Genomic DNA, 66,670 nt, shown 5'->3' on the forward strand with positions numbered 1-66,670 from the left:
GGGACAGTACTTAAATTTATTACTATCAGGATAAAAGCCAAAGAGTGAGAAGTAAAACCCTTTTAAAAACACCTTCCCCCCACCCCTCCTCCCTTCCATGTTCTCCCTTCCCCCCCACCCAGCTGTGCAGGGGGACGGGGAGTGGGGGTTATGGTCAGTTGTTTTAGCCACTGCTCAGGGTGAGGAGTCCTTCCTCTGCTCCCATGGGGTGCCTCCCATGGGAGACAGTCCTACATGGACCTCTCCAGCATGAGTCCATCCCTCGGGCAGCAGTTCTTCCCAATCTGCTATCCTGTGGGTCACTCCTCCATGGAGTGCAGTCCTTCTCGGATGACCTGTACCAGTGTTGTCCCCCACAGGGCCACAAGTCCTACCCCAGAAAAACCTGTTCCAGTGTGGGTTCCCTCTCCACGAGCTGCAGGTCTCCAGCAGGACCCCACTCCATCCTGGGCCTCTTACAGGGTCACAGCCTCATTCATGCATCCACTTGCCCCACCATGGTCTGCACCACGGGCTGCAGGGGCCACAGCTCCGGTGCCTGGAGCACCTCCTGCCCCTTCCTTCTGCACTGACCTTGGTGTTTACATTGTTATTCCCATGTTCTCACTCCCCTCTTCCCTGGCTGGAATTCTTTCTGCACCACAAAGTTCTGTTCTTAAATACGTTATCACAGAGGTGTTACTATCGCTCCTGGTTGGCTTGGCCTTGACCAGCGGCAGGAAGTCCATCCTGGAGCCAGCTGGCATTGACTCCACAGGACAGGGGAAGCTTCTGGCAGCTTCTAACAGAAGTCACCCTTGTAGCCCCCCAGCCAACCCCCCACCTCCGCTGCCAAAACCCAGCCACAGAAACCCACTACACACGTATTGGGCTTCCCCAAATGATGTGGTTCTTCATAAAGGGGCTTGTAGAGATCCATGCATTTGCTAAGCCTGTGTTTGCTGAAGATGCTAAAAGCTCACATGGGCTCAAGGGAAGATATAAGGAGATAAACACTAATGGTGGCTACATGCTTCAAAAGATACATCTGGCTCAGGATGTCCCTGAACTAATTGGAGTCTGAGAGTTAATTAAAAAGTAGTATCCAATAAATATGTCCTTTCTTCTGACTTTTATCAGGAGTGCTTACAGCCACTGCTGAAAATATTACCCTGGCTTGGAGAGGTCATTAGTATCTACTGTACCTGTGAGACTAGAGCCTGGAGGCCCAGCCAGGGGATACTCTTCCTGTTGCAGGGCAAGTGGAACCAGTGTCTCTGCTATTTCGTAGCAGATGCAATACATCAGGATGGTCACAGAGCTGGAAAGCTTCCATAGAAAGGCAAAAGAAACGGAGTGATGCTAAATGAAATAGAGCTCTGTCTGCAAAGGGAAATGTAAGTTCTTTTCTTTATCTGCTTTGAAACTTGACAGGACAGTTTTTTTAAAAAAGAAGTATAAAAATGTGTCCCTTACATACATTACTTGAAGGAGGTAATAATTCAGTCTTAATTCCATCAAAGGTGAATATTTTATTTCCACTTAATATTTTCAATTCATAGGGTCAGGTTTAAAATAAATAAATAAATAAATAAATAAATAATGGCAATTCTATGTTAGCTAAGCGTATTTGCAGTTAAATTGGTAGATGTTTAAGATTGGTAAGATTTAGATGCAGCTTTTTGTTTCATCCTCAGTGTACTGAGATTCTCGTTTGTACAGGAGGATGTTATCAATTGGACTGGGAATATTTGGGGGAAAAAAAAGATATTGTGCAGCAGATATCAACTTAAAAGCATTATCTTATGTCCATAAATTTGGATATAATGAGTTCTCACACTTGAGATTTTACTTTATCTTGTAGTGTTACTATACTTAGATTATCCTTTGTTATATTACTTAATCTTGTTGTTACTACCCGCCCCTGAAAGCAAGAGTAACTCAGGATGTTGTTAATAGATTCCTTGGGTGGATTAGAGTGAAAAACACTGAATGACCGATGCTTGTAAATCTATATATGTAGAGTTTGTTTTAGAACAATTTTATTGCAATGGAAAGCAGGTATGTAGCTGCTTTGATTATTATTATCTATAGCAATATGGCAATATGAAGGCATAAAAATATCACTTAAGAAAATATAAAAGGAATAAAGAAAGGAAAAGATAAAAAAAGGATAAGAGTAAAAAAAGATTCAAAATCAACACCCGTGGATCTAAGAAACTTGATTGTTGCACCACTGGTTGAAGTGAGGAGTGAAGTCTTGATCCATCTTGGTCCATCAGGAGTGGGGGGAAAAAGCCCATGAAACACAAAGTCCAATGGGTTAATATACACTCAGGAAGACACTGGTACCTCCCCTGCATGCATGGGGGGGATAGTTTTACACTGTCTCTTGCAACAGGCTTTGGATCTGTTGCAACACTTTTGGATCACAGGCAGTCCTCTGGTGGGAGGCCTCAGGAGTGGGTGGGGGTGCACTTCTGGGCTTTTTGATGGTTTATGGCCCCCTCTAAGATGTGATAGCTTCCTCTCATATCAGTAGGCCAAAGTGTAAATGTTCCCTTTCCAGGGGGAAGGGGGAAGTGTGTGTGTAAGGGAGGGCAATTTGGCATGATAAAAAGCATCATACCATCTCCACAGAATCTGCCTCTTACCTGGCTCAAAGCCTGGCTTGTAGGCTACCCCTCTGTTTTATGCCAATGAGAGTCTCACTATTACACACCTAAAACCTCACCCCCTACCCCCTCGGAGGGATGCAAACCTGGCCCCAGCAAAGCACCTTAGTGCTTCCTCAGTTGTTTTAAGTCATTAACCATTAACATCCAGTCTCTCACACTTGTGCATAACTTCCAAATATGTAACAATCTCAAAGCATTAACTTCAAATCCATGTTAAAATTGAAGAGTGGAGCTTGTATATTCATCAGAATATTGCCACCACATTTCCTGTCGTATTCTAACCTGCTGCTGCTCCAACAATGCAGAGCTCCAGTTGCCTGAATAAACATTGTCTTTCATAAAATTTATAATTAATCACTGATACAGAAGGAAAGGGAATGAAGGGCCCATTTTTTTACTGCAAGAAATTACAAAAACCATAGCTTTTAATACCACCTTTAAAATCTCAGTTCTATTTTATGTTTGTGGTCCAATGCATAATTTAATACGTTAGTGGTGTTCTTACGACTAGTGTCAGAATAAAAAGGAATGGTAAGGTACATCCTTTTAAGCCTTTTGTCAGATAGTATTTCCATCTGTGGTGAATATCCCAATTTTATAAAGCATTTCAGTTTTCCCTCTTATTCCCTTACAGATTATTTTGGGTTTTGGTTAGTTGCTGAAATAACTACTCAGACTCTGTCTCTCTCTTGCTCATTCTTATGGTCTCTCAAGTGTCACTTTCAGTCTCTCCTTGCCAGGGTGCATTCTCTCCAGTGGTCTAGAAGGACATCCTGAAGTTGTTCTGAGGTGCAGTGGTGGAAGAGTGTTACTGCCTAATTTTCAGGAAAGAAGCAAAGGGGAACTGAACATTGGCAATTCCTTGTAGCAGCTTCTGTTTAAAGGAAATGGACAGGCAAAGATAGTACAAGAAGCAGGGCATCAGATGATAAGGAATGCAAAGAATCTTACAGCTTAGGCTTAGAGGTGTGGTGCTAGAGATAACACTCAGAAATGTGCAGTAACTGGTTTTGACCTGTATGGAGTTTATGCATTGTGTTTTTTGGTTTCCTCCTTCATTGAAAGTCTGGTGATGGTGACCAAGATCAAAAATAGCACAGCGATCTATCATCGTGGCTGTAGTGCCAGCTCTGGATGAGGAAAGTATGTGGGCAGGGAAAGGCAAGGCACAGAAGGGAGGATCAGTGGGACAGCCTGAAGAGGCACCTCAGTGAAGTAGGGGCAGATGCCTTCCTGCAAGACTTTCAAGATTCTTTTTTGAATAGCACTTCCTTCATAGTGTGAATTTGGATTAATGCCACATCAGAGAGGTGTCCTTGAGCATAAACAGCTGAACTCTCCTGGGAGACAAGAGTGTAAACTTCAAGTCCTGAGAGTAAACAAAATCAGTGTTAGTATGCCAAACATTATGGAAAGGAAGAATGATATATATATATATATATATAATATATATATATATTATATATATATATATATATAATATATATATATATATATATACATTTATTGACAGACAAAAACAATTACCTGAAGATCTATAATTGCAGGGGGAAAAAAATAATTGCTTTGTAACAATTACCATTCAAAATAATTCAACTTCATTTTGTGGTAGTGTTAATCCATCTAAGTCAACATATTGTAATCTATTTAGTTTGTTCTTTGTGGAATTAACTGATAGAGACAAAAGAGTGATCAAGGTATTAATTGTCCTTTTAAAAGTGCTTAAACAGTCAGATGTTTTTCAACCAGAAACAAGTATACTTCCCATTGAATGGGGAAATTTAAATTATGCCCTTTGATGTATCACTGTACTACTTTGCTTAAAGCAGTTGTTATAGTACTGCGAAGCTGGTAGGTCTCACCAAAGGTGGTTTGGTTTGATTTTCTGGGACATGTGTCACCACAGCTCTTGTTTTGTCTTAATTCTCTTGCAAAGAGTGCAGTGACATGCAACATACCATTTTCAGTTTGAAATATTTGTTACAAAAAGGAGATTTGTAATAGATTAATGACCCTTTAGAACCCTTTTTATTTTTTTCTATTCCTTGGTTTATTCTCAGTATTTATCCATGACAGATGATGAAAAAAAATTCTTATCTATTTAGCCTCTATAAAAATAATCCTCCAACTCCTCAGAGTTCAGGCCACTAGTTTTATGCACTCTGTATAAAACAGAGTATGGGCAAGTCATTCCTGTGAAATGCCATCACCTCTTACTGTGGATGGTAGCTTCACTTAATGACGATGCTAAAAGTGTAGTTTGAGATTTCAGATATGTGCAGTGATGGTTACTGTCTTAATTACCTATAGAGAGAACTTACAACTGTACTTAAAGTACAGGTGCTAATCTAGTACATTTATAGACATGTACAAAGATGTTCTGAGGACACATTAAGCGTACATTTTCAAGGCAATTGCCAATGTTTTGAAATGCAATTTTCATTTAATATGAACAAACAGTGCAAGATGAATTATATGTTTGCCTTTTGATATCTGTTTTAGTCCTCTGTGTCTCCCCATCACTCAACAGTCCTTCAGAGTACATACTGCTTATGGGAATTTTCTTTCATCCTCCCTTTCCATCCCTTTGCCATTTCACTTTCTCCAGCCTATCAGCTTTGTAACATTAATTCTCAACTTCAAAGTAATTAATTAATTTATCTCCTAATAAATAATCTCTTTGATTTTTCCATCTTCTTTTTCTTATTTTGTACCTTTATACTTCCAAACTTTCTGTTTTGCAATTCTGTTTTCTTACTGTTCCTGCATCATCACCTTTTTTCATAAGGATATGGTGGGAAGTAAGGAGAAGGGATTGCATTCTTGAAATTCTCTCTCCCTTTTGTTAAATCATACCTTGAGATCTCTTGTATGATGGCTAAAAATAATTTGTGACATAATTACATAATTGTCTGACATATCATATATATTACTTTTAGTTATACAAAAAAACACTTTTAAAATATTATCACTCTCATGATTTATGAATCAAGTTAAAGTTGAGGAAAGATGATACTTTGTGGGTGGGCTGTATTTTTACTGTGTCCAATTCTTTATTCAGTACACTGCTTTCATCTTATGCTTCAAATAATATCAGTCAGAAAATATAACTTAATACAACTGGAAAATAATAATTTCATAGTAATTTATTCATTAATTATTATAAGTGGTTTAAGGACAATTTTGTATATACAGCTCATGATAATGAGGGCCCTTATATGGCCAGTAGCTTCTCACTATGACAGGTGAAATCATAGTTACAAATATACCCTCTGTGTGATCTTTTGATGGTTACTGATGAGTAGCAGCCAAGATGACAGAAATTTGTACATAATTATTTCCCAAACATTTAGACTAAATTAGGAATGATTACAAGGAATAAAAGCCACCTCTGTGGCTTTACTGGAAGGGTGGGCTCTGGGATTCACCATTAACATTAATTTCCTGTAATAACACTGTGGGGTTTTTGTCTCTTGTAACTTTGCCAAATGCTAAACATCTGGGTTGATGGTTTCCATGTCATGCACCTGCCCTAACGTTTAACTATTTTATAGAAATTTAACCTGATGTGGCCCATCTAGGTATGACAGCATGGTTGCAAATACCTTGTGTTGCTATAGTAAGAAAGAAAAATCTGAAGGTCTCTTTATTATTTCATATGTTATATGCAAAATATATATTTAGTACCACTAGATTATTTCCTGTTCTATGCAGTAGTCTAGAATCTGTTGGTTTATAGTAAGAGATTCAAACTTGACAGGGAGAAGGTTTCTGTGAATAAGAGCCTTTTGACTTGTGTGAAATCTACTCAGATGTAGGTTCTTACTATTCAGAAAATTTTGAAAAATTCTATGTGCTTTTCCTAGAAGCTACAAGCTTTGAGGTATTCTCGTATTGGCAGGGAGTGACTGCTTTTAATTCTCTTGCAGGTCTCACTGCAGACAAGACAATGCTCTGTTACCACAGAGAAACCAGACAGGAGTGCAGCTGGAGGGAGGACAGAAGTCTGTTTCTCCTCTGTTAATAACTGAGGTAGCAGAAAACCATACCCCTAGAACGAATTTCAGTTAGAGAAAAAGGAGTAGGCTGTGGTTTTGGAACTCTAGGGAGGCAAAAGCTGGTCAGAAGGGGATAAAAACTGGAGAAGGAAAATGGGAATGGAGAAGGGGAAAAAAAAGAAAAGAAAAAAAAAAGAGCTAGCTGGAGAGAGGAGTGGAAACTAGGGAGTTTGATGGAGGGAGAGCAGATCTCCATTTGTGATTTGGAGGCTGTGTTTAGTGTCTTTAATGTAAAGTTGTATGTGAGGGGGTGTCATTTTCAGTGTTCCAATCTCTCCCAGACAGCCAGGCAAATGTATATATGGATCTGAGTTCAGGATTTTTTGTGAAAATTGGATTTTACTTTTCCAAGAACATAATTAAACTTGCATAAGATCTCACTGACACTGTAATCTGTTAATTCCAGGAGCTCAGGGAGAAACTGCTACAGAGGTATGTTCTGTGAGGTCAACATTTAAATACAGAATGTATAAACAAAACTTTAGGAATGTGAAAATATAGACTTCTACATTGAGGTGACTACTTTTCATGTGTTTAAATAATATATATTTACTCTATGTACTCCAAGTTGAAATCTTGTGTTGCTATATGATTTAAAGATACATAGAATATTTAAAACATTATTATTCTCTCACTGCATATTGATTTTCTGCTGCCACATGTTTAGAACAACACTGAGAAATGCCCTATGTTTGAAATGTAAGCTGAAAGAGTTCTGCTTGCAAAGTGCAATGTTATGTTTCATTCATTTGCCACTCACGTGTAAACCTATAGGCAGCAGTGAGTGGGTGGATAGTTAATGGTGAGATTATGGTTAAAATATACTTAGTAGTCCTGCTGAGATGGGCACTTTGGGAAGGAATTGAAAATTCATGAGTCACCTGCTGTTTTCCTGAGTGGCTTAGGGTGCATCACGCTGACCAAACTGGCATGTCTGAGCTGTCTGCACAGTAGTCAGCCTATTTTCATTCTTCAGGTACAAGTCCATTTTGTCAGGCAGCAAAATCTCTTACTCTTTTATTTTCCTCTCTCTCTCCAGTCTGATCCTAGTAAAATTTAAGCCTTTATATTTTGCTTGACGTATCTTTTCTTAGAGACAGCTGCCTACCAAAAAGTTCAGTTAAGTAAGGAACTTTACCGTTTGCTTTTAGTGTGTATATTCCTGAGTATAGTTAGGCAGGAGTTTGTGAGGCAGAAGAAAAATAAATACATGATCTTACTCGAAACAAAATATTCTGCCTTCAATTTAGCCTCCAAATGACTCTCAGAGGTCCTAATGTTTATCCCAAATGTTTAATATAACCATCTATTTCCTTAATCAGCCATAGGTGTTGCCAGTGTTAATCCAGGAAAGAAGTTAGCTGGAACCTGGGAACTAACAAAGCAGAACTCTGTGTGTATTTTTAATTGAGAGGGAACTGAACAGAATCTTTCACGTGGTGAATACTAGTCAGCATCTGAAATAATTTGGAGGCAGTCTTAAAATTCACTACTTGTGTTCTTGCCTGATTCCTTAGTAGGTGTGAAGAAAGGTAAAGAGAGCTACAAAATCATTGCTGCTGAGACTTCAGTCATCATTGCAAATATTATTTGATATGGTCATTTCACCTACACAAGGATTGTCACTGATCTTTATCAGGAAAGCACATAAAACTGCACATGGAAAATATCCCCCTCTTCACAGAAAGCTTTTAACAGGTATCCTGCTGAGACCAAGGAAGGATGATCAGGTGACAGAATACTTCATTTTCATGTCAGTTGTCACTCAGACAGCAACTTCAATCAAGCTGAGGCCTCCTGAGAACTGTCTTAGTAGATCCTTTAATTCATTAGCCTTGAGTTTTTCCAGAGCTCCCATTTTCAAATCTTCTGTTGCTTTCCTTCACTTGACAACAGATGCTTATTATACAAATAACGAAAATAAAGCAACCAAAACCTTTAGTAACACTCCAGAAGCAATATTTTTTTTTAGAAATCTGCAAATAAATAATAAATGAATAAGTTTGACTAGATGGCAAAACATAGTTACTGCTCAGGCTCAAAACAAGAAGCTAATCACTTGTAGTAGACACTCAGAATTGTGTTCATCTCATCATTTCCATAGGCTTCAAAAGAGAAATCCTGTTTCTGATGGGTGCATAAGGTTAATAAGTATATCAAACAGGCTGTTTATATTTTCAAACGGCAAACTTCTTCAGGTTCTCCATCGATATTGCATCTTTGTGTTTGTAATGTGTTTGCATCACTTCTTGAACTTCTAGCACAGCTAGAATAAAGAGGACACAGCGAAAACCTCTTGTCAGGTTAGACGTTCCAATCTTAGACGTTGCAATATTCCAGTCATTTTTCTGTAATAGAGTAGGAAACTCCTGAAATAGAAGGACAATCCTTTTTTTCTTCTCCACATCAATTTTTATCTGCAATTCCACTAGGTTTTCATTTGCCATGTGAAGGACAGTGCCTTTGTGTTAAGATCTCTAGTGCTAGATGGAAAATTAAAGTGCTATTTTTTTCCAGGGGGAGATGAGTGTATCTCAGATCAAAATTCAGAAGAATTAGATCTGCAAAGAAAAATGTAGCAGAAATGTAAACTTCCATGGGGTGTCCTACAATGTGTAAAATTGTTCTTCGAGAATCTGTGAATCTTTCAGATAAATTCAGTTTTCCAAATGTCTTGCTAGACATGTTTGAGAATTGGAGATGTGTTGTGAGATGTGGTAGATGTTGTTTTCTTGCTCTTTAACATTTATTATTCCTGCCATATGTCTCAAAAGTTTTTAAAGCTTTATTTTGCTACCATGTTGGCTTTACAGTTGTAGGGTTAAGGGGAGAAGCAATGACAGTCATTACTTCATGGCAACATTCTTTAATTGCTATATAAGAATTTCATCTTACTGTCTCTCCTTACTGAAAATCAGCTGCTGTGTTTCCTCCAAAACTGGTCTTTTGAAGCTTGAATTAAAGTATTAAGTATTTTCTGAAATCTTTACAAATTATTTTAAATTCTGTTTATGTATTCCTGATTTCATGTTACTAAGAATAAATAACTAAATAAATTTAAATAGTTCTACTCTCTTGGTCTACTAGTGCTAGACTCATCTTTTTTTTATAATTAGAAGTAATGTAGCTCTGCTCTATTACTTTTACTTGTAATTAGCTGTGTCTGAAGGAATATGTTTAGACAGCAAACTATGGTTTAGTCATCTTTTATAGTAACAGTCAGTCTAGAAAAGAAGAAAAACAGCAGTAGGGACTTTTTTTTTTTTTTTTTAAATGAAAACTCTGGGTTAAATAGTGAATTTCTGTTATTCAGAATGCTATGTAAAATCAGTCAGTAGGCCATGTCACTGCAAGAAATTAATCCAGACAGGAATTCAGTTAGGAATGATCCTAAGCTATTTAGGAAAGTTAACACTGCATTTAAATATGTGACATGGTCAAACCTATGTTAAAAATTGTGTTCAGAATACTTGGCTTATATATGGTTTATGTGTGTGGCTGCAAAACCATGTTGAGGCATTGATAATACCTACTGAGCTCTAGGCTGCTATGGCAACAATGGTAGCAATACAGGAGTCAGCTAATTTTAGACTAGCTTGGGTATGTCTACAAAGATTGTGATTATGTTATTGCCTACAGTAAAAGCTATAATCTTAGTTCACTTGAGTATCTTAAAATATGAAATAAATCCCGAACACCAAAAAGTTATATTTATATGTCTGTGATGTGTTACTGGACGTTTGAGCAACTTCAGATTTTTTTTTTCTTTTTTTGCTGTGTATTCTAAGATATATTGTAGTAATCAAACACAAGGTATAAAAAAAATTGACCTCCATGACCAGAACACATACCTGAGGCAAAACCTCAGGTAAAAGCAATCTGCTTGAGATTTCTGTATTTAGTAGATTGAAAATCCAATAATCTCTTTGACAAGAATGTTAATGTCCATACTTTTCCCCTGGGAACGAATGAAATTTTTCAAGTAGGCATAATATTCATAGGCAATCGTTATGACGTGAAGATGGGAACTGAGCATCTAATTTTTACATGACTGGGGAATAACCCAGTGCAGGGAAGGAGGTCACCTTGGATTACAACCGATACATATCACATATTTTCTGGTCTGGGCAGAATGACAAAATGCCTTGTGCAGGTAGGCCCACAGATAATTTATGGCCTTCAGCAGTCTGCTTTCACTTTTTCTGTATTGCTGATGACATGTCAAAATTAGAATTTGGTTATAGACTAATATCAATAAACTGTTATACCAAGAATGGATTTTATCAGCATACTTGAGGAAATGAATTAGAGAATTGAGCTGAATACTATCAGCTGCTGTAGGTTTTAGAATGCAATACCAGATACTCTGACACAGGTAAGAAAAAAATTGTATTGATTTTATTCTTTTTTAATTATAGACTGATTTAAGAAAGTGTACTTGAAAATCTGAGTCATCTTGAAAGTTTTTATGAGCTATATATACTTCCCAATTTGGAAGGTGCTTAAGAAACTTTTAGATTGACGGACCTAAAATAAGTTTACTTTCCTGACACTGTTTCCAATATCAAAGCATGGCTTATTTTAATTTAAAGAGAAGTTTGCCTTGCTCTCACAACTGAGAATAGGAGTGATTCCCTTGCCAACAAATTAGCTAAATAGTCTCAATTTGCACACCTTACTACCATTTCATCTTTGGTTAGCTAAGTAACACTGTTATGGCATAAACTACCTTGTTCATGAGGAGTTGCCCTTTTAGAGAGGCAATTTATTAATTTTTAATAAAACACAAAACCAAAATCAGCACTATTTAACTTTGATAAAGGCAAGAAAAAACCTCTGCTTGATTTATAAAAGGTTTGAATTAAAGTATTACCAATGTACACACATTGTGTGTACATCTCCGCACGTGAGTTCTGAATCTGCAGAAGATGGTCCACTGTGATGTGTCCTAAATGGTTCAAACAACAATTGCTTATAAACATAACCCTGTTAGAGCAGAGAATGCAGTAATGACCCCACTTATAGTGCAAATACTTGAATATTTTGCTAAATATTGAAATAGGCGAGTTAAAACTCTTCCTTACAGTAGCAGCAGTGAAATTGTTATGTTATCAGTTAGGGTTGAGTGTTCCTGTTGTTCTTATTTTTTTTCTTTTTTTATCCTTTTCATAAGAGGTTTGTTTCAGTGTGTTGGAGTATTTTATAGCCTCTGAGATAGACCTTGACCAAACACGTTTAGGACTAAAACATTCGTTCAGTTCTGGAGCACTGCATCGAGTGGTGCTCACTTTCAGGATTGTTCATTCCTGGTTTACCTGCTGTGAGAAGGTGGTAGCAGAAGTGGGGAAGTGATTGTGTATGCAAGAAAGGAAGAGAGGAAAGTCTCAGAAAGAGACTTTCTGAGATAAGCATCATTTAGATGCTCAGAAAGAGCATCAAGCATCATTTTCTTCTCTCTTTTTTTTTTTTTTTTTCAACAGTGTGTTTGTTCTCTTGCCCTCACTTCACCAAGTAGTCTTCTTGTAGTTTTGAGAGTGGTCCTGATGTCTTTTTCATGATTATTTTTCTGATTCCACCTGAGAAAATGTTGCTTAATTGTAGACATATAGCAGGAAACAAAGAGTTATTTAAAAATGATCACTTGGCTGGTGATCTAAAATGATCACCGGCTCTAAAGCTGGTAGAAGAAAAGGTTTTCACAAATTGGACAACAGAAGGGTCCCAAATCCAACTTTAGGACTAGTGTAACTAAGATATATCTCAGAATCTGATGGAATTAGTGCAGGAATAGTATTTTCTCTGTTTTGCTATTAGCAAATTATTCAATCTGTTTTTCAGAAAAAGGCATATATGGAAACGTGGAGACAGAATGCAAGGTGATAGTCACTGCCTGAATGTATTTTTAAGAGCGTATCGATGACTGAAACAGTAACTGCCCAACAGACTATTATACTGGAGGAGGAAGTATATTCTTGTCTCAAAATTAGCTTAAAAGCTACTGACGTGCCTATGAACCTTTCACACTGATAATCTAGACTGATCTTGTGTCAGAAAGATAACACACAAGGCATACCGGATCAATTTCTGAACTCAGTTGTTCAAAAAGCAACAGGTTGCATGAGCAAACTCCGACAGAGGAAAATGGCTTTATCAGTTAGCAGAAAGTACAATCTGATATTTTTCTGAGCGTGCAAGCTCAGAGGATTTGAAGTGATTAGGAAAATACATAATTACCTCTTTAGAGGGGTGAAGTGGAAATATAGGCTGAACAACTTCTACTGAGTATGGAGTAGTAAGGTCTGTGTCTGCTGACCCAGAAATTGATAGAGTTTTAAAAACAGGTTAGCATAAGGAGCTAGTGAGCTTGGAAAACATAAGCAAGAAATGAAAAGATGAAGGATGGCTGTGAGACTATGAAAGAAACCTTGAGATGTAAACTTGGCTTCTGTTCAGATTTTTTTTCTGTACAAACTTGTACAAGGTCACTTCTCCTACATGCTGTCTCTCCCATTTGTAAATTAAGAATAATACCTGCCTGCCTTGGACTATTTATACTGAAGATTAATTAAAATTCATAAAAGCACTTTTAGAATTTACCGTTGCAAAAATGCCAGAAGATGATTTGCAATTTTGATAAAGAGGAGACTTGTGATGCATAGTAAGAGGAAACACTACATACTAGATGGATAATGTAGTTAGAAGAATTGCTGAAGTTTCGGTCAGTTTTTGTGATGGACTATTTTCCTGAATTTTGTACCTTTTTTTCTGAAAGGATGAAAGTTTTAAGAATTATTATTCCTTCTTTTTTTTTTTTCTTCAAAGAAAGCTGTTAGCTGTACAACAAAACATGTACACTATGGAGATTTTAATGAGCAGCTGGCTTTTTTTCGTGCTATAGAAGTCTTATTATGGCTTTAAATCATGGGTTGGCTCAAAGAATCTGAACAAATTATAATATGGGAAAATGCCTATCAATTACAGTGGAAAGGTAGACCCCATTTTTTTTAAGTAGCTTGACCTGAAAAGAGTACTTATGAAAGGGGAATTTTCTTTGCAGACATTGTGACTGTTTTCTAATCAGGGAAGAGGAAACTGAGTCCTTAAATGTTTTTCCATATTCTATTTTCTGGCACTAATGCCAGTCATAGCCTACTGTTTGAAATGGGTCTTCTCTTGACAACGCATAGAACAGTGTCAATGGATTTGGTGAAAATGTGAATGGGTCTGGTGGGTTGACCTTGTCTGAATGCCAGGCATCCACTAAGTTGCTCTAGCACTCGCCCTTCTCGTCTGAAATGGGGAGAGAAAAGATGGGAAACAACTCACAGGTTGAAAAAAAGGCAATTTATGAAAGCAAAAGTGAAAGTTTGCACAAGCAGGGTGGGAGGGTGGGGGGGTGGAAAAAAGGGTTTTATTCTCTACTTCCTATCAGTGAGTGACGTCTGGCCACTTCCCAGGAAGCAGGGCTTCAGCACACAGAGTGGCTGCTTGGGAAGGCAAACACGGTACGTAACAAATGCCCCCCCTTTCCTTCTCATTTCCTTCTGGCTCATTTCCTGAGCTGACATCATATGGTATGGAATACCCCTTTGGTTAATTTGGGTCAGCTGGCCTAGTTCTGTCCCCTCCCAGGGTAGTGCCCAACCCCAGCCCACTGATGGGGAGAATGTTGGAGAGACAGTCCTGATGCTGTGCCAGTGCTGCTCAGCAGCAGCCAAAACACTGGTGTATTATCAACACCTTTCTAGTTACCAATGCAAAGCACAGCACTGTGAGGGCTGCTGTGGGGAAATGAACTCCAGCTCAGCCAGACCCAATACAATGGAATTCATTGAATATGCTTAGTAATATTCAAATAATAGCACTGCCTGCCAGATTCTCATGGTCACCTAGATACTAAATATTGCAGACATAAAGCTCACTGAAGAAGGTAATGACTGTTCATAAATGCAGTATATTCATAAAGACACCTGTGATAGTTCTCAATGCACATGTTAGACTCTAGTTTATTTTAAAGCTGGATATCAGATCACAGTTTTGTCAGATTTTTTTAGAACATGATTTTTACTTCTTCAAAACATTATTTTGATTATTTTGAGGTTATTATATTGCATCTATTACCTCTAGGCTGAAGTAATTAAGCTGAAGTTACACAGTTGGCTTGGCCCTGGAAACTAAGATGGAAAAGAACATCCCTGTGGATCACAAAGTTTGTGTATGCAGAATTCTTCCATTTCTTGTTCCGTAAATTATAATTAATTAATTGCAGTTATTGAATGTGTATTTGCCTGTAGTGTGTGTCTCAACTGTTGGGCAGAACTCACCTCTGTATAGATGTAGAAGCTTCCATTTGGTTTTACACCCTTAGTAGCAACTCATTTTTCCTGTTTCATGTGAAAAATATCTTCCCCTATTTTTCCAGCAAAGTTTTTAATTAAAGTTTGATTTTTCTGTGAAGTTTCATGCAAATCTGTAATTAGTTTCTGAGTTCCAGTCAATTAAATACTGGCCTAAAATAGCTCTTCTTTGGGTCTCATGGTATTTTGGGCCTCTGCGGTGTGAGGGTTAGACTGTGCAGAAAGTGAAAACTACAGGGGAAGCATTAGTTAGTCTGTTCAGATTATGTAATTATTTAGTTACCTACCAAAAAGGAAAAAATGCTCACTAAAAGAGAAAGATTTGCATCAGCTGTGTAGTACAGTATGTGTCCTCCTACTTCAAGCACTCTAATAGCTGTTATGCAATTTTCTTAATGTTGAACTGGCTTTATATTGAAAAATATACTTGTTAATACTGCATTAGTTTTATTTTTGAAAATACAGTCTAAATTTTTTTTTAAACTTACTGTGTTTGCACTTTTTCCTTATTATAAGATGTGGCTTATAATATAAATATAAATATAAATATATATAAACATAAATTTATATATTTAATTTTATATATTTATATAATTTTAGATATTTATATACATATATTATATAATAAATATGTTTATTTATATATAAATATAAAATTATATATATATATATATATATAAAGAAATATACTCAGTTCTGGTCAAGAGTAATCAGGGGGAATTTTAAACACCAGTAAGACTTGGGTAGGGCCTTGGTTGGCTAGGCAGCCCAAGCAGCAATCTTGAGAGGAGCAGGAAGTCCTTGGCAGCCAAGTAGGAGAGAAGAGGGTGTTGTTAAAAGCAATTGGGGGGATTTTCAAATGGCTCCAGGGAGCACGAGTGACCCAGAGTGCAGCAAACAGGAGAGGGAAAAAAGGGGTGTATCACAGGGGTTTGCACAGCAGTTCACGCAGGCAGGACAAGCAGGAAGGGCTCCTCTCTGACCGTCTGGCAGCATCAAAAATAGGTAGTAGCAGGTAAGGAAGAGCAAAGAGATCCTATCAGCCCCAGTCTGACTAGGATATTAATTTAAGCTTCCTCAGCTATGGTGTTGACACACCATAAAGCTCAATCCTTTGTAGCTGCAGGAGCTGCTGAACCAGCTGTGTCAGAGGCCTCCAAGCAGACAGACCTGCTGATGGCAGACGCAGCTCTCCAGGTCACAGGTTGCCAGGGGTGCCTGATGCTTCTTCACAAGGCTGAGGCCAGAAAACAGCTGTCTTGCAGTAAGTGTGCCATGGTTGAAGAGCTGTGTCACCAGGTGAGGGAACTGCGGGAAGAAGTGAAGAGTCTGCATAGTATTGAGTGAACGGGCAAGAGAGAGACAAATTATATTCAGAGACTCTACAGTCTCAAGACTCTCAGGAGTCTCAAACCTCCATTGTAGTGAAGAAGCAGGTGGACTCAGAACCCTGCAGGGTAATTAGTCAAAGGACTGTTTGTCAAAGGGTCTGTGAAAGATGAAGGTTGGAAGCTTGTCTCTGCACGTACCAGGAGGAAGGTTCCTCCTTCTTCTCAGAATTTGACAGGTAGTACTGGCACCTTCTACAATAAGTATGAGACTGGCGCTAGAAGGCCAGAGAACTGGTGAGATTGGGAAGGCTAGCGGGCCTTCCCAAAACAACACTGCCTGTATCTGGCATCCAGACCTTTATCAAGAGGAAAAGAAGGGTAGTTGTAACAGGGCACTCCCTTCTAAGAGGAACAGAGAACCAGGGAGGTCTGCTGTCTCCCAGGGGCTTGGATGAGGGAAAATAATGGGAAACTCTCCAGTCTAATAAGGTCCTCTGATTACTATCCACTATTTGTTGTTGAAACTGGTAGTGACAAAATAACAACGAGAATTCTGAGAATTCACTGCATCAAACCTAACAGAGTTCAAGAAGCATTCGACTCTTGGGGATGGTCCTGTGCAGCGCTAAGGATTGGACTCAATGATCCTTGTAGGTCCCTTCCAACTCAGCATATTCTGTGTGATAATTGTCTTGATCACAGTGGATTAACTGATGCATTTTCAGATGAGAGGAAGTATAGTTGAGATTGTCTTAATAACAGACGGTGTGGACCTTACACTCTTGTAGTATTCTTCAGGAAAGAGAAAAATACATCAGAGATAGAAAAAAAGTTCTCTATTGTACTTTGTACTGGAAAACAGCAATTTTACTACCTTAAAATCAGAACAGAATCATTGGACCTTCTTACCTTGCCCCATATCTGCCAACTGCAATAGAAAGCACTAATTTGTTTTGTTTTCCTTCTTTTGTATGTCTGTGTTTCAGAGATGTTAATATTATCATCCACTGTTACTGTGTTTTGCTATAATTACTGTTGTTACAGTTATTATGTTTTCTTTTTATTAAAAATGTGAACATATTGCACAGTACATTTTGAAAATACTGATCCTAATCCTCCTTATTTTAATAGAAATGAGGAACAGCTAAACTCAAGAGAGTATAGTCAATTTTTTGAATGTTAAGGAACAGGAAATTCATCCTAGTTTTTATTGAATACCAAACTTCTGCATCCATGTTAGAAATTAATTGTTCTCTGTCCTAGATAGAGCTAGGGTTTTTTTAAATTATGGCAAGGAAGTTGTTTAGACTTTTTTTTTTTTAGCCTCTTACACACTCTTTTTTTGACAGTTTAAGCAAACTGAATTTACTTATTGTGAATGCAGGCAAACTTGAGGTAACAGATTTAACATTACTGATGAATACCTTTTTAATTAAATGGATGTTTCACTTCTCTATACTTTTGCATAGTGTCTGCATTTATTTTGCATTTCTTTTTTTTTTTTTTTTTTAATCTTCCTTCTGCCTAGCTTATTGACAAGATCAGGACAGACAAGATCATGGACAAGCTGAGAAATTTCAGTGTTTGACAAGCTGCTCCCTGGGCACAAAATCTAATGAGTTCTGGTCGCCTGCAGTTCTGTGTCCTTTCTCCCTCCACCCCTTCTGCAATACCTCTGACTTCCCCTCACCCTGCACAGTATCCTTCTCTATTTCTCCCAGCTCCTGCTGGTCTACACGAGTACGGACTGTAACTCATTCCAAGGCAAATGCTGAGGGCCATCTGTTAGGCTTAACAGAGCAGGTAAGTCTTGCACTGTTTAATTGAATGTGAATGGAACTTAATTCCGATATGCAGAAATTAACTTGTAAAACTCAATTCTTTAATAAAAGAAACCCTGCTAAAAATAGTGAGTTTGTTACAGGATATAGAAATGTCTCACTTAGAAATGTAGTTTTGGATTCAGACTGTGAAAATTAAGCATAGAATTGTTGATGAAGCTGTTAATTATCCACCTTGAGGAGTTTGGTTCTGCAAACTAAGTTAACATATTTTGTTAACTCATTTGTTAGAATTCATATGTGTTTATTGTAGTTACTATTTAAATCTCAGCAATGTTATGTCACTTTTTTTCCTTGTTAGTCAATCAGTGTACACAAGTAATTGTTCAGTTCTCATATTCTCAGCTCATGCAAAACATGAAGCTCTTCAGGTGCCATTCTCATTTTTTAAACCTCTTACAAAGTATGCAAATCCAATCAGAATTGTTTTAAGATTCTTCTATGAACTTTTTATTTGCAAAACAGAGGTCCTTTATTTTTGACGTGTTTCATGAATGAATTAAAATTTCCAGAAGAAAGCGTTTAATGCCTTGCTATGGAGACAAATATTATAATTAGTTCAATTGTCTTTCAAATGTTTCTTTAGTCATTGTCTCTCAGCTTGCATTGTGAATGATTTCTTCTTGTTGTTAGTATTTAAAATTCTTTGCTTTCTTTCACTTCAGTTATTGTAATACAGTGATTAAATATTCCCAACATCGCACTAATGATTATCTAGGAAAACATCTAATATAAACAAACATTTTCATTGTCAATTTTATTAGTGATGATCTGGAATTTCATGTACTTCTGATAAAAATATGGCAATAGGAGTACTGGCAATATGGGCCAGATTCTATAAATTCTTGAATTTAAGTTTAGAGTTGGAAGTAAGGAAACTCTACTGAAAATACCTCTGTACAGTCTCACTTCATTATCTTCAAGTTGTCTTCTGAGAATAACTATTATATATCCTAGGAGGGCCTAGCAGGAAGGGCTTCTTTATTATCTTGAACTTCATGGTCTTTGCAGTAGGTCGGTGGAACAGCAGCGGAATAGGTTTCTTTAGATTTAAGTAGGCTACAACTTTCTGAAGGGTTGATAAGCGCACATGCTTCATGTAAACAGGTTTATTTATCAAATCAACACTTATTTAAGCATGGGTTTTCACATGCAAGCTTTACTTTGTGCTTTTTGTAGATTCCTTGTATTGTCTGTTGGTTTGTCATTTAGGGAAATGAAGAAAACTTATACATTGCAATCCTACTAACAGTTTTAATTAAAAACTTGAGAGATACTTTCAAGCAAAGAATAACTAGAGGAGAATTGAATTCCAGGGGTCTGGGGTTGGAAGTGCTTACAGGAGCTGAGTGAACCTGAGAGACTAACCCAGCAGTTTTTTACATGATTTGAATACAAGCCATTTATGTTGTTTCATCAACTGAAAGGTACAGGAGTATAGGCTGGCTGAGAAACTGATTAACCATCTGGAGAATATAATGTTAGTAGATTCTGAAAGTCTTCATAACAAACCTGAGTATGTTAGAAAAAAAATTTTCCATCCTTGAAAATGGAATCTTACCTTTAAACCTTTTTTAGGATTGTACCCATTACTATTGCATGTGCAATATTTGGTATTTTATTGCTGTGGCAAAGTTATTTAACATTCAAATATTGAGTTCATACACCATCTGAAGTGGTCAGTTTAAGGGAACTAAACATTCAGTTTAATGCTATGCTTCTACTTGAAATCATCTCTTGAAATTTTCACTCATGTTGTAACACCTCTACCATTTGTTATCCCATTAAGATACTAAACCTGTGAGCATTTTATTTCACCAATTCTTTTAAATATATTTCTGTAATTGAAGAAGGATTGCTGACATATTTCATAATAAGAGCACACTCTGGAAAGAAATTGAGAGGCTAAAGGTTTTAAACCAAGGAAGCAAATGAAAAAGTCTGAAAAGGAACAGTGTTGAAAAAATATTTTACATGTCACCAGAGATGGGTTTAGATTAACAGCTTTCTGCGATGGGTAGAACTCAGGATCTTACTTTTAAAAATTGAATGTTGCTTTCTGCTGCATCTTTATTCCTACCATTTTTATTTAGATGACTAGAATGAAATAATTATTTAGTATTAATTTAATATGAGGTATTTTTCTCCAATAATTTAATTTTGTTAATGACTAGGCACACTAGGTTCTCAGTGCTTATTCAGACTGATCACCCATGTCACTACTGAGTTATGTATGATACTATTTCCTGGTAAGTTGAATGTCTTTTAGAGCTTATGGAGGACCTTAAATTGTTTGGGTTTTTTTGTTGTTGTTGTTTTTTGTTTGGTTTTTTTTGTTTGTTTGTTTTTTGTTTGGGTTTTTTTTTTTGTTTTTTTTTTTTTTTTAGTCTAGATAAAGTTTTGTAGAGGGAAAAACACAACTTTGGGAAATTTTACTCCAATTATGATCCTTAGAAAAATATTACTATAACTAGACTAATACAGTCCATATTTAGTTAATTTCACATATTGAATTTAATAACTTCAATCACTTTAGTTACTGAGACTAATTTAGACTAATTTAGATAATATGCATAATTTTTTGTATATGCATGAAGGTGTATTTGCAGGATTTCTAGCAGTCATGTTTTATAAAAATATAAAGAAATTACTGCCATTCAGGAGGTATATGGTAACTCTTTAATTATGGCTCACTGCAATGACAAATAAACGTGGATTAGGTTCTGCAACCCATTCAATCAAACCTAGCTAATGAGCAGCTGACAGATAAATACCTTGCCTACAGTGGAAGACATTAATTTTGGAAAGATAGGGAGCTCTCAGAAATGTGAATGTTTCAGGAGCTAGTGTGAAACAGGTGCAGCAGAAACTTGCCTTCTACTTTTACATTTCAGATGGGTTCTACTAATTCAAAGCAATATGCTGCACTTGAATTCCTTTCTTGTTAACAGTTTTGTCAATACTCAGGTAATCCTGTGGGAAGCATCCATTATTTTTCTGTGAGAAACTTGATATTGTTCTTACTATGAATAGTAAATCTTCTGTTGAATAAATTGAAACTATTTTAGTCTTGCCTGGCAGCAAAAATTAGTTAACATAACAGCAATAATAAAGAGAAAACTGTGTTAACAGGTGTGTTAATGGAATTCAATAGCAGATACAATCTTATGCCACTTTAAAAATAATTTCTATTTTAAACATCTTTGTATGGAGTATTTCTAGCTAACTCATGTGACAGGATTCTTTTCACTGATCCATCAAAACGTCAGCATAAGAATTTCTGTTGATTGTGTCAAGCCTATTGATTAGAGAAGCAAAAGAAGCTTTAAAAAAAAAAGCTGAAATAGTAATAAAATACCATCAAAAGAAGAAATAAAATTGGACTAAAAAGGCAGATAGGTAAAATCCTGGTTCTACTTACATCTAAGGGAATCTATGTTTGATTCATACTGTCAGGATGTCATCAAATGTACAGAGCCTTGTTTTGAAGAAGAAGGAAATTTAATCTCAGAATTTTGAATAAAAATTGAACTGTTGTACAGTTATGTATTTTCAGATATGAAATAAGAGCAATTGGTCACTTTATACTGATTTACACTAATCATAGCATGATTCATATAACTTCTAGATCAGTTTTGTGAAAAGTACAGCTGGATAAACACAGGCAGTGGATGAGCAATTGGCTCACAGGTCGAGCACAGAGGGTAAGAGTGAATGAAGTGGCATCAGATTGGAAACTGTCACTAGGGGGGTTCCACAGGGCTCCATCTTAGGCCCTGTGCTCTTCAACATCTTCATAAATTACTTGGATTCAGGATTGGAAGGGATCCTTAGCAAGTTTGTAGATGGCACAAAACTGAGAGGAGCTGTTGACTCCCTCAAAGGCAGGGATGCCCTGCAGAGAGACCTCAACAAATCAGAGGAGTGGGCAGTCACCAACCATACGAAGTTCAACCAGGGGAAGTGTTGGATTCTGCACCTGGGATGGGGCAACCCTGGATGTACAGACAGACTGAGGAATGAGGAGCAGCACCAAAAAAAGGGACATGGGGGTTCTGGTCGACAGCAAGTTGAATATGAGTCAGTAAAGCCCTGGCAGCCAGGAGGGCCAACTGTGTTGTGGGAGGCATCAGGCACAGCACTGCCAGCTGGTCAAGGGATAGTTTCTTCACACAGAATGTGACTGAGCACTGGAACAGGCTCCCCAGAGAAGTGGTCATGGCCCCAAGCCTGCCAGAGTTCAAGAACTGTTTGGAAAAGGTTTTTGGGCACATGATGGTATTCTTGGGACTGTCCAGTGCAGGGCCAGGAGCTGGACTTTTATGATCTTTGTAGGTCCCTTACAACTCAGGATATTCTGTGATTCTATGGTAATGTTAATGGATTGTTGTGATTCAAGAAATTATGTGCTGGGAGAACAAAAAGAGTAAAATTCTTTGCTATTGTCCCAATTCTTCACAACATGAGGTAAAATTCAAGAAAAGGAAGACACAGGAAAAAAAGTAAAAGTGAGTAGCTTTTATCGTGTTGTTTATCTAGTCTATGATTTGAAGACATACCATACTAGTTCTTTATTTTAATAAAGATCTTGGACATATCCTTCTCTATAGTGTTTTCATGCTGCCCAAGTTTTCTTTTAACAATAATCCTTAAAATTCTCTAGAAGAACTTCAACAGAAATGTAGAAAGTAAGTAACTTTGTGTCACTGACACCTAGAGATTTCCTGTGAACACCAAGGACTTTGGAATTCAAGCCTAAGTTTCAGCTTTATGAGTATTCTTTTTTATATTTGGGGAGTGGGGGGAGTTGAATAGGAAATACTGAAGCTCTGGAAGATATGGTATTTTTTATTGTTTGTTTTGAATAACTGTCTTACTTTTTTATCCATATCCTGTAAAATTTTACTCTGATTATTTAAAATTTATATCTCAGTTGCTGAACAAAGCAAAGAATGCTGCCAACAGCATGTTGTACAGGATATGGGTATCAATTTATTTAAAATGCTTTCTAAAATAAATTGGAATGCACTGCACTATAATTTAAGTATTCTTCTGTGTGGTTACTCAGGAAGCTGTTAATAAAAAGAAAAAAAAAGGAAGAAAAAACTAATTTTACTGATACCTGTGGGAAAATCTGGAATAGTGGTCACTCATATTAAATTTATATCAACTTTATGAGGTTTTTGTCATCTTGACACATTTATGGAGCTGTTAAATTTTTGCTGCCTAGGGGATATAATGTACTTGATGTGACCCCACTTATTAAATCGGCACGAGGCAAGTAGCATTGATGACTTGTCATTCAGGAATAAAACAAAGCTAAGTATTCTCTAGTTTTAGAGGAAGCACATATTTGTCAGAAAAATAGGTACAGAAATAGATACTGTGATCTATATCAAGTAGACACTTGAGAAAGAAGAAGAAGAAACATACAGGCATTTAATCAGATTCTCACAAAATTTCTGCAGTAGTTCATGGGTGGTAAACTAGGTACTCTTGGTATGATAGCTTGTAAGACCTTTCAGTGTCCTAACAAAAAAAACTGAGTGGACAAGCATATACACAGGATTTGTTATATATTTTGAATTTCTGTATTAATATACTTTCTAGAAGCTATATTTTCTTTATGATTATGCAAGCAAGTGTACTTTGCAGTAAGGCCCATATCATCACTGTGTTGTCATCACTGCCTCAGAATTCTTGTGATCATTAGGTTGAATCAAATTGAATTTAGAAAAAATATTTTTTATTGCCTAAGTTATTTATGTTGTAACCAGATCCAATAACTAAAAAATATCAGTCAGTATCCACTGTAGTTCAGAGAGATCAAATTTAGTTATCCTATCTGGAATAATTGTAAATTAGGATTCCAGTTCATTCACCAGGAAGATTTCAAGCTCATCAGTAAACAAGTAATCGTGACAAAAGTCATTCTGATGTTAAATATATGATCTCTGTGCTTTACTTTTCATAATCACTCAAAATATAAAGTAATTCTAAAAAATAATATGTTCATATTCAGACCTTCATATCTCTAGAGAATGTGGTATTTTTGGCTAAAACTTTTGGGTCAGAAGGGAACAATTCCACTTCTCTAAATATTTTTTAAACAATTTGTATAGCTAAGATGTTTTGGTTAGATTCAAATTAAGAGTAATATAAATTATTTTGTCATTGACAATTTTTATTATATTACATCAAACTTTATATCAATGGCTTTAAATATTTGAACATTTAGAGTGAGTTATTTTCACTAGTTAATTTCTTTTTTCTGTGGTAGGTCACATTCTTCTGGTAAAAAAAAATTATTCTCTGTTTCATAGCCAAAATCTTTCTATTTTTACTAGGCACTGTCTTACATGGTCATGCACATATTACTGAAACAGTAGGAAGCATTGATTATATAGTTTTTATCTTCACATCAGGAAATCTCATGATCCCGTGGCAAGTATTCCCATGTCTAAACATAGTACAATTGGGTATTTACTAAACTGAATCATAGCCATGCAGATTTGTAACTTGTTTTTTGAAGTGTGCAAAATCCCTCCTTTTACATTTTGCTTTATCTAAATCTACCAGTGCCCTGGTGATTCTCTGATATTAACATTGTGAAACTGTTTACCTTGCCAACCCGTTAAAGAATTTTTACAAGAATGGGTGTTCTGGCAAGCATTCATTGCAAAATGTTTCTGTCCAAATGAAAGGTACAGTGAGCAGAGTCCATTCTTTAATATTTCATTATTATTGTTTAGTTTTCTAAGTGAAGAAATTCACTGATACATGAAAACCTATATGGGAGTTAACCAAAGTTTTTTCTGTGTTGGAGCTAGAGAATCCGCATTGTTTTATTCTTTCCACTTTTCTCATGGTCATCACTATTCTCAGCGCATAGAAGTACTCACAAATGATGAAAGCTATGAAAAAACTAACGATACTAGTAAATATTTGAGTTAAATATGTCTTCGCTATTCCAATTAGTGACATTTAATAAAAAATTCCATATGTAGTACAAAGTACATTTAGTGTCTTTCCTGTGTAGAAGACAACCCGCTTTGACTAATTGTAAAGTAGCCACAAGATTTTCTCATGAGATTAAGTTTTTTAATGCCAAACAGATGTGAGACAGGCAACTTGCACAAATCCAGTTTAATCTATAGATTTTCTTGCCAGATTATAAATTAGCATCCAGAATTTTTCATCAGACTGAATTAATCTTAAAACAAAAGTATTAATATTATCACATCATAGATATCTATCCAATCATATACCATACATTATGTATAGCACTGAAATTTAAGTTTTTTTAATTTACATCTATATTAAAAACTTAGAAAATTACTTAAGAAGAGCAGAGGATATAATTCTTTGTATTAAAGCCATTTTTACTCAGTCTTCAGTTATTTATTCATATAATAAAGTAATGTAAACAATTGAATTTAGATACTTTTTGTATTCCCTTTCAGATTTTTTTTGTTGTTCTTCCAAAAGGTTGCAAGTTCATTTGTAGCAGTTTCCCTGTATAAATTTGGCCTTTTTATGAGGACAATATAAGAATATTTAATGAAAATTGAACAATATCTATATTTTTATAACTAAGAATATGTGTCAAAACTAAAGTTTTATACATATTCATCCCTATTTTTAGGAAAAGAAGGCCTTGATTACAGAGACTTGTCTATTATTTCTTCAGGTTAACTCATAGAATTCCCAGAATTATTCTGCTCTGGGCCACATCTATTTCATGTGGATCAGTAATGAAGGTAGGGGTAGCACAGACCAATTCAAAATTATTTTGCTCAGATCATAACACCTTAAGGTCCTATATAGTACTGTAAACAGAGAAGTTACTTTGTACTTATGACTTATTATAATTAAAAAAAAAATACTCTATCCAGTGTTCCATTTCTGATAAAGTATACAGATGTTAATAGCGAATATCTTAGAAAAGAAGGCAAATAATCTGAATTTTACTTACTTAGTCCTATCTGTTTGAACAACAAGCCTTTCATGTTTCTGGCTACCATAGGGACAGGACAGTCAGTCTTGGAGAACTGGACTCTTTCATCTATAATATGCATTCCCAGTTGCTGTCCTCTGACATCTTGGCATACTCTCAGTTTTCTCCACATACAGATCCAGTACAGAGTGGATCTCAATATTGGAAGGTGGACCTCAATGAAAAAGGAAAAAAGTGAATAACCATGAAGCATGATGGCTGTTTCCTGTTCTATCTTCTCCATTACATGATTTCTTGCATTCATCAAAATGTATGTATATTTTTGTAGTAGTTAAACAGCACATGAAATATGCATAGTAGAAATAATGCATTTTTTGCAAAAAAAAATGCAAACCACTTGTGAAAACTAAACCACAGATGTTTTAAGGCATGCATATCACATGTAGGAATGCTACCTGTAAAATGTATTACTGTCTTACCAAGGATTACTAGGTTAGAAATGCACAAAAGTACTTTATTGACTGCAATAGTTGTACCTGAAAGATATTTTTTTTAATCTTAAATGGCAAGAGATGTCCTTTATAGTTCAGTAGCAGAAACAAAATAAATTTTAAGTTTATATTCATCTAGAGGACCATTTTCTCTTCAGCTGTTGACTGTACCTGAGTTAGAAAATCTTACTGGAATTTGGGTGTATGGGATGACTAGGTTAACATGCCAAAATTCCTACAAGATATTGAAAAATTACTGTTCTGACCAGAACAAAACTGGAGACATTTTCTATGACTAGATCTTTTGACTACTGTATCAATGAGAGCTTCTAGTTACAAGATTCATACAGCATTTCAGCTATAAGTTTATCTATTAATTTCATTTTTTTGCAGTTTGTGCTCCTGATATTTATCAAAAGCCAGTCAGACAAGATGAGCCTTCTCACTAAGGTAGATAAAGTATTTCATTACCATTTCCATTATAATCGAAAGAGAGAAAAATCTTTCTGAACTAAAAACCCTGTCAAAATATTTAAACTAAATATAAATTGTGGGAGTTAAAGTATTTAGCTCATTCATCCTGTTTGGGTCTATTTTTAAAGCCAATGCTTTGAAATCTGCTTGTGGTTTTTAAGTGAGGTGTTCCATCAGGATACTCTTGATTTGCAGGATGTTTTATTTCAGCTACTCACCTGTCTTCTCATTCACTTTGTTACTGAGAAGAAAGAGATATTGAGCTATTTGAGGGGGGAAATCACCTCTTCAGGAAAAAGAAGGAAAGCTTCAAATGCATCAGCTTTTACAACACTGTCTCAGTATCCGTGACAAATACCACAGTAAATGAGTTATTGTAGTGGACTTTCAACGAACTGCTAACCAAAGGAGCGTCATGACCTTTTCAGGTAAACTAATGCAAGGTAATGCAGGAAACAGGCGTTAATCACTTCAGTATAACAGAATCAACAAATAACCATTAAAGACCAACGAAAAAGGAAAAGTACGAATTATGGTTAACTGCATAAATGTCACTGAGAATACAGGTCAGTTTAAGAAATAGCAACAACAAAAAAAATGTAACTGATTTTCTGCATTTTCTGTGCTTTGAACAAGTCTCGGTGAGAAAACAATTGTTTTAATGGTAATCTGAAATGGCAATTTGTGTGGCATTGAGGCTGTTACTGTCCTGTAGAAGCTTACTTCTAGTGGAGGAAAAAAGTCAGCAACTCATATATTTGTGTGAAATTCAGGAGAGAGAGTCCTATTTTTAAGCATTTGAAAGTACATATATGACAGCCATGCAAAATATGTACCTATATTTCAAAACTCCTTTCAGTAGCATAGCAAAACTGTCTCTATCTGCAAAAGGAAAACACTTGTCCACAAAACTAAATATACTGAAAGAGTAGTGCCAAACGAGAGCCAGTATTTGACATTTTAAGGAAAAGAGCTGTGCTGAGTGTGAAATAGAAAAACTGTAGAAGTACATGCATGATTTTCCTCCCATTTTGCTTAGTTTTAAGGAAAAATCCCATGCATTTTGGAATAGCATTGAGCTCATGGTAAATGAAGGAGACACCATAAGTACAATCACAGTATTATCTCAAAATTCCTATAAGTTCATTACAGTGGTTCTGGTGAATGAACCACAAAACTACAGTTACGTAACTGGTATTTTTTTGCTTCTGCAGAACTAATGCCAAGGAATGTGCCTGTTGGAAACAGTAGCTGGTGACAAGTCTTTAAGCAGTGTTAGTTTTGGATGCTCACCACCTTGCTGAGTGTCTTTGCAGATTTATTTTCTATCAAATTCTGGAATTTTGTCATATTTAGGCACATAATCTTGTTCTTAAACTGGAGGGATATGATTCTGGAGCAGTTAGGTAAATCAGTGTACGCAGTGTACATCAGGTTTAGATCTTGATATGGTTCCCATGCAAGTAAAAGTGGAATTTCCTTGGAACTCAACCAAGACCAGGCATAGTGTTTCAGGAGAGAATGAATTTCAGCCCCAGAAGTGTTATTTTATTCATCTAGACAGAATACCTCCATACTTTCAGTTGAAGAAACAAGTTAATCCATGCAGATAGAAAAAAATCTTGCAAGATCTCATTTTGAAAAGAGTAATGAAGTGAACTGTAAGGTTTTTCTCATATAGCATCTGAAATGCAAAGAAAAATTGCTTTTACCATGCTACTCAAAAATTTGCATATAAAGGCAAGTTTAAATTATAAGAGATATTAAATTATAAACACAGAAAAAAAAAGCTAAATATCACAAAGATGCAGAAATAAGAAACTGGGAAAAATAAATTTTTTTATCCTGCTTATTAATTGATGCTCTCATTTTGTCATACAACAATATTTATTTTGAAAGAACATTGAAAGAAAAAAAAAAACCCACACTTTTTTTTCATGTCCCCACACAAAATACTAACTGCAATCCAAAGCAATTAAGGTTATTAACATGTATAAGTGGAAATTCTCTTTTCCAGGAAATTTTCTATGTTATCCTTTCTTTTAGTGTGTTTGAAATTATAAGTCTGCCAGATATACTTCAAATATTAAAACAAAGGTTTCTAGCTGTTAAAAACCTTGTTTGACTTGTTTTAATTAACGGTTAACTAATGTGCTGTCCCTGACAGTGAACAATTACTGTTTCTTTTTCCTGAAAGAAGAAAGGAGTTGTCTGTTCCCTTCATGCATGTTGGAAGAAGGACAAATTATAGACTAAGTAAATGCGAAGTTGGGACTTTGTTCTGTCTTGCCTCCTGAATTATTCCTTTTGGTTACACTTTGTAAGGTAGAACTTAAAATTTTGGTTTTGTGGGCAAGAATCCACTTTCCAGGTGGCATGGTGCCTAAAGATACTTTCTCCCACACTGCAGTACAGGAAGCACAAACTGTGGTATTTCTCTAGTTTTGCATTTGCTTGACACTCTACATTAAGAATAAGTGTAGACTGCTGGCCACTGGCCTTTATTCTTCCTGAGTACATGAGCTTGGCATAAGTAGTTCTAACACTGTGGAGAGGCATATTGCTATTAAAAAAAAAAAAAAAAAAAAGTTATGTTCAAGATATATATGAAGTAACAGCATTTAAAATTTTCATAGGAGCCTAGAGAGATGGCATCCCATCCTTCAGAGGTTTCAGAGGTTTCAACTGTACCACTCAATGTAATGTTGTCTGTAAACGTGAGGAGGTTGTCTTTGTGTTTATAACACACACACCACTGTGAGTGTCAGTGTGGCTGGCATTTCCAAAGGGATCTACTATATTTTCCCATACATCACTGGGTGAGATTTTAGTGTCCACAAGATCTTACAGCAAGAGGTTCCGCTGAATAATTAAACATGTGAACATGTGGCACAAAAAAACCCAAACCAACCAATCAACTGAAAAAAAAACAACCAACCAAACAAAAAAACACTCCAAAAAACAAAACAAACAAAAAAACACACACACACACAAAAACCCACAACAACAACACAAAACCCAAGAATAAAGCACCACAAACCAAAAAAAAATCAACCACAGTTTTAAAGAAAATTTATTTTAACAACCAAGAACACTGCCACACACACATATATATGATGAATACAGGTGGCTGAGAAGGTGAAAAGGAAAACCCATTTTGGTGCTTTTATAACAACACCTTTTGCATGCACAATAAAACCCCAGGCTGTGTTCTGCCCCTGTGCTTTATGGCCTGCCTGGCCCCCCTGTGGGGGCCTCCAAGCATGCTTGTGAGAATTTTATTACTTATAGCAAGGGAGTTACCTCTCAGCAGACAGACAAAGAAAACATACACAGCATCCTGCATAAGAACAAATTCCTTCCAATGTTAAAGCTTTTTCCTGACAGCAAAAGTTTCTTTGACCAGGTATTAATTTCTCCCTCCTGGTCATTACTTCCAAAGGTCTGCACCTACAGTCTGTTTTCTTCTTTAATTTTATCTTCTGTACTGGAAAAGACTGTTAATTGCTCTTTTCCTCTTGCCTCTCTTCACTTTTTTTTAAATGATATATAGATGTTCATCTGTCTTTCTATAAACTGTCTCATTTCCAGACTGGAGAATTTTCATTTTAAATAATACCAATTGCTTTTCTCTGGACTTTTCCCAGTTACTCCATAAATTTATTGAGATGAAATCCAACTGCATAAGGTATTCAAGACACCAGTGCATTTTAATGACAGCATGGCAATGTTTTCCATTTTTTCCTTTCCTTATTGTTTCTTGCCTTCAATTCATTTATTTTCACTGCTCCAAAGCTTTGAGCCGAAAAAAACACTCCTGAGAAAGCATAGCATTCATTGTTTTATATGTGAAATTCACATTTTTTCCCCATATGCAACACTATCTTTCTACACCTGTTTTTATCTGTCATTTTATTGTTATAATTGTTGTGTATATTGATATGCTTGTGTATTGTTGATATAATTGCATATATTGATATAATTTTTCCGGTTTTTCCTCTGAAATTATGCACCATTCTCGATGACCTTGTATTCTTGTATTCTCAATGATATTTCTTCTTCACCTTCTCAGAGAAGCTGTGAATATATTAAAGAAAACAGATCCTTAGGTATTCTCTGCTGAAAGCTGCTCATTCTTTTTTACTGTTTGGGGATTTTTTTAACTTTGAATTCACCCTTGCAGAACCTTCCCTATTATCTAGAGATATTACCTAGGTAAGAGTAACCCTCTTGAATGCCTTAGAAATAGACAAGTGGGTTTTCCTTTTCCACATACTACTTCATAATCAAGAGGACTGGATGTTCTCTTTTCCTGATGAACCCCAAAGAAAACCTGTGTAGAGACCAAGGGAGTCGAAGTATTTTCCTCTATGGTCATGACTATTGCCAATGAAAAATATACAAAGTAAAACCAATGAAGATTTAGTTACTTCTCAAATAGCATCTTTTATTTCTTAGATATTCACCCATTTGCAAGGCATGTGGCAATACAACCTGCATATGGGTTTTTGCATTACCCTCCTTTAACAATTTTACTTAAGACTCCTGCCAGGAAGTAACAAATGGAGCCCATTTGTCCTTAGTCATTATATATCATAAGATGTGCCAGAATGCTGACCAAATGATATGTGTTCTACTTAACGTATTACATTTTGTGCTTAAAAGTAAAAAGATTTATTGATAAAATTATTTTGGCAGTGTTTGAAGTTGACTTCTTTCTCATTCATTTATTCATTCTGTGTGTTCATTTGTGCATTCTTAATATTTGCAACTAAAAAGCCCCCATTTTACATTGTGCTGTATCCACTGAGTAATGAACTGAATCCAGCAAGTGAAAAACAAGAGTAATAGTATCTTTCTTGGTAATTGAATCTCTGTGATTATATGGTGCTTTCTTTAAGGATGGCTGGGGAAATATATTCTGAATATCACTAACAAAACAAGGTCTTTGTTCTTGGTCAGATTTGAAAAGAGACAACTTTTTTGTGAAACTGATTTACAGAACTCTGAAGGCCATTATCTGTATTCCACTGGCAATTACTTTTGATTATCATGTATATGTATGCTTTAATAAGAGCTGCCTTTTGAAATCAGCTCCTCCTTAGACCTAATCTAGGAATAAAGCCGTAATGCCAAGTTTATGATGTCTTAGTGTGTTGCTATGGAAGTGATATTAGCAATATTAGAAATCCAGCACTGTGGGTGTAGCAGTAGAATGTGATAGACACTGAAAGCATGGATGTGGTAAAAGAAGATTTAATTTCAACACAAATGTGTTCGATTCCTTGGAAAACCATGGGAGAAAAAAAAAAAGGACAGTGTATCGAGTAAAGTAAGTATATTTAGATATTACTGTTCATCTTGATGAGGATGTCTAGAATGTAAGAACATAAAGTTCTTGATTGTGAAAATACATGTCTTAAAAAATAAATTTAAATGTTACAGCCACTGCACGTGAATTAATATTCTTAGTAAGAAAAAAGAAAGGAAGTTTTTTAATTGTTTGCTTTTGTCGTCATAGGCTTATTTTCCTTTTTTAGTTTTCTTATCGTTTGTTTTTGTTTTTTTTTTTTATTTTTCATTTTGAATATGCAATGGGAAACAGACCAAGCAGATGGTAGCAGTTTAGTTCTGTTCTTTTTTAACTGTGATTATTTGCAGTGACAGTTAAGAATGTCTGGCTGTCTTGGGCCCTTGTATAGTAAGCCTGTTGATACTGAGTGATTACTGAATAGCTCTATGATATATACTTATGTGTAATTCAAGGTACAAAATGATCAGTGGAAGTTTGTTACAATGTGCTTAGATGCATGGAAAGATGAAAGACTGAAGAATGGATCAATAAAGTCATTACTAGATGGAAAATGCTATGAAAACATATCGGTGATGTAAGATTAAACTAAAGAACAAAAATCACATACAATCACTGTTTCCATCTTCTGACAGGAAACATGAGCCTTTAGGCATAAATGACTGTGAATGGCAAAATGCAGCTGCTGCCTTCGTTTGAATAGCCTAAGGAAGACAGGAGAGCAATCAAAACATGCCCCAGCTATAAGCAATGATTTCAGAGCTCTAGCTGACTTAAAAAGCTATAGCAAGTGAGACTCTGAAGAGTACTAGACAGCATCCTGTGATGTGGCACTGCCAACCCCTTTGGAGGAGATGCAGTGAATAAAGGAATATTCATGAGAAAAGGGGGATTCCATAGAGAATTAAGCAGCTGCACAGCCCACAGTCTCTGCATGAAGCATCACATATGTTCCAGTTTCTGCAGCTGCCCTTCAACCTCTCTTCAGCTGCTGAAACACCCATCTTTGCCTCCCTCTTTCTGATCCTAACAAGTGCTCCCCAGCAGCAGCTCAGGACTGTTTGCATCCAGCAACTGGATGTAGTGCTATTAATATCTGTTCTCAGATGCGCTGATTTATGTTTGTCCCATTATTACTTTTTATAATGGGACAATTATAATTGTCCCATTATTACTTTTTAATTTTTAATTTTTGCTAAGAACTTTAAAAGTGAGAACATATCAGTTGCCGTAAGAATGCATTGGAGCTGTAGAGCTGCACACAGTAACTATCACAAATAAATTTCTGTTCTGAGTACAATTTAAGTACAATTGTGGGTTTAAGAGGAAAGTAATTCCAGATGAGGTGCAAATCAGAGGTGTCATATCCTCATAGCAGAGTGCAGTGCCAAGTTTTTTAAGAGCTCTGGATACAAAAATATCACAGGTCCAGAAAGAATAGGACCACATTGGGAACAGCTAGAAGCCCGTTTTTATTTTCTTTCTGGTTTTGAGGCAGACTTGATTCAGCAGGAGTTTGAAGGTCTGTATCATGCTGCTTGGTGTATTTTGCAGACATATTTGTAGTTATCCTTAATCTTCTTGACATCAAATACAGCATTTGGGGAGAAAGCAGAACTAATAAGACAACGTAAAATATCAACATAAATTTATCTGTATTATGAGAGGAGCATATTTTGTTGACCTAGGTCCAGATTTTGCTGCTTTTGCGTATCTCCATTTCTCTTCATTCACCATTTTCCCTTTCACTGCATTCCATAACTGCCAGAAACAAATGAAATCCAAAAATTCTGTAGAGAAAAACAAGTTAAGCACCCCCAGCTTTTTGCAGCTGCATAAGCTGCTGCTTCATTAATTCCAATATGTATGTGTATAGGCCTCAAGCACAGCCTTGCTCCAGCAAGTGCCAGGATACAGAATTATAGTCTGTAATAAATCATTGTAGGCCAATCAGAGCTCTGGGTACTCTGGTGTGACACATGCTGTATTTGTGAGAATGGTATTTCCAACCATTATAAAACTATGGGAAAACTTCAGTTTGTTACTTTCTTTGTTGACCTGACTTCTGACTTTTGTCAACTTCACATTATTCTTAAAGAAAAAAAAAAAAAAGGAAGAAAAAATTCGGTTTCTAATGTCAAGAAAAAGAGTTCAAGTTGCTCATAGAAAAGTAATACCATTGTATACTTTTGCTTACACAAAGAAAAATTACCCTAAGAGCTGTATTAATTTGAGAAAGTTTAAGCCATGCCTGTGTCTCCATTCATGTTTGTTGCTGCCTGCAAATGAGGTCTCCATGAAGGTGTGACAAAAAATAGCACTGTGTAGCAGAAATTGCTAAACTGAGACCAAAGATATCATGAGTATATGTGTTGCCCAGTGAGAGTAAATAAATAATTCTTTCCAAACCTTCTTGAAAGGCATAGTCATATGGCACCATTTTTTTACCTTAATAGACTGTTTAGTTATGGTTAATGGAGTGCTCTGCTTAAAATTTCTTGAAATAATATGGCTAATGGCTATATCAGGAAATACCTTATTCTCAGAGATCATAAGTGAGGAACTTTTCAGAGGAATCCAGAGCCTTATATAAATATAGGAAATACACCAATTCTAATTAGTTTGGATTTGTTTGAGCTAAATTAAACTCTGGTTTATAAAAAAAGCCTCATTTTTAATTAATTAATTGTCTTTGCAATCTTTTGCACTATTTATGTATTTCAATTTAAATAATGCCTTAAATAATTTTTTGATTGGAAGATGTGAAAGTCTGAAGAGCTTGTTTGGCTTATTTTGTTTTTAAAGGAAGATAAAAACCTACTTCTGTTTGTTTACCTTAGTCCCCTCTGCTCTCTGTCAGGGTATAAATTAAAACCATTCCAGTTCTTTTAGCTGCGGTGAGAAAAATTCAGCTAGGGTTTACAAGTGGCTTTCAAATTGGTATTTGTGTTCAGTAGCATGTTTTCACTGCACAATTCACTAGACATTCTACTTGAGTTTTAACTCTCCTCAATCTCATCATCTACACAAAGAGCTACATTTAATAGGCTCACCTATGTAAATGAGAATACTAGCAAGTGTCTAGACACTGTCTTTCAGCTGAAACCCACCAGTGAAGGTTCAGAAAATGTCAATAAGGAGAGAATAGCCATCCAGTGTTAAGACAAGTGTCAAACTTGGCTGTCAATCACCTGTATACACACACTGTGTGGTGAGAAGCCCAAGTATATGGCCAAAGTGAACGTAGTGAAACACCGGAGCTTACTGGTGTGCGTGATCCAGTAATAATGTGAAACTGGGAGACAGAGAACACACAGTTGTTTTGGGACTAAACCCTGTGTGGGGTTATCACTAAAGAGCATTCCAAACCATGCTTCTATCTTAAAACCTGACAAAACTTTCCATGCGTGGAAATTTATTTCTTAGTTTTGTCCAGTGTACAGACAATTTCTAGATGAGAGGAACCCGCATTGTTAGTGTTTACCTGAAGATATAAGTCTTAATAAATGTGACCTCTTAATTAAATAGATAACATGTGGTTTGGGAAGAAATACAAAATAATGCTGAAAAAATGTGATTTCCATTATCTCTTAATAAGAACAATATTTAAGCAAAATGTGAAAACTGTTGAGTGGATTGAAATCAACTGTACAAATGCCTTTGGAATTTGAACGTAACCAAAAAAGTATATGTGCTTTCAGGTGAAGATAAAGCACGTTCCTGCTCATAATATATAATTTTAAGAATGGCATACCTTGGGCTGTAAATATAGCATGCTAAAGGAGATTATGCAGTTTATTTGCAGTTCATTGCTTTGTAGAAAGAGCCAGAGCAGGTATCTATTAGTTAACCAAATGCTTGGAGATAATTAGTATGAAAAAGAAGCAAGCTTTTAAGAACATGGAAACTATCTACATCACTTCCACAGAACTAAACTTCCAAAAAACTTATTGTGGAGGAGATGACCTGTGGATGCTTAGCAAGAATCTTTATATGAATACATAAATTAGAAAGCAAATTTTCACTATACATCTGTCTAGATGTTTAAGCAGGACAAATGCAAGTGCATGTTTTAAGTATAACTAAAAAAAAAAACCCAGCAACAATAGTTGCCTTTTTTCCCCACAATACTTCTTTCTTTTACTCTTTTACTAGCTAGTCTACAGCCAATAAGAAAATAAAGGTAAAGTATGATTTGCTGAAATACCTTTGCACACCCCATGATGTAATGTAGGTATAACAGAAGTGTTAAAAATAATGCGGTTCTTCAATACTTAAGAAATATTTAGAAAATATGTAACCTATATGGGCTCAAAAATGTCTAAAACATTTATTTCTTTAACACTAGTCCTTAGAACCCTGGATGACAAGAAATCATCCAAGTGAAAGGTTTCTACCTCACTTGCTCTTAATCTAAACTAGTTTACACTGTTGAAAAGTCATAGTCTAAGATTAGATATGATGCAGATGAAATGTAGTGAAATAAATCTCTGCAATGGATGCAGTTGTCAGAGCAACCACACCATGGAATTGCTCTGATGAGAATCAGAGCAGTTTAGTTTAACTCCTGTGTTACTAATTTTTTCTCTTAATTCCTTTATAGTCACTGGTTTATTTCTCAAACTGAACAGTGTTGGCAACCAACAATCCAAGGGAGAAAAAAAAAAAAGACTAAGCCATTGTTAACTTGAAACATAGCTAGGAGTTAGTGCCTGGTACTGTGAATCTGGAGAAAGAATTAAAATTTGGCTCCTCTCAATTTGACCTAAGCTTTACTGTAGTTATGGATAAATCTTGAATTCAGTGGCAGTTCTACAGCTGACTTTTGTAGGACCTTGATTTGACTTCCATGAACTCATGAAATTCCCTATCTGTAAAGTGGATGTCATTTTTCTGCATAATATGGATGCTGTGAGACTTAATTAATTCATATTTTTTACTTGTAAAGAGCATGAGGTTCTATCAGCAAAGTCTATAAACAGACAAAGCTGATAAAACCTTTGTGAGTATTACAAGGGAGAAGGCACAGGCTTAGTTAAATACTTAATTAAATTTTGGATATGCAGTAAATTACAAGTCATGCCTTGCCAGAACCATTTTGATAACTTAAAAAAAGTCTTCTTGAGGAATGTAGTGAAAATGTAGGGAGTTGTCTTCTGTGCGTGTGCTAGAAAGCTTCCTTTACCTTGGTAAGGTTTTATTTGGATGTTGCAAGGAGACTGGAAAGGAGAATATATTTCTCCTGAGAATTGTTAAATATTGGTACAGACTAGTGTCTCGTAATAGGATTGTTATTGTTGTTACAATTATTTCTGTTGTTTGTCATTATTAGTAGTAGTTTAGCTCTGATGATTTTCATTATACTGTTGTGATTCTATTTGAATGCATGAAAGAATATTTCCTTTGAATTCTTGCTTTCATAGCTGTGAGTTTCTTTACACATGCAATGGGTTATATACATTTGATTTAAACTATCTAATAATTGCTCAGAACATTAAATTTGTTGAATGCTTGCACAATGTTTACTTCAAAAAATTTTACTTTGTCATATAAAATTGATAAGGTTTATTCTATGATATCCTAAAAGGTATTGAGTTTGAGTGAGCACATCATTGCATGAAAATGTAGATGTCTATTTTGCAAATAATTTTAACAGTTTAAAGGAAAGTTAGTCTGCAATCTAATTTTCTCAAGTGAATTAGATTGACCACATGACCACAGCACTTTGAAAATACTTCATTGATCCAAAATAAAGTTCTACTTTATATTTCCATATGTTCTGTAATACATTTAGCCTCTAAATCCAAAATGTTTTATAATACTGAATCATAGTTGTATTTTAATTTTGATTTGGCCATATAAGTATGGACCCCAAGGTACTGATTCTACATTGACTTTTGTGCCATGACTCCATAGGACAGCTTCCTCATTCATTTAACTAATTTTGTACTCTCCTTTCTTCTAGCAACACTTTTAAACTCAGTCACAAAAGTCCATGTATTTTTCAGTTCTCCTGTATACTGGCATATGAGATCAAACAGCACCCGTGATATTGTGGGATGTATGCTGTGTCTCAGACCTCTGAACTGATTGTCAGCTCTTCCATCTGCACATCTATCATGGACACTCTGCTTACTCATTGTTTGGGCTCTCTGCACCACTCAGTTGATCATAGTTGATCCTATCTCCATTCTAGGCATAAGTTACCTCCTTTCTTCAACACTTGCTCTTTTTCTGATACAACACTTCATGTTAACCTTGGCTGAATGTAGCATCATTCAGGCAATGATTGCTTGTCATCCTGCTCAGAAGGATGTTTCCTGGGCTGAGATCCTATGTACAGGTATGTGATGTATCTGTACAGAAATTATAGCCTTCCTTTTCCATCTTGCCCTGATTCCTACATTGCAGCAGGTTTTATGAACTCCCTTTCAGTAGTGGATGTTGTCCTCTGGAACCCAAAGCCAAATATGGGAAAAATTATACATACAAATTTTTTTGTTATTTGGTTTGGGTTTCTTTTTCCTTCTTCTGGGTCCTGTGCTTTTAGGAAAATAATTAATGCACAGGCTTAAATGCTCTAATAAAGCAGCATCAAGGTCATCATCAGCGTAAGAGTAATATTTTTATATCAATTTAAACTACTTTGATTCAATACTAAAGATATATGCAGCATCTGTTTGAAGACATACTTTTTTCTCCCTTGTTTCCTGGACCAATAGCATCTGCTATTAGGTTTGTGCAATGACTCGTGAATAGTTTGCCCATCAATTCAAGCTGGATTTATATTAAAACTGTCTAATTCTCGGTGGATGGAATTGTTTTCCATCATATTTACTTTTTTTTTCCATTTTTTCTCTGATTTAGTTGTGGTTTCTTCTCTGCTACCTAACCTACTCCTATGGAATGTGTAACTCACTGCATTAATTTAAGGTAAGCCTGAACAAAGTTTTGAAGCTGATTGATGTGTCCTTGTTATAGGAATCTCTTTAAGTAAGCTGTTAAATCCTACACTGTTACCATGGGCTCAGTTAGAATGATAAACTAGTTTAATGTGGACTATGACTATTTCTGTCAGTATACCCTTGAATTTTTAAGTTTTTCAAATCAGGTAGAAGTTGTTTATATTATGAAGGGTTTTTTTTTTTATTAGTCTAGAGAAAAGTATGAAATTATTTATGTTGATTTGTGCGGCGTTGGAATTGCCATAAGTAGGAAAATCATATTCATTATACTTAGGATAGTTAACAAATTGATTGGAAGACAGATTGTATAATTTATCTTATATTATACCTTGAATAGGTAGGCTATGATTCTAGTAAAAAACTGTCACTTTGGATTTTAAATCTATTTTTATCACCCAAAACATCTTATCTGTCAATATCTGATTAGAGGTCCTGGTAGCTTGAGACAACCTTTCTCTGTGTGACAGATAATCTGAAGCTCTGAGATCATTGATTGAAGCTTCATCTCTAGGAGTGAGGGGAATAAGATAAAAAAAAAAAAAAGGCTAGAAAGAGCAAGGAGATAATTTTTGATTATACTTCAACCTGTGACTTTTGCCTTGAGCCCAAATAGAATGACTGAACCTTCCTATCTTATCACTGCAAAGACAGACTACTCCTGTATTGATTTAGACAGAGAAATTCAGATGAGTTTCGGCTTTATTATTTCTTCATCTGATTTTAAGGGAAACTATACTACTGATTTTTTTCTTTTCAGCCTCATTTCTCTTCTTCTCATTTTCTGTGCAGCAGAATATAAGTTGACGTTCTAACACAGGCCTTTGTTATGCTTGTCAGCAGTGCCACACATACCATGAGAAGCTTTCCATTCAAGCACCTTCGAGGTGATTACTTCGTTACAATACAAATGTCTTGAAGATGAAAAAGAGGTTAAAATTTCCAACTAAGATACATATAAAATCAGAAAGAGAGTGATTGTTCTTGAAGACCCTGAAAGGTCTTTCACGCCTACTTGCTATAGTGACAAGTGCTTGTCTAATCTACTCATAAATATGTCTTTTGAGAAAACTGGAATCATATTTCTTGGTACCCATAGGGAAAAAGATACTGCATTTAATGTTTACAAACATTCCCTTTAGTTCACAAGTCTGTATTTGATAGTAAGAAGCACAAGCATATTTTCCTGACATTAATTTTGAGTACTGAATATCAGGCATTTATTTATATACCTACCATAAACATGGGATAGATTTCTACCTTTACTTCTACAAATAATTTTTGTTTTAATGCAAAGTGTGGCTGTATTGTTTACTTAGGTTCCTAAGAGGATAACTGCATGTTCTTCCTTCTGCTGATGGATTTGGATACTGCATAAGGTAAATTAAGAGCCTAAGAGGCAGAAATGTATTAGCTGACTATACAAAAGTTATAGTGCATATTTTATAATTTTATATTTATATCTGCTCTGTTGAAATTTGAGAATATTCTAGGTTTGAAGTTATATTTTGCGTCAGAAAGAGAAGTGCTGGCAATAAGCTGAAAGGAAGGTGAGACTTTTTGTAGACTTTAGCATAGACATAAATTCAAGCTTTTTATCTGGAGTCAAAAAAAAAACCAAACTAAACCAAAAACAAACAAACAAACAAAAAATTAGCCAAAATAATCAGGGACACAAGTGAGTACCTGAGATTACAAGACATCTAAAGAAGTAGGATCAAACTTATTCAGACCAAGCATACTTGAAAACAAACAATACAATCACTAAAAATTTGCTAGAAATTTTTTACAAGGAACTCATATCTGTTGACATTTGCATTAATAACTTGATACAATATGTAGATTGCTGGAAGCCAACACAGGACTCAAAGGGGTTGTTTCTGACTTTAGCTGTAAGGTTAGAACAGTGTTAGGGACCCTTAGTAATAGATGTCCAAACAAATGTACATCAGAGATACTCACAATTATTAGATAATTCACATCTAATTAAGCTCTCCATTGGGTTTCTGAACTAATGACCTGATTAAATTTGACTTGCAGCTTTGCCAATTACATATTTTCCTTTTATACGTTCCTTTTTGAAGCAAATTCACAGTATGATCAGAGCAGCAGTTTGCACACATCACAGAAATACCATCATCTACCTCAACTGGAGTGCTTTTTAATCATTCTTGTGAAATGTAATACTTTATCTACTTCCAGTAATCTGAGATTTCCTTGCAGATTTAAATTTAGATTAATCTGCTTTGTCAAAAGCCCTTGAAAATAAATAATAGCTGAGATTTGTTGACAAGAATGGGCAACAGTTGTTGACTTTAACCAAACTTCATGTATAGTCTGTAGATTTTGGAAGATTTTCAAGCTCAAAGCACTGAGAAAAATGCTCCTGTTTAGATTCTTGCAGTTTCAAAAGCTGCCAGATGAAGAGTAGCAGGTAACTTTACAGCAAACTGAGTTACAAAATAACATTTAACAGCAGTCTTGTTTCTCAGCTTCATACAAGAAAAGAATCTAGGGTATCATGATGGCAATTTTGAGTATAGCAAGAAGAAAAGGTAAAAACAGCAGAAGAAAGAAAATTTAGTGTTTCTTTTGAAGAGAAGGAAAGCTGTTTAGAGTGATGGATATGTACAAAATTTGCTCTGAGTCTAGATTTAAAAGATGAGCATAATTATTGCAGAAGAAAAAATGTTAAATATGTTTAACTCACTTTCATTACTGCAGAAATGAAAATGTCATTTTAGGTAACGTAATGAATCGGATGCATTTTTAATTTCTACTACTACAACTATGAGCACTATTAGTTAACAAAGTAACAAAGTTGACAAGAATTCCATATTTGCTCCAGTCATTTACACTATGGTAAAATACAAGTGAGTAAGCAGCAGTTGAATAAAGGTTAAATATCTTCCAGATATTATGTTCTGGAGAACAGGTAGAAGAGGAAAAGTCACTTCTCTTTCTATATAATAGAAAAATCACATCCTAGAAGAGAGGGAATTGGATTGGAATATTTATTTCTGTCTTGTTTATTCACTGATTTGTCATACATTAGTTGTTAACTTCAAGAAAGAAATAACATCTAGATTGTTAATTATTAAATCCAAATACCTAGGGTATTTTTTTATTTGCTTTACCTGAAGAGATTCAAAGAATTAAAATGGGATTGGATTCAACAGAGGAAGTTATGAATTCTATTTTTGCCTTTCTGCACTTCCATTTGCATTATATCAACCTGTTTCAATTCCAGAATTTCCAGCGTCTCTTGTTGCTTTTCTGTAGCAAACATCCCATCCATGCTTTATTTATTTTTAAAATATTTATTTTTAGATCACCTTGCAAGATGAGAAGGTGACATACTGTCATATACTGTCATACATGGAGATTAAGGTCAAAATGCCACTCAGTTTGGTTGACAAACTGAGCTACCCATGACCTGCTTTCCAGACTACTTAGCATTACAAATAGCTCAATGGTACAGTAGCTTAAAGCAAAGCTCCTGCTGACTTTCTGTTGCAAGTTTTACTATTCAGTATGTCTGCATATCAGGACAACGGGTCGGAAATCAGGTGATCACTAATTATAAGACCCTATTAATGGCCATCCATGAAAAGTCTATTTTAAATGACTCACTCATTAGCACATAGAAATTCAGTAGCTAAGGAAATAATATTATTCTGTTCTACAGGTTTTCATTCAGCTGCTTTAATTGTGAGTATGTTTTTGTGTTGCTATAACCCCAGGTTTGTTCTAGGGAAGTTGAGGCTGGGAAAGGAAGGAAGGAAGAAAGAAGAACTGAGACTGAGATGGGCTCCTATTATCAATGTTAATAAGCAGACCTAACATACATGAGACCTAACATACATGAGGGTCCTCAGATGCTGCTAAGAAAATAACTGGTGACCTCAGTCTGAAGCATTCTTAGTACAAATGTAATTTCTTACTTACAGTAAAGCTGTCTTTTCTAAGCACATGAAGATTGCATTTTTAAAAGCAGATAATTGGGGCAAGCTTCGACAGGCATGGCTAGCTTGTGCCTTCTATAAGAATATGCCCTGCTACATAATAGCTGCATGCTTTGAAAGCATAGAAATTCTATAGCTTTCCATTTAAGAGTTGATGAGAATCTATCATCAATAAGAATTTCTTTTCTTATTAGTGAACAACATATTTTCTCTAAATCGTTTTGCTAAAATCAAGACAAAATAAATTAAAGTAACCTTACATGAAAAATTTCATCCTGTTTTGTCAAAATTATAGATAATTAAAACCATTACCTTAAAAAAAAAATTGACTAGGAAACACAAAAGGCTACAGTTCCACGGTTCTAATGTTTAATGACAGAAACTAAAAGAGGAGGTTTTTTGTATCTCTCCTCTTTCAGCAAAATACACTGTTTTCTGAAACCCCAAAGTGAGCTGAAAACCTGTCACTGGTTGTAAATGGGCTTTAAACTAAGCTTGTATTGAAGGCACAAAGTAACTTTAACAAAATTTCTCACCAGAACAAGCATTTTCCAATCTCTATATGGTACAGTTAGAAAGAACTTGGCTGAAATTACATTAGTAATTGTTTCTTTTTATTCCAAAGCACCCTGTCCATCAGTTCAGGTTTTTGATGTAGTTTTTATAATATTATCAAGGCAATTGGCAAGTCAAGTTTCTTTTTACCTGTCTCAGCAGATGGCTTGCTGGAGGCCCATCTCACAAATGCTAATCTCTTATATCTATTTAATTGAAGCTTTGATCATTCAATTAAGTTCTCTACTGTTCCTTTGAGTGAAAACGTTGATGATGCATGATATACATGTTTTGGTGTATATACACACACCCTCTACATATATATACACGAGACACACACACACACACATATATAGATATACATCAAAAAGAATTCAGATAGTTTTGAGTTTGATTTCTGTGTTCAAGAGAAGAACTGTCACCATGTAGTATCTGTTCGTAGCTAACCAGATTGGAAAATCTTAACTTCACTATTTTTGTGTGCAGAGATGTATTGACAGAAAGGTGGGAGGCTTTTACATCGCTGAATAAATCTGGTTTAATTTAAAGGGAAAGCAGCATGTCAATTATATGACAGAGTGATAGGACACATTGAGGAAATGTCTGTCAGATACGTTTATACATTTAGCTCACAGGGAGAAGATGCAGCTAGGAGTGCAGTACTTTGATTATTGTATTAGCCCAGCTTTTAAGAAATCATATTCTGATGCCGTTATTCTTTTGGAAGACTTTTTGCTAATTTAATATCATATTTTCATATCTTGATAACTAAATCCCTTAAAACTTTCCAGAGAAGTGCAGAGCTTCAAGTATATTATTCATTGCTAAATTCTACCATCTACTAAATAGTGTTTTTCTTTTGTGCAGTAGATGTCCATAGAGACTAGTAAGACTCCTGAAGTTTTAAATCTCTGTCTTGCACACAACGCTGTCTTCTTTCAACAATTGTAGGAAAATGCCAAGGTGTTTCCTCAAACCCAAAGGCATCCCTTCTTACTTGCCTAAAATTTAATAGTAGGAATTTACAAGATATCTCCTTTTCTGTGTAGGAGAACAGACTTTTGGAAAACTCAGAAAACTGGACTTTCTAGAAGTGCCTTGCTGTGTTTATTTAAAGAATATAAAGTATTTAAAATAAAGTATTTAAAGTAAAGCTATAAAGCACAGTTAAGGGTCCTCAGGACTTTCTCTGGACAACCAAAACCTAGAAAATATGGAATTATTTTGAATTTCAGAGACCAGCGATATGGATACAGAAATAAAATTAAAATCTTTAGGGCTTCACTTTTACAACATTATGTTCACTTAAAATGAGAAATAATAATATCTTTATCTTTTAAAACTGATGAAATCAGAAATGCTCTATATTACACTGATGCACAGGAGATTCTGGACTCCTGAGGAAGAACAGTCATTCCCATTTTTAATTTACAAGTTTGAACATCTGCCAGAATGTGAATAAATGATAAAGAAAGTAAATCAGTCCAGCTGGGCTTTAGTAATTTCCCACTCCTTGCTGTATATAGACTGCATTTTCCAGGGGTTCAAGTTCCGTCTCCACCAGTGTGAACAAGAGTATCTTATCTCAGAAACCTCATGAAGAATTGGTCATAACACATTACTTGTTGGGATAGATTACTGTGTAAATTGTACTGCTACTGTGTAGCTGTATGCATACCACTGCAGTCTTCTTGGAATGTTCAAGTTCAACAACATCTTTCTGCTAAATCTAGTACTGAACCTAATGTCACCATGAGCCGTTCTGCATCTCATGAAAAGATTGGATGCTTCAATGAAAATATAAATAGAAGCTGTTTGGAAAATGCAGTTTAGATTTGTTTAAAGGAAGAGCATTTTTTCAGACGTATTGATCCAATTGAATGCCACTAGTTGGACACTAGGAGCTCTCTATTTTAATGTCTTAGTGGTTAGCAACAAAAAGGAGTACATTAATTTTATACAGGAAAAAAAAGAAAAAAAGGAAAATCATATGATGGAAATTACCCAGAAAAACTACTAATTTGGTCAGAAACACTCCTAAATATGCTAATGGCTTTACAAGTAAATGGGTTAATAGTTTCATGTACAGAAGATTTTTTTTTTTCTGGTAATTTTAATCAACTTTTCTTTAATATCTGATGAAGGTGAGCTTAATTTGACCAAGTTTTCTTTGCTGTATGTAGTTGTCAGGTAAATACAACTTATATTGAAGGGGTTTTCAATATGTCTGGCTTTAATTCCTATTTCTAAAAATCTTCTTTTTAGTTTGGATATTTGACCTTTAGGATGGCATTTTCCTTTCACTCTGTATTAAATTTAAGACCAGGGAATGCATTCCAAACAAAATCAATGAATCACAGAGAGAGTTACGTGATAAGACTGCTCAAGAAATATTTGTATTTGGTTCTGAGGTTTGTAGATAAATATTCTGTAAGTTTGGAGAAATGAATAGGTCTTTATTAAGTGCTATTTTTGTGCCAGTGAGATGGAGATCTTTCCATAAAAATTCCTTATGCATACATCAGTCCTTAGTTGCTATTATAGAAAATGTTAAGTTTCTATTCTCCAAAGTGCTTTAAAGACAGTGTGAGCAGCACCTTTTTCAATACATGCCAGTGCAAATTCAAGAAATCAATGATAACATTTTTGCATTTGAAAGTAGCACAGTTGCAGTTCTAGTGTTGTGGTTGAAAGATGACAAAAGTTGTACAGTAGGAATAGATCAATGACTAGTATTTTTTATTCATGAGCTTCATTGTTTTCTTTGCTCTGGCTAATTCACTCAGCCATTCTTGGTTCCTCACTAAGTTTTTGCAGCTCAGTAAGCCTTCTTACCAAATCAAATCCATCCTTTATCATCAAATCCACCCTTTCCTCCTTTCTGTTCATATCCATGTGGGCAACTTTCCCTTCTTCCTTTTTATCTAAAATTTGAATACTTGAAACATCGTCTTTCCCCACAGTTATTTCTTTCTGTTCAACTCCAGGGGTTTTACCTTCATCTCTTGCAATCAAATTTGAGCCCTTTGCCACGTTTTTAATAATGGGGCTCACCTCACATTTTTAAACCAATAACTTCCTCATGTCCTTTGCTTCCCTTGCTTCACATTACTGGCTTGTTTTTCATTCCTGCTCTTCTTGCTTCCTGTGACATGAATAGTAATTCTATTATGCCCTCTTATTACAAAGTATTTCTAAAAATACCTCCTTTGAGAAAATGCCTCACTCCTTCTGTATCTCAAACTTCCAGTTCCTATATATATGCAGCAAAGGCCTCTGAAAGTGAGTAGAGGATGGTATTCCTTATAAGCAACGATATTGATAAGTTAGCATGCTAAAATGAAGAGTTAGTGATGTGACACAAGACTGACTGAACCGGTAACATGGGTTCAGATTCTCTGACCTGGCTTTGGTTGTTTTCCCTGACCTGCTACATTAGTTTTATGGCTTCAGTTGTTTTAGATGTAATGGTTTACAAAACATAGAACATCAGCTGCCAAAAAAATGACAGAGAGAAATTACTAATGTCACTTTATAGTAGGGAGGTTTGCTTTTTCTTTTTTTTCCTTTCACTTTCCTCTTTCAGGCATGAATCATTCTATTCTATATTAAATGAATATGTTATAGGTCTCCAGATTTTCATCACTAATGAAGAGTAAGAGTAAAAAACCCTGATCTAAAACAAAACCTTAATGATCCTTCCTACCAAAAGAGATACTAAAGGAAACAGGAGAAATCTGATAAATGAAATCCCTCCCATATTCACCCTTGAAATGGCTGGTCTTAGATATGGTGTGCACTGCAAAACATCAGTATTCATGCCAGAGTAGACTGAATTAATAGCGTTGAAAAGTGAATTATTTCATAGCACAGGTTTTGGGTTTTTTCTACTGCAGTCTTTTTAAAAGAGAAAATGAAAATGCATGAACTTTCTGCTATGAATTATTTTCTTTTTTATTGTATTTAACTTCACTAGGCCATCACCGTGCATGTCATTTCTAATGGATAAAACATTCCTGCAGCAGCTGTACAACATTACAATTAAACTTTTCCCACTTTTGATGGATAAATTACTGGAAACATTTATATAGTGGAACAACTGCATTACCCATCATTTCCCTTTCTTTTATATTGCACTAGAGAGCCTCATTCATCTGTACATACTCAAACATAAAATTGTGGGGAGGGAAATTGCAATCAGGATTAAATAACTGATAGGAGTCTTTTAGTTTTGACAATGGAGGTTTCTTGGGGAGTGGGGTAAAACACTGTTTAGGAAGTAAAATTCTGTTTTCACTTTGCTTGAAAAGAAGCTAATCTATTAAACATCAAATTGCAGTGGTGATTTTAGAGTGTCAGATTCCGACATAATCCTTTTTTGGGGAATTCTAAACTCTGTGGTTAGTTTCGACCTTGAAAATTCAGTTACACAAGTCAACTGTTGAACAAACATCTAAATTTCCAGTTGAAACATTTGTGTGTGTTTGCTTCATATGTAACCTGTATTTCTTATGAACTTTATTCCTCTGCCTTCAATGGTATCACTCATTCTCAGCAAATTAGTATTTTCTTTTGTGCTCCACAGAGATATGACTTTTAGAAACCATAGCCATAGTTTAGTAAAGTGGCGAAACTGCAACATGATTGGTCATCTTATCAACCTAAATCTTAGAGACGAACAGGGGACATGAAACACCTGGGATGCAGTGCCTAAGAGACACTAACAGCTCAATGGAATGCACAGATTAATATCCTGTGGTTGGTGTATGCAGTGCAGATCTCTAGTCTATGAATGTGGTGGATTTACACTGGGGTGGTTCTCTATTTTCTTATTTGCAGCCTTTTCCCCCCTTGGAAATTGTTCTTATGAGAGAAACAAAGCAAGTCCTGCTCACTTTCTATTAGGAATACCTCTGGAACACTGGTAGAATGGATAAAGAGATGGATTCACTGTTAGCTCTGCAGAGGCAGAGTTACCAGGTGTTGCTGTGGGTTGCCTGGTGCAAAGCTGTGGGTGACTCCTATATTATAGTATGTTGCTACTAGTCATTATGACTGCTTTGATGTGCTGCAGATCAAATCTGGAAACAATGCAAATACAGACAAACCTGTGGCAATGCACAACATAGAATGTGTCAGTTAGGGATTTAGCATTTGTTGTGGAAAGGAAACTAAACTGTATCTTGAAAAGGGGTGGTGATCTGAACTACATTTGCAACAGCTTACGGTACCTGAGTGAAGAGAATATTGAACTTCCAGCCTTATGGATGATCAGTATTACCGCTACGGCTATTTGATCTCCTAATCTAGCAAAACCCTTGTGTGTTCTTTTTCACTGTTCTTTCCTTATTTCCCTTCTTAATGGCCAAGTCTAAACCCTGAATAGGCTCTGCCTGAGTCCTGTCCTGAAACTCATAGCCTACAGCTTCCCAGATACAGAAATATCAACAAGTGAATACTCTGAAACCCAACATCAGTGTGACTCTAGGTGGAAGAAAATTTGACTTTTTCTCTTTTGTATAGGATAAATTCTGCTTGCCTCAACCTTGTCAGTATTCAAAAAAAACAGTCAGATTTCAATCTCCATTAAAAACTTGCTTCAGCAAACATTAGACACTCCTTTAGAATAAAATTTTTTTCTCTCCGTTAGAACTCTACTTGTAAGCTTTGTGTCCAGTGCGTCTACAGACACTCCCATAACCTCCAAAGTACTTAAAGCAGAACAGGACATTTGAAATAACTGTAATATTTTTACTATTTTTTTAAAATTATTTCCAGTTGTCCATGATAATTAAATGCCTTTCTTTGAGACAGTTAGCAGAGGAACAATGCATCTTACTTGAGCCTTGGCTTGGCAGCATGCTTTTAAAGGTGATACAAACTGTGTACACTATTGGAGGAAATGAGCAAGGGTGGTGGATAGAAAGAAGATGATATCTTATCTTGGAATTTCCAGGAATAAGCTGGAAATTTAGATCCTTGACTCCAAAACTGGCCTTTCCTCCTACAGATCAGCTAGTCTGTGCAATGAGGCACTCTGCCTCCTAGATACCTTGCACTGAAATTGTGATAACCTGAAGTGCATTTCTAATGCTTCACTGAGTGTAAAAATAATAAATGCATATTGTTGTTCTTTTTGTCCCCCTTTTATATTTATCTGCAGTTGAATGGTGAATGGATAGTTGGAAGATTCACAATTTTGAAGACAAGAGTGCACCAGAAACGCTGAGATGCATGCAAGAGGATATGCCTGTGTACTCTACTAATGCCTTCCAAAGCACTGTTTTTATAAACTCTATACTAAGACATTTTAATAATTGATGGCATAACCTTGAGTAAAGCAGTCACTCTGTTTTGAAGCCAATGTATGACCAGTATGAAATACCACCTGCAGGTCCAAGTAAGAAATCCAAGCATTTTAATGCTCTTGGAAGATTATGATGCATACTATTTTTCATGTACAGTAGCGACATTTAAACATTATTCAGAGAAGGGGTAATTAGGAATTCATGCCAGTCATGAGAAAGACTGGCCATATGTTACTGAAAGTTGCTAGTAGAGATTGTTTCACTCTCCAGTGTCTCTTAAAGCGTCTCTTTTTTTTACAGCCCTCAGTGTCTGTAGATATTCTTCTGCCTTAAGGGGAGGTTGATCATTTTTGTTTGGCCATGTATCTAAATGGGTAAGAGCAAAAACTTTACCAAATCTTTGGCTTATATAAAAAGACTTACTTCTCCTGCTAAAGACAATAAATGATAGCAAGAGTTAAAAAGTTACACTTAGTGCCCTGAATTGCCTAAGTATTTGTTTGACGCAGAAATACTGTCCAACAACTGAAGAATTCGATGCAGTGATGAATATTTTTCTGTAAACTTCTTATTTGTGTAGTCAAATAAGTACACTCACAGTATAATTAAAAATTATTACGATATTCCTTTAAAATACCATGAATGTTTTTACTTTTGCTTGTCTATTTTTTTGAAGGCAATTTCTGATCTTTCTTTTTCATATAAAAACATAAATCTGTGTGAGAAAAAGTCTGGAGGTTATTGGTGATGTCAAGGGTTGAATGGAAGAAATTATACTACCTCTACTCTGGTTGTCACTACTTTGCCTGATATAGTCGTAAAGAAAAATGTATAAAAGAGCTTTCAATCCTTAGTTCTTGGATCTATAAATGATAAGCTGTCTTTATGGTTTTGAGTTCTCGATTTTATAGGATTAGTACATTAAATTTAATAATAAGCAGGACACTAGGACTTACACTTTTGTCAATTTCTGGTTCACCTTCAAATTTAGGTTTTTTTAAATGCTATGTAAATATAGACAGCATAGAATAACCAGGGTAGAAGCTTCTTTTTCATTAAAAATGCAGCACAGCAGATTTGTGATAAATTATGATGTTATATATATTATATATGCCAATCCCTTCTGGAAAATTGGAGTGATTCTAGACTATGCCAAGAATTTGATGTTCCACCCTAAATGTTTAATCAGGGATGCTGTGACATTCAATGCTGCTTGTATAAATGTGTCAGTCTAATTTTTATTAAATGAAACAGCATCCTCTCCTGAAAAAAAGAAAAATCATGACTGAACCAAACTAATGCTGTTAATGCTTCTCACTGGATATGATATAAATAATCTTGAGTTAACTATGATCCTCACTTCACTGAACACAAACTTCCCTAGTAAAAGTTTTGAATTGAAATAGAACTCAGAGGAGTGCTGTGTCAAATTAATGATCGCGAAGCAAGGCTCACAGAGCATTAGTAGTCAGCTTTTGCCTTGGGTGAGACCAGGGAATAGATGCCATCCAGTTATCTGAACAGAATTTCTATGCTAAAATCTGTCCTTCAAAAACCAGGAGAACCTTATGGGACTTATCTGTGACTTCTCCACTGGATGATTCTGTTCTGGCCATAGAAAATACGTACTGGATTTCAGATAAGGGCCAGAGACGCCAACCACAAAGAATCATTAAGTTGTTGCTGCTACACATTGAAAGGGCTATCCAATTCTGACAAACTTTTCTTATATGTATTACCTTTTATTTTTTTTTGTGTAGTCTAAGGCTTTTTAAAGTGAGGCTAGATGCATAAATAAGGAGAATTTAGCAGAATTTATGTTTATGGGTATTAGTTAAATTTCCCAATATAGAAAGTATTTTTGTATGAATATTTCTAGTTCATAATGATGCTATTACTAGTATTTCTTCAAATTGTTTCTTATGTATATTTTATCTGCTTTTTGTCCATCCCATGGTATTTAAATAACAAAGTAATTTGGTTCTATTTTGCTATCAACAAGTAATACATGCTTTAATAATACCAGTTCATCCTCGTTTTAATTCCCAGTGCTTGTGAGAAAGTAGTGGGCTCCATCAGAGTTTCCATATTGCTCTTCTGGAATAGAACATTGGGAAGTGCTGGGTTGGGAATGCTGCTCTTTAAATACAGAAGAGAAACATGCTCCATAGGACAGACAAAATAGAGGCACATGCACAGGGGAAGCGTAAGGCTGGTCAGTGGAATAAGCAGTGGGGTTTGTGCATATGCTCTAAATCTTCTGAAATTTTATAGAAAGTGTGGTAACTAAAGAACAAAGAGATATTTTGAGGCATACTTAAAACATTAATGGAAGAGAGAAAGAGTTCTCTCTTTCTATATAGTCAGAGCTTCCAGTCGAGGTGAAAGGAGAAAAGAGTCTTTTTCTTACAACTCTGTTTCTCCCATTGTTTCCAAGGGGAAATTGTACCATATTCATTTTTTGACAAAATAATAAATTAAGACTCTAACACCTTGACCAGCTCTGGATTGTAAATTTACTTATATGCTCTTACCTAATCAACCCAGATTGCAGAATTGTTGTATTTGCCAGAATTCTTTCCTACCTGGAAAGTGGGGGCAGTCAGAACACCAGCATCCTTTCTAGTGAATGAATGATTAAATGTGTTTAGTGGCAACAAATACTGTTCTGTATTTTCTTTGGTGTATTGTTATGTCCCAGGATATACGCTGCAGCACTTCTACCTAGACCTGATATCCACCCCTGCTATTGGGTGGCAACAAAAGGTAAAATGCAGGATTATATTCAGAAATACAGATTATGCTTAAAAAGAGACATCAGGTGATCTGGAGCTCTCATGGTTTCTGTAGATCCAAGGTTTTTTTCAGAAAGTTGATGCTTAGCTCTTACTACAGAGATTTTATGGTTTCCAACATCATAGGGGAAAAGTTTAATAGGAAAGAGGACTTGGGGTTCCTAACAGAGAAAAAATAATGTTCATTGTTTATCCTGTATAAGATCTAGTAAGATATTAATTTTCTTATCTAATACCTGGATCTTTTTTATCTATTTAGTCTTTATTCTTTTTATGTACCCATCATCATTTCTCTATCATTAGGAAGTAGCTGGTATATCCAGAAACCTACTGAAATGCAGGATTAACCCAAAGGGAAAAGTAATTTAATCTTCATTACATTTTAAAACCCTTTTGCCATGTCACTGAAGTCCTAAACTTAGTCACAAATGCATTCTCTTTCTCTGTGCTTGAGAAAAGATTTCGGTAAATTGTACTGTGACAACTCTAGAAAATAGCAGCCTGCCTTTTTGTTCTTCCCTGTCCCCCAACCAAACTGCCTCCCAGTTACCCTGATATGCAGTTAACTCATGACCTTTAGTGTAATTAGTGATTATATGAAGGGTGAAGATGTTTCAGTGTAGCTGCTGAGGGCACTGTGCCATTAAATGTTGCCGAGGTCAAAATACTGCTCATCAAAATACTTCTTTTTTCCCCTTACAGCACTTTTAATTTTATGTTTGTCTAATTTTATATGTGAATGGCAAAATTCTGCATCTTACAAATATTTCCAGCCAAAACTGAAGTGACAGTCATATGAGTCATAGTGTTTCTTTGGGGAAGAGTGGAAAAGATTGATTAGGGAAAAAATAGTATTAATGTAGTATCCAATGCTATCTTGTTTACTCCACTTGAAATATTTAAGTTTCATTAACAGTAATGCTCCATTTGGGCCTTACACTGCCTTTGATGACCATCTGAGATGAGGGGGGAAAAAAAGAAAATGCAGGCTGACATGAAACCATCTGTTACTGTCTGAAGGCAGTTACCTCTCAGGCCTTTAATCACAGAGAAAAAAGAATTCTGGATACAAACATCCTTACAAAGGTGTTTCAGAAAAAAGCCCAATTAGAAATCAGATAAAAATATAGGAAGAAATATGTTTGATGTTAAAACTTCCCATGATTTGATCAGCATGTTCAGCAACTCAGGAAAAGTAACACTTATATTTTCTTTATTATATAAGAGAAGGAGCAACAGGAGCATAAAATACAGAAATTACTGGGGAAAAAAAAAAAAAAGGTCTTTTACTGTAGTGCACAAAGTAATGTTTGTATTTTAGGATGAAATAGAAAACAACTGGAAAGCTCTTTTAATCATGTTAAAGACTGTGTGATGATATATCCAGGTCAAAATGTTCCCTAGTTACTGCAGCCAGTCTTCTAAAGTCATACTGGCTATTCATATCCCAGAAGTAAAAGCAAGGAAAACTTGCCCTGGTCTTCTGGAGGGAAGTGGTCTATGACCCAAGTGTGTAGAAAAGTAAAAAGGGTTGACAAAAGCTGCAGAGTCGTCAAAGTAGCCTAAGGAGCCCTGTATGGCAGAATGATTCCTAGCCTCAGAGTAAAATAGCTATTACTTGATCGATGTATCACATAAAATTCTTTACTCTGCAACCTTACAGAGCACTGTTTAGTTCATAATTTGTTTTTCAAATGTTTTATTCTGCAGCATACCCATAACAGTAACTGCCATAACTTAAATGATGTTTTAATATCATAAGATCTCATTATAACAGTCTGGTTATTCAGTTTTTGCTGATACATGAAGTAAGAATACCAGCTGTTCTGGCTGAGTTACTGGCTCTATGGATTAGTAAAAAGAAAATTAATATACTAGTTATTGAGAGGGTATTTTTCCTGTTGACTTGCATTTAGAGGCACCAGTCAGGATTAGAATCTCATTATAATAGATGCCATATAAACATTAAAGATGGCCTTACATGGTAAATACAACATGCTATTACTGTTTAGTTTAATGTTGAAGCAAGCTGAGCTTTTTTTACAAATTCAGGAAGAGAGGTCCTGTTTAAATAATGTTGCTCCTATTTAACTAATACAATTAATTCAATAATCTAAAATGTGCAAAAAGACTAACAAAAAGTATAATTTAGCTCTGAGATTACACTGAAAACTGTCTAAAATGTACTTCAATGATTTGTACTGACAGCCTAAATACTTTGTTGCATAGTGATCTGGGGGTGGGGAAATGGAAGTAAACCAAATTGTTTTCCATCACAAACCAACACTGAATATAGTAGCACAATTTTATTTATAGCATATATGTTTATTTAATAAATTTATTGGTAGTAACCTAAAGAAAATTGAACCAAGTTGAAAAAATGTAGCATATCATCGCATGCTGGAAAAGAAGAATGTGTGCAAATATGCTTGCAATTTACTGAAATACACTGCACTTTGATATATATTGTATACTGCAGGAAAGATAAGTTATCTTTATATCTTACATTATTATCATATGTGTCAAATAGAATTTTAGTTTGTCATATTTCTAAAAAATGTAGGCTCATTTCAGGAAAGCAGTCATCACTGTAAATGTATGTTTGTCATATTTATGTTAAAGTTTTAACCATCATCTTGACTTGATTTTTCTTGGAGTGATGGAAAGAAATGACCATCTTTCTGACTGTTTAAGAGAGAAAACTCACCAGCAAATGGGTAAGAACTCTAAAGATGATTGTAGCATTAGCTCATCTGGAGTGTGACATAGAGAAAAAAAAGGGTATAGAGCATTTTGGCCATGGCGTTCTAGTAAACACTCTGAATGAACCTATTCTTGGAAACAGAAGCTTCCTCATGTAAAGACAATACTATAAGAACACTGTCAGTGATTTAAAGTAATTCAAACATTTTTAGCTCTGCTTCTAAAAATTCATTTTTAAATCAGTAAAGTCATGCCAAAATATCAGAGTTCTTTGCAGAGGGGAAGTTTCAAAATTTTGTCCAAATTTTTCTTCTTAAAAAAATTTCTATACTACATATGCAATCATCCACGTTTAAAAATGACAAACCTTAAACAGCAAATAATTAATTTTGAATATGCTAGTATAATAAAAAGAAAGATGAGCAGCTCTGTTTCTTCTCAGTTATTGGCTACAAGAAGAGAACCTTCAAGTTTATTAGGCTGGGGTTGGAAAGGTTTCTGAGGATCTAGTAACCAAGTCAAGTAAGTGACTATTATTTTTGCAATTTTTGCTTTTGTAAGAATCCCTGCATTTGAAAGAAAAATATATTGTTCCAGATTTTTTAATGGCTACCTTATTTTGTGGGTATTTTCTAAAAAAAAGGTTTAAAAGTGAAGATGAAAAAATAGACTATACTTTGCTTTTTTCATTTTGCATTTAGCTGCATATTTTCCTCTAACTGTTTTTTAAAAAATGCATTAAACTTTGAAATTGTATTGTTGCAAAAATATTATGTCATACAGGAACAGCAGTTAGCAATGATCACTTGGGAAAAAAATGCAAATCGTTTATATAAATTGATAGCCCAGAGGAACCCAAGAACCATATAATAAATATCCATAACATTACATCAGATAAATGTAGCTTCTGCAGAAACCACTTTCAAAGCTTAATTAGAAACAGTTATTTCTGACAAAAATGTGTGATTTGAATTAAAAAATGTAATAAAATATCCAGACTTGAAGTTAAAAATGCATTTTCCTTTGAGACATGACTTAAATGGGAATGGAACACATACAGGGAAATTTTTTATCATTCTTTAGCAGTACATTAGTACAATGTTATAGACAGAAAAGAATCTTCAATGTAATAATCTTTTCATATTAATATATGGTCTATGGGTTAGCAGTATATTTACAGAACAGCATGTGACATGTTTGGTCACTGTTTCCCAGAAACAACTCATCACTTTTAGCAAGAGTCTGTGGCTATAGTAGCAGGGTATGGCCAGTATGGAGGACAGAGAGTATTTTACTTATTCAGGTTTTTGGGTTTTTTTTACATTATCATGTTCTTTAACAGTCTGTCAACAAAAACTCCAGGTATTTTTGTTATATAACCTAAGACTAATACTAATAATTAAGTTACAGATGATTCATTCATATCCAAAAAAATTAACATAATTTAGTAATGTCAAAAATTGAAGTCCAGCATAACAGAGAAAAATCCAAGAATAACATGTCTCAACCTTTGTAATTATGGCACAAACCCTCAGAAAGTATAGTAATGTTTCAATTATAGAAAAATTCTGTTTTGGGAGCATTGCAGTAACTCTTGAAATAGCTCGGTGTAACAAGATTTGGGCCTTTTACAAAGATTAATTTTATGCAACACACAGATCAGTCAGAGCTCAAACAGTGAATAAATTAGACCCATGTCGCACTTTAATGCAGTGTGATTGCTGATTGACAAGTATTGCAATAGATAAACATTCATTTCTCAGCTATCAGTTAAGATCCAACTGGAGAGAGAGCCCTCTGCCTGAATTAAGGTGCAAACAAGACCATATGCCAAAGTCAATAATATGGATTTATTTAACAATAAATGTGAGGTAGAGAGATAGAAAGAAATAGAAGAATGGAGAGAAAGATCTATCAAGCAGAAGATAATCACCACACCCATGGATCCAGCAGCATGTTGGTCCTTCTTCACCCTAGGCTTCTCGGGGGTGGAGGTCCCAGAGATTTTCTTCTGGGGGATAACATCTTTATACAGTCCAAGTTCCTGATATCCATGTAGGTGTACTCCCATAACTTGAGGTGTTCTTTGTTTGCACAGTGATATGTGGATGAGCAGTTGCTTCCTTTCACGCAGTTTGCCATAGTGGTGATTTTTGTCCGAATGCACTGACACAATGGGCTAACCAGATCTCACCTCTGCCAGGCCTGGAATTAACACCTTTCTGTTGCAAATTCCTCCCTTCTGCGCTTATTTCAAGTCCCTGCTGTGGTTGCTTGTCTTATGTCAAGTTCCTTCTGTGGCCTTGACAGTGTTTGATACAGGTAACTATGTTGAGTCCTTAAAATACTTCTGTAATGATTTGATATTTTCCCCTTTCTTGCTTGTGACTGATCCAGTTAATCCTTACCATCTGTCATGATTTCTAATGAAGGGTATTGTCTGGCAGGTGCACCTGCAACAGAAAGTCTTAGAGGCACTTAAATTTGATCTTATCCAACCAAAGCATTCCTGTCTCTTCCTTACTGATTTCCTGTGTTTCTGATCTTTAGTATAGGGGTGGGTTTTATGGGGAGTTTTGTTTTATTTTGTTTTGTATGGGGTTTGTTTTCAATGGTGGGGTGGTTGGTGGGGTGGTTGGGTGGGTGGGTGGGGTTTTTTGAGAGAATAATAGGTACAGAATGGAAATGGGAATCAGAACAGTAAATGTTCATACCTTGAATCATATGATATTCCATCCAAGTTTCTAGTTTGTTTATTAATACACCTTGTTCTTTTAGGATACCTATCAGAAATGTTAATGAAATTTATTGTACCTAAATCTGAGCCCCAAGGTACTAATTTTCCATCTTGCTCATCTGATTCAAGCTCCAACTAATGTATAGCCTGGCTGTATTACAAAAAGTTGTGTCAATTAACTATGCCGTATTTCAACAGGCAAACACAAAACCCACTAGTAGCGTCAGCTGCTCACTGGTGTGGTGATGTTATCCTATGTCCTAAAGCAGGACATCCTGCTTGCATGTTTAGAAGAAAGTAGACTTTGAAGGCTTCTAAAACTGCGTCTTTTATGGCAGACAGGTAAAGGGACAGGAAATCAAAGCACTCCTGTTATTTTTGGTTGTAGGCCAAGCGACTTGGAAAAGTTCAGCCGAAAACTTGAACTGCTCACTCCATCATTTTTAGTGTAATGAGACTATTAGTCAAAATTCTTTTTAAGTGATCAAAATTTTGTTCCCTACTAGGCTCAAAGTACTGGAGATACATTTTATTTATTAGGAGTTAAAATATCAGATTCAGATACTTCTGGCAATGTCTTTGGTGTCGCTGTAATTTCAGCAGCACCTGACAGCTGTAATAGAGATCAGTAAGTTATTGCAAATAAGTTGCTTATCATGTAGCTTTGCACTGGAAGAATATTTAGGGAAATTAGTGTCAGTGTAAGTGTCAGTGAAACCATTTGGCAAATCTAGCAGGGAATTTAAAAACTAATAAAGAAATAATATATGCATCTCACCCTCCTTGTCCCTGTAATGTATAAACCTGAAGACCCTCATATAAGGTAAGACTAAACCTCCCATCTATTCTAAAATAAATTTTAATAATTATTCAGTTATGAAAGTATTGACGTCTCTTCTAAATACCTGATAGCAAGCTGCCTGGAGTTACCATTTTCAGATAAACCTTAGACATATGTATCTTTGACCAGTACATCTTTCCTGTTGTGTGTGAGTGGCCTGACAGCCATGAAATACAAAGGCATATTTTTTCCATATTTATTAAAGACTATCTATCCTTGTTTTCTTTGGATGTCAAAGTAAAATTTGGTCTTAGTGGAGAAAAATACTGCTTGTCTCTGTTGCAGCAGGGAAGATCCTGGCCAAGGAAAGGTAGACTAGAAATTGTCAAAGGTTATGTACCAAGTATGAAAGGTGAAAACTGGGAGTAGGGGGAGGCAGGACCAGGAGGACTGAGACACTGAAATCACAGCACACAAGGGGAGGAATGCTCCATGCTGGGCAGAGCTCACCAAGAGGCTGCTGCTGTATTTTCCTTCATCTTCCATGGTAAGTCTACATCTAACATGTTGTCTTCTCAGTGCACCAGCATGTTGAGGAATGAACTGTCTTAATAGGCTTCCAAATTCTTCTGCTCTGCTCATGACAAGAATTGGTAATTGCCTGTCTACTGGATTACATCAGCCACTACAGATTACTCAGGCAAGGCAAAGAAATTCCCTTTTGCTTTTGAATGTATCTATCCACTTCTCTATCCAAGCTTTACATCACATAAGGACAAGAATTCAAGATCTAAATTACAATAAGATTAAGCATGCAGGTTTTTTTTTTGTTTTGTTTTTTGTGTTTTTTTTTTGGGGGGGGTATTTTTTTTGTACATTTCAGTTTTTTAATGTATTATGGAATGACCAAATTAAATAAGGTTTGATTATATTAATGTCAGGTATTCACTGTCAGATTTCTTACTTTTCAGAATACCTTCAATGCTAATAAAAAGGATTCTAGAGGAAGTTTGCTAAAATTTAAATTCCATGTGTTTGTTTCTGCATTTCAAATCTAAATGGTACAAGAAGTTTCCTTTTAGTATTCATATTTATTCTGGGTTTATTTACAATCTGCTGAGGTACAGAAAAAAAAACAAATGGTCTGAGTTATCCTGTCTTAAATAGTGGACAATGGAGCCAACATGTAAAACCATATATTAGCATGTCAGCCAGAGTGTTACTGTACTCTCCCAAAATAATAGGTCTACATTAAACAAGATTGTGATTTACAATTCAGAATCATAAAAACTCTCTTTCTAAGCCAGTAAAGAAGACATCTGGGAAGAACAGATCTAAGCCTGTTCAGACCTCAGAGGTTTTACCTTTTATAAATTCAAATTATCTACTTTCTGCAGTGAAATAGTTCTTTCTACTGACAAAAGGAACAGATCACTGGCATACAACAGTCTGACTTAACCACAGGCTTCACTGGAAGTGTGCAGGAGAGCTTTTGTAAATGTGACATTAGGAATAACTGGTGGTGGTCTTGTATTTGGTGTGAGCAAGAAAATAAATTCAAGTGAATGTGTTAGTTCTTAGATAGCAGCTCCCACTACATTTATGTCTAATATTAACAATTACACTTCTGTGAAAATTAAGGAACTGTAAAGACTATTGATTTCAGAATTTAGCTGAAGCTTTGAGAACCTTGGGGTTTGTCACATACAGAGTAAACAAAGGCAACTTGAAGGATCTCCGCACACTGGAAGTCACTGTGGTTGAAACTGGAGCTGTAGAAGCCAGAGCAGAAACGTGGGTCACAACTGTCTAGAGTTCATGAAGTAATCAGACGCTGGCATGAAGTTTGCTGATGTTATTTTAAATTCCTGCTTTGTGCTGAGTGTAAGATCTGGAAAAATAATGCAAAGAATGAGGATTCTGATTCTGGCATATTTGAGAGTAAAACTTTCATTGACTTTAGCTGAGCCAGGAAAACACCCAGCAAGTGTTTTCGCATGCTGTTGCAAATATAGTGCAAAACATAGGAACTACACATTCTGAGTCCTGGCTCCGTATATTGGAACCTCTTGCCTTTCTTTCCTACCTGAACACACCATAGAATTCCTGTTCATCCTGTTCATATCATGCTTGCCATAATGCCTAAAGAAAAAAAAAAAAAAAAAAAAAAAAAGCTTAATATACAGAAATTTTGGAAACATACTATCAGACCAACTTCTGAATCATTGTGGAAGTATTTTGTAAAAGATTAAACACACAGAATTTGTCATTCAAGATGCTGTCTTGTTCTATTAGCTTTGTAGGGGATTTACCTACTGAATGCAAGTTCGTAAGAAAAATTCAAACATGACCTTCAGCATCACTTTTGTACAGGCGGCAAAGAACTGCCTCTCAGAAATTGCTAGTTCTTCATACACTGAAGTCTCCAACTAGCTTCAAGTAAGGGCCATATTTTTCTTTGGAAGAGGCATCTCCAGTAGTGACAAATGATGTAATGGATTTTTAATGTGCGCAAATTGACACTTAGCATATGTAATTGTTTTTCCTTAATATAATTTACATAAGTTCAAAGTATGTTATTCATTTAGTGTTTTAGAAATTATTTTGGAGTTGTGCCAGAAATCAGAACAAAATTTGAAATTACCATAATATTTTTTTAATATGAAGTGCACATATAAATGGAAGAAACCAAATCAAGACATAATTCAGACTCATTATAGATAGCAGCTTAACACTGACATATGCTGATATGAAAAAATTAAGTACAGGATTAATTATAGAGAAAAATAAAGTGAACATGTGCAATAAACTAATTAGATGTGGACTTGTTCATAGAAAAAAAGAATGTTTACCCTGTCCAGGGACAGATTTAAGATCTACTGATAATTACAAAATCCTGCTAATAGTAGTAAAGGACATCAAAAGTTCCTAAAAAATATTTCATCAAATGATAGGACATGAAATACAGGAAACTGCATGTGCATTTCATTCACTTTAGTACCATGTGCTTCAGCAGTTATTAAATATAAAGGCTATATAAAGCTATATCTTCTGGATGGCAGTGGCCTCACAATATTTCTGCTCTACTTTAGTCCTCCTCTAACAGATTGCATTTGGTACTAAAACACTTCCAGGTTATTTTGGAGCATTTATGCCTCTTGCATCAAATGGAACTTTTTACATGATCAGATGTCATCAGGACAACAAATTAATATAACAAATATTCACCTGTTCTGTTCTAAGACCTCCATCCTTGGAGGTCTTTGGTGTTTAACTTATGGGAAATCTAACTTCAAGTGAAGAAGAAATGTAGTTACACCAAAGGTTGTGTGTCAAGTAGTATAACTGCTTGTTGCCAGGCTAAAGGGGCAAATACAGTAAGGTCAGTGAAATGCTTCAAAGTTATCAGAAGCCATGTAGCTTTAGACTTTCTTATTAGATCAGGATGTGCTTTAGCAAAGTATTGTAATTTGTTACAATCCAAAGATGCTCATCACTTCAGTACTGCGTGCAAAGCATTCATCGATGCAATCCCAAACTCCGGAGTATGATTCAGTCCTGAAGTCTCTTCAATAGTCAGTATTTGCTGTCATGATGAAATCAATATTGATGAAAATAGTGGTTCAAGAACAAAACCAGTTCTTTATTAGTCAAAATTTCAACCCCAGAGACTTCTTGACACAGTTTCCAAAGCACTGATTACAGTCCAATAGTCACAAAAAGGATGGAGCAGTTGGTGGCGGGTATGCACTGTCTGCTCTAAGCTGGATCTTTAGGAGATATCAAAGTTTTAAACATGGCATGGACAAGAGTCCAAGGGTCATGGCCTTACCTCTGATGTCTTGTTAGAGCAGAAGGGAGGTAAAGGCTATTCCAATAAGTACCTAGAGCCAGTTGTCTTTATAAAGAGAGATGAGAAATGAGAAATGGTCTCTAAGCACAGAAACAACAATTGTCTCTGAGTTTCTTGGTTTAAAAGAAGAATTGATTTATCTAATTTTTTTCACCTGTCTGTGTACTTTATATACTTTATAAACTATATGTTTCAGGAACAGGTGAGAACCTTGTGAAATGAAATTATCATTATTTTTTCTTCCTTGTTATTCTTTATCTATAAGAGTGAGTTTCTTTCTTGTTGTGCTTTTCTTTCTTGTTAAAGGGTATTTCCATTTGCATTTAACTTCAGGCCAAAGCCAAGAACCACTGATTAGAAGTGTTTTTGTGGGTTTCAGAGAAACCATTTTTTTTAAATTCCTGAGACAGCACCACTTACAGAGAGTGTTCTGGATCCTTTATGATGTTACATTGTGGTGAATTTCATAATTTACTACTGCATAGGGTGCTAATAAATGCCTCCCTAATAGGTGAACACTTTTATTCCTAAAATGTCGATTACTGTAAGTGATTCAGAAATCCTAATGAATAGTTATGTATAAGGAAGTAATTTTGAAAATGAGTTTTTGGAGTGCATGAAAACACAAAGAAATGCAGCTTGCTTAGGAGGTGCTGATGAGATCAAAGAAGTCCAACAGAAAATGGAACTCTTGGACTTGACAGGAATAATTTTGTTAAGTGTGAGCAGATATGACTCTCAAAAAGAGTAAGCATCCAAATAAAAGGCATTTAATCTTACAATAAAACAGTGCTTGAAGCATTTACAAACATTCATCAAATCCTTTCAGTGTGAGCAAGGAATATTTTAGGCTAGATTGTCACTATCCTTTCTGGCAGAATTCAAGTTGTGAATACAAATGGCCTCTACCTAGTTGGCTAATAGTAACAGGTTAGAGGATGCCTTTGTACCCACCTCCAGCTTAAAAAAAAACATAGATGATGAAGAGTTTACAATCTACTTCTGGGTATGATGCTTCTTGTGGTAACAGTAAATTTGTAAGTTTGGCTGATATAATTCCCCAGTTGATATACTACAGCTCAGATCTGCATTCTTGTGCATTCTTCCCAGCTTCATTTCTTTTGGAGTATTTATTTCTTGTCTGAGCCCAGTCATATTCTTTTCCTCCCAGGCTTTCAGTAAGCCTCCTACTTCACTTGTCCTCAAAGTAAAAACTTTCTTCAATATTTCAGGAGTCCTACAGTATTTCTACTGTCCTGTTACACTTCAGGTGCTTGGGAGGTTGGCCTTTATTTTTTTGAATTTTTTTTTTCAGTAAAAATCTAAGCCTTTTTTTTCTGCATGAGTTTTTGAAATTTCCCCCAGAGTGTCTGAGAAAAATCTTCCAAACAGCTTCAGGCTTCTTACTCTTTCTTTTCAACTCTGTACACAACACATATAAAAGTTTCTCTCTCCACCTTTTTTTAATTCCCCTCTGTGGAAATAAAGCCTTCAGAAACACTGCTTTTCTCTTTACTTACCATATAGTTGTCTTAAACGCTTTTTTACTTCAAACATTCAGGTAGAGATGAGTGAAATGCCTTCATTTTTTTCATTTTCTTCCAGGTGAGACTGGATTGTCTCATGATATCTTGCATTAAATTTTGAACAATGAAGGATGATCTGCCTACACACCGAGCACGGTGTGCTAAGATAGATGGCTGGGGATTTGACGTGCCTGATGTGCAAACCCTTCTGAGATCCTCTTGCGTATGTCACATATGTCCCCAGTTCAGGCAGCATCCTAGGAAACTACACATAGTATGAACATCAGCAATGTCACAGCACTGTGTTTAGCCTGTGAGTCCTGTATCAGTAAAAGTGATCTTTTAATTGTTGATTTGAATTCAGAAATTACACAGAAAAGCATTATACCAGTTGTATTAGACTGTGAAATAAAGAGAGGAGCATTTGAACTGCCAGCTACTGAAATACAAATGGTTCACTGTTATGCCTGTAGTTTTACTGAAAAGGATACGCTATCAATTTCATAACAACACTTTCATGCTGACTGCTGTGTACATAAACTCTCACTTGAAATACCACCAGTGAGAATCAGCATATAGACACAGATAGTTAGTTATCTCATACTACCTTTCTCAGGGGGATGGATTTTGACAGATTGGTACACATAAAAATGTTCTGTGGTAAACTGCCACTTTTTGTGAAAGTCGATCTGTTCCCTAAAGTTTAAATAGTTGTTATTAGTCATTTTACTTTCTAGAGGATGCTATTTAGCAGGCTGGCATGTAGGCAGTCAGACAGATTTAACTAGCATTACTTGAAAACCAAGCAATGGTTGGTGATCAACTGCCAAAGGTTAAAGTGACATATATTCATCTATGGGAAGTTGGAGGAGTCAGTTTGGATAAACTGGGCCTTCTGCTTTTTTTCCATTACTTTGAATCAGTAAAGCAATGGCTATAGCACAAAGTCTTAGAAAATGCTGCTGGTGGTCAGACAACCATATTCTCCAGAAAATGCAATGAGTGACACGTGTGGTCTCATGGGAGCATCTGCAGTAGAATCCAAGTTAGGGCAACTCCTGACAAAAAGGAACTCCAGATCTTGACCACTTCAGTGTCTGCCTGGGGACATGAAAGATGTTTTCAGTGCTTTATGTAGGCCTTTAGTCCTAGATGACCCAGCTTTGTGCTCTGTGAACTCATGATGGGTAGCACAGACCTTATAGTTCCCTCTGTGATTCTTCCTAACCGGTGGTGTCTGGTTTTATTGCAGATTTCAACGTCATGTATCTCTTCAGAGCATTTTAATTGATGGCACCTAGGCAGTCACAACTCCACCTCACTCAGAATTTTACTGTGAGCCTCCATTATTGGTAATGATTCATATATGTTCCATATTCTGAAAACGGTGAAAAAAGTCATGGTTTCAGTACTGAAGAAGGATAAAGTTTACAGGTATAGAGGGAGCACTGGAAATCCTAGGGTTTTCATGTAAGCATTCAGCACATCTTAGATCCTAAATTAATAGCTGATAATCACATTAGTAGTAACATTTTTTACATATTGCAATATTTATAAATACTAAAGAAGTAAATATTTTTTTTTAGACATTAGGTTTTCTTGAGAAAAATAAATAACTTTCAGTGCAGACACTTGTGATAACATAGTGAAAAATAAATAAATCACATTATCAATGGAAGAAGGAAACAATCCTAAAGGAACATTTAATCTTTCCTTTTGTATACCCAAGGAAATAATCCATACTGCTTTAATCTGGGGTTGTATTGGTTTCAGTTTGCTCCAGTGATGGATAAGGATGCAATTATTTGTGACAAATATGAATTTCTTTTAGGTATTTTATATAAAAACACATAGAAGTGACAAGAAACCTAATAGGTATTTGGACCACAGCAGAGGTTTAATCTAGCTTTGAACCACATTTAGTTCTGTAGGAGTGTACTGCACTCATCCCTGAATGAGATTGAGTTATTTTGTGCACAGATTATGATATCACCAAAATAAGCATGAC

At 35.5% G+C, this 66,670-nt stretch overlaps 1 long non-coding RNA gene across 1 annotated transcript; it reads left to right on the forward strand.

Annotated features, from left to right (window-relative positions):
* Positions 1 to 32,376: 32,376 nt before the first annotated feature.
* On the forward strand, positions 32,377 to 59,977 carry LOC114065444. Its single transcript, XR_003572974.1, has 3 exons — positions 32,377 to 32,498; positions 56,208 to 56,287; positions 59,863 to 59,977. It is a non-coding gene; the product is annotated as an uncharacterized LOC114065444 (long non-coding RNA).
* The last annotated feature ends 6,693 nt before the right edge of the window (positions 59,978 to 66,670 follow it).

Source organism: Empidonax traillii, unplaced genomic scaffold, assembly GCF_003031625.1.
Source record: "Empidonax traillii isolate 1590-97213 ecotype Southwest subspecies unplaced genomic scaffold, ASM303162v1 scaffold661:size936278, whole genome shotgun sequence".
NCBI classification, from domain to species: domain Eukaryota; kingdom Metazoa; phylum Chordata; class Aves; order Passeriformes; family Tyrannidae; genus Empidonax; species Empidonax traillii.